The sequence below is a fragment of the Cibotium barometz genome, chromosome 3 (assembly GCF_041138505.1).
Source record: "Cibotium barometz isolate CiBa-2024 chromosome 3, ASM4113850v1, whole genome shotgun sequence".
Classification (NCBI taxonomy): Eukaryota; Viridiplantae; Streptophyta; class Polypodiopsida; order Cyatheales; family Cibotiaceae; genus Cibotium; species Cibotium barometz.
In genome coordinates, this window is record NC_141048.1 from 22345555 (window position 1) to 22417643 (window position 72089).

At 38.5% G+C, this 72089-nt stretch overlaps 2 long non-coding RNA genes across 4 annotated transcripts; both read right to left on the bottom strand.

Annotated features, from left to right (window-relative positions):
• Positions 1 to 14430: 14430 nt before the first annotated feature.
• LOC147639844 (uncharacterized) lies at positions 14431 to 15320 on the bottom strand. The gene is made up of 3 exons (XR_015269562.1): positions 15109 to 15320; positions 14842 to 14909; positions 14431 to 14717 (listed from the first exon to the last, which is right to left on the bottom strand). It is a non-coding gene; the product is annotated as an uncharacterized LOC147639844 (long non-coding RNA).
• On the bottom strand, positions 14431 to 58780 carry LOC147639843 (uncharacterized). 3 transcript variants are annotated; one of them, XR_015269560.1, is made up of 4 exons: positions 58406 to 58635; positions 58131 to 58198; positions 57877 to 58016; positions 14431 to 14608 (listed from the first exon to the last, which is right to left on the bottom strand). It is a non-coding gene; the product is annotated as an uncharacterized LOC147639843 (long non-coding RNA). The 3 variants fall into 3 exon arrangements; XR_015269561.1 differs by lacking the exon at positions 14431 to 14608 and adding an exon at positions 58642 to 58780 and having other exon boundaries at positions 57718 to 58016; positions 58406 to 58504; XR_015269559.1 differs by lacking the exon at positions 14431 to 14608 and having other exon boundaries at positions 57718 to 58016.
• Positions 58781 to 72089: the final 13309 nt, after the last annotated feature.

Here is a 72089-nt window from a genome sequence, read left to right on the forward strand (position 1 = left end):
CACTATCTTCTGCAATATCTTTGGCAACTAATTCAGAATGTAAAAATGGTTTTCCCAAAGAGATTAAAGCACATGAGGGTACTTCTTCTAAACCATTTACTAAATCTTTTTATGCTTCAAAGAAGATGTATAAACCAGGTTATGACAAAGGCAAGGACGAGGCTAAAGGCAACATGAGTACCAATAAGAAAGTCAATGGTGGCAAACCGAAGACATCTCCTATCAAATGTTTCAAGTGCCACAAAGAAGGTCACATAGCACCGAATTGTCCGGAGCGTACCAAGAATTCAACACCAGCAGCCGCAGCAGCAGCTCGAGTCAATATGATTGAAGAAGACAACAATGAAGAAGAATCATTCAAGCAAGAGGGTAATTCCGATCCAGATTACTCAGAACAAGAAGGTAAACCTCATGTTCATTCTTTGCTTAAAATAAAAGGAACGACATGAGGTTCTTATTTTGCATGATGATGGTAGTACACATGATTTCATTTCTGAAAAGGTAATTAAAGCATTAAATCTTCATTCTTCACCTACGCACTATAAAGTCAAAGCAGCATTTATTGGAACAAAGTATAATTGCATGATGCAAGAGGTGAAAAGTTTGGATTTATGCATCAAACCTTTAACAGAAAAGAGGGATTTCTTAGTTGCACCTTTACAAGGGGTAGATATAATTTTGGGTATGCCTTGGAGACACAAATACAATCCTATTATAGACTATGACACTCATAGCATTTCTCTAAGGAAGGACAATGAAAGTAACATCCTCCAGTGTCAAGTCCAAAGGAGAAATGAGTCCTTTGTTGAGTCACACTCAAGCAAAGAGAGCTCTAAGAAAAAGAGACAAGACTTATATGGTATGGGTTAACCAGCTTGATGCCAAGTCTGACACATCCAAAAGTCCAAAGTTTGATCTTTTTATCTCCAATTTAGTGATTGTTTCATGGAAGATCTACCTCCAGGATTACCTAAGTCTAGGCCTGAGGATCATAGTATTGACTTATTGCTTGGAAATTCTCCGCCTTGTAAAGCTCCCTATAGAGTCAACAATTTAGAGCAAAAAGAAATCCAAAGCCAAATAGAAGACTTGCTAGAGAGAGGCCTTATTCGACCTAGTAGTTCACCTTTTGGAGCTCCAGTACTTCTTGTTAAGAAGATGAACGGAACTTACCGAATGTGTGTAGACTATCGTGCATTGAATAAGATTACTGTCAAGAACAGATATCCAATTCCTAGGGTAGATAATCTTCTTGACAAGCTTAGAGGATCAAAGGTCTTTAGCAAGATTGACCTAAAGTCTGGGTATCATCAAGTTCGTATGACTCAATCTGACATTTTCAAGATAGCTTTTAGAACCCAAACTGGTCACTATGAGTTTTTGGTTATGCCATTTGGTTTAACCAATGCTCCAGCTACTTTCAGCCGTATGATGAATCGCATATTCCTTAAGTTTCAAAGTTTTGTTATAGTGTTCTTTGATGACATTCTTGTTTTCAGCAAGGATCGACAAGAGCATGAACAACACTTGGAACAAGTGTTCAACCTTTTGAGAGGAAATGAATTGTATGTCAATCCTGAAAAGAGTTCTTTCTTTCAAGAAGAGATTGAATACTTAGGTCATATAGTATCGGCTGAAGGGATTCGTGTAGATCCTAAGAAAATTGAGTGTATTGCTTCTTGGCCTACATACATGATCTTAGATCTTTTCTTGGCTTATGTAGTTATTATAGGAAGTTCATCAAGAATTTTGCTTGTATTGCTCATCCTTTGACTGAACTCCTTAAGAAAGCTACAAATTTCAATTGGACTGAAAAGCAAGATAAATCTTTTGCAACACTCAAGAATGCTTTAACACAAGCTCCAGTTCTTACACTACCTGATTTTCAAAGACCATTCTTTATAGTAGTGACTGATGCTAGTGGCAAAGGATTTGGAGCTGTTCTTATGCAAGACAACCACCCTATTGCTTATCAAAGTACAGAGCAAAATTATAGCACATATGACAAGGAATTAGCAGCAGTAGTGCATGCTTTGAAAATCTGGAAGCATTACCTAATGGGCTCTGAATTTCTCATCAAGACAGATCAACAAAGCATTAGGCATTTGCTTATGCAACCTCTTATTTCAGATAGGCATATCAAATGGGCAGCTTTCATTCAAAGTTTCCAACCTATGATTCAATACCAACCTGGAAAAGAAAATGTTGTTGCCGATGCTTTGAGTTGAAGACCAAATATCAACAACATTTCCATTATTGAAAGTGAACCATTTGTACTTATGAAAGAAACTTATGAAGTTGATCCAGATTTTTCTGAAATATGGATCAAATTGCGTGAAAACAATTGGACACCTCACGGAAGTTATTCTCATAATGATGGCTATTCTTTGAGAAAAGATTGTGTGTTACTCAACCTTATAGACAACTTGTCTTGGAAGAGATGTACCAACCACCATTTGTGGGACATAGAGGAGTTTCCGCAACACTTCAAGTAGTTTCTCGAGAATTCTATTGGCCTCATTTGAAGAATGATGTAGCTAAATTTGTAGCTGAATGTAACATTTGCCAAACAATTAAAAGCTACAAAGGCAAAGCTTTAGGATTGCTTATGCCTCTACCTATTCCTGATAGACCATGGGAACAAGTGTCTATGGATTTCATTACTGGCTTTCCTACTACTTCCAATCCACCATGACATGATTTGGACAATAGTGGACAGATTTAGTAAGCAAGCCTATTTCATTCCATGTAAAAAGACACTAACTTCTCAGCAAGCCGCGAACATATTTGTTAAGCAAATTTTTGTTCATCATGGACTACCCAAAAGTGATAGTTTCTAATAGAGATTCTAAATTTTGTAGTCACTTTTGGGTTGCTCTTTTCTCAAACTTAGGCACTAAGTTAGATTTTTCCACGGCTTTCCATCCGGAATCGAATGGACAAACCGAAGTTACAAATAGCACTATCTTAGATATGCTTAGAGCTTATGTTTCCTAGCAACCTAGTGCATGGGATAAGTACATACACCTACTCCAATTTGCGTATAATAATACTCCTCATACTGCTACTGGTCGAGCACCATTTGAGATAATCTATGGTAGAGCTTTGCCTATTCCGGCTACTAGACTCTCTCATAAAATTGAAGCTGCCGACCAATATGTTAGAGACTTTGATCGCATTCTAGCTGAAGTGCGTGATTGTATTGCAAGAGCTCAAGAGAAGTATACATCTCAAGCAAATAGGAAGCGCAAAGATTTTTCATTTCAAGAAGGTGATTATGTACTTTTGAGAATTGAAAAACGTCGATTAAAGAGTGTGGAAAAATTCCCTGCAGTGAAGCTAGCGCCTAGATATTATGGGCCATTCAAAATCCTTCAAAAGATTAATGATGTGGCCTATAGACTAGAGCTTCCATCTAATTGGAATATCCACAATTCTTTTCATATCCATCTCTTGAAACCTTTTTGAGGAACACTTCCTACTCACCCAACATATGAGGAACCACCTCTTATTGAAGGAGAGGAAGAAGTATTAGTTCCTGATGCTATCATTGACCAAGAGATAACAACAACAAGAACAGGTAATCAATACTTCAAGTATCTTTTGACTTTCAAGAATCATCCTCAAGAAGATGCTAAATGGATGCCTGAGAAATTTTTCCGAGTTTACCCTGAAATTCTTCATTCTTTTCAAACCTAGCAAATCTGTAATTGAGGACAATTGCAAACTCAAGCAAGAGGGATGTCATGAGAATATATTTTAAGTCCTGTAGAAAAATATTATTTATCCCCTCTTGAGTAATTTGGGGATGCCTAGATTACTCTTGCGTCATGCCGACTAGGTTAATATCGTGGGTGATACCACTATAAATATTAATACGTGCGGTATATGATGTATGTTTTGAGGCCACCTATGATTATTTCAGTTAGGTTTATATGGCAGGGTGATGGGTACTTACGCCTGGTAGTCATGAGTTGGTGATGATTTGTGCCTGTTTAATATTTGTGGGATTAATTAATTGGGCTTATATTTTCAGGTGATGAAGACTATGGGAATTGAAGAGTTTACTTTGGAAGAAATGTCTTGGTTCATCACATTTCATTTTTGGCAAGCATAGTAGCTTGTAACCTTAGCAAATGATTTTTCCATTTTGAACTTTAGGAAAGATACATTTATTTATGTGGAATTTATTAAAGCCTATGGCTTTACCCTAGTCCCAATATTTGACACTCTATTTTTGTAAAAGAAGAGTGCCGTGCTCTCTAAAAAGCACATCTTGTATATTTTGGGGGCTATTGCCTAATTTTGGTGAAAAAGAAAAGCTAATAAAGAAATACTCTTGTGTGGGGAGAGGCCACGCACAAGAGGGGGGAAGATTGCACCCAATATGGTCTATTGAGCTAAGTATTTTAATTTTGTTTTAAGTGTTTAATTTTTCAATTGATTTGATTTAGTTGAAGCTTACAAAGCAATGGTTTTTATGGTTGAATTAATTCTTGTGAATTCTCCTCTTCCACAATCTTTCCTAGAATAAGATTCCGGTTGCAAAGTTGGAGGATCATAGGTTGATTTTCACGAATGGCCTGTTTTAGCAATTTCGACCGCCCAATCATGCTCAGACGACCTATTCTAGAAATTTTGAGTACCAACATGACTATGTTTTGCGATTTCTTGATTCAGCAAATTGCTTTGTGACGTCTACACATCGCATCAAAACATAGTCGTGTTGGTACCCAAAATTTGTGGAATAGGTCATCTGCAGAAGGAATCACTAAAACACGCTGTTTGTAAAAACTGACCTCCGATCCTCCAACTTTCTTCTCCGGAGCATCTGAAACTTAATGCAAAACATTAAGTTTTGTGGAGAGTTGATGTTTTGCACCAACTTTGATGCAAAACATTGGGTTGTGTGGAAAAGTTGATGTTTTGCATCGAGTTGATGCAAAATATCAACTTTTTCACAAAACTTGATGTTTTGCATCAAAGTTGATGCAAAACATCAAGTTTTATGAAAAAGTTGATGTTTTACATCGAGTTGATGCAAAACATCAACTTTTCCACAAACTTGATATTTTGCATCAAAGCTGATGCAAAACATCAAGTTTTGTGGGAAGATGTTTTGCATAACATTGATACAAAATATTAAGTATTGTAAAAAAGTTGATCTTTGCATAGAAAGTTGATGTTTTACATTAACTTGATCCAAAATATCAAATTTTCATAAAAGTTGATGTTTTGTATATCAAGTTAACGAAAAACATCAACTCTTAGTTGAGAAGTTCTTACTCAGCATTAAGTTGGCCACAAATGTTATAGCTAAAATATTCTTACCATGCATAGTAACCAGTAGGATTCTAACCTAAGTCCTTGCCTGATATCTTACAAAAAAGCATTTTGGAAAGTATAAACTTTTGTTTCTTAAAGCGAGCTTTTTCATGCTTTCTAAACTCATTTAATAGTTAAAATTACCATTTAATCCCTTTTTGTCATCTAGCTAAAATTACCATTTAACCCCTTTTTGTCACATCAAGGACACATCTTCTTTAAAAATGAGTGTGTAATTATTTTTCAAAATTAGACAACTTTTAAATATCTTGTTCTTTAAAATTGAGTGTGTAATTACAAAACTTCTTTAAAACTGAGTGTGTAATTATTTTCAAATTCATCTGCACGTAACGAACTCTTTTAAAAAAAGTATATATAATCAATTAAGAAATTGTGATACTCAAGAGCTTCAAAATGGATTTTAGTACTACTCTCATCAAGAACCAAAATAGTATTTTATAATATAATTAAGATAATAACTGTACCAAAATAACGCTTTTGTAATATAATCATATAAATAGTTTTTTTATAGTTACACTCTGTAGCACATCCTCAATCATGTTAACATGGTAGATGACCCAAGGAGTCTAAGCTTCAAGTGTACACATAGAAGAACAATAATGTATTTGTGGATAGTGAAGAAGAGGATGCCTCATTTACCTTCTCAAGGAAAGGCACATCAACTAGTGATGGTGTAGCAATGATTATGAGGAACCATAACTATGCCATAAGCTATATGTTTAGAAAATATCTTCTTTTTACAGTTGTATCATTTATTTTATGGATTAAAGATGGAAATAATAAGCATTGTCTCTATTTGGCATGTTTTTTGAAAGCTTATTGTTAGATTTTTAATTATAATCTCAAAAAGTAAGCAAAACGATGTCTTTTTTTTCATTTCAATTTTTGTAAGAAACGTGTAAAGTGCCCAAAATATTATCGTTTTTTGGCAGTGTTGTACGGATGCATAGACCACTTTTTAAAAAGAGGTAAAAAATTATACTTTTTTAATGGAATATTTGAAAGATGCCAAATGTTTCTCGTTTTCAAGAAATATTACCTATTTTGTCCACAACAATGTTTAAGCTTGACCCCGCCAATAACTAGATGATAGTATTGAAATGCCTCTAACTCCCATTGCCACTAGTGGAACTCAAGACCCCCTTGATGACATCCAACCTGTTAATAGTACCGGTTTGCCAATCATGATGTGGGTATCAAAAGAAAACCCATGATCATCTATCATATCCTAGTTGAGGATGCACTTTGGCCTAGTGCAACTCAATAGATAGTACTCTATCTCCTCAGTATTACCGTCATCGGTAATAATAGTACCCTCATGTAGTAAATCTATTAGTGCATCATAGTTTGATGAGCACAAGACTAGTATGCTTTGAAGACTGCACTAACTGGGAAGGATGCTTAGGAGTGAGGCTTCGCGAGCCAACCATCTACCCCCAGTATGACCTGGAACACTCTACCCAATCACCATCCATACATGCTCCACAAAAATTTTACACATGTGTCTGCACCATCATTCTCACCCTTCTCATGAACAGTCTCTCAAAGTAGCTCCAAATCACTAGTTTACAAGACTACACATGCAGCACCTGTTAATAATAAAAAACACTCTTTGTTAGTATTCTATAAAGATAATATATTTGAGATTTTGCTATGTGAGACATAATCACTAATATAGATATGATACTCTCAAATAATCATGCGGGCCTCAAGCATGCTCTCCACTCCATCTATATGTGCCTCTGCATGTTGATAGATAAAATGTACCAAAATAGAAACCTAGTGACAAGGGAGGGAAAAACTAGTAGTTAAGTCACTATATTAACCATTTATAAGGTTCTAATATTATGAAATTAATTTTTATAGTAAAAAATGCCCACTCATAGAAGTAATTCTCAGATTGTCTCTCTTGAAAAGGTGCAAACATGTAGTTCTCTGAGAAATCCACCATGGAGATAGCCATACCAATAGAAAACTCTACTAAGCATTCTTGAAACTAGCTATCTTGCCACTTGGTAGAATGAGTGTGCCAAATTTATAGGTATATCTTCTCCTTGAATGTCGATATGAACTGAGAATGAGGTGTATTCTTGTCCACAAGCTGCAACCTCCTAGAATCCTCACCACCTTAGAGCTCATGCACTATATACTCCTTGAATGTCGATATGAACTGAGAATGAGGTGTATTCTTGTCCACAAGCTGCAACCTCCTAGAATCCTCACCACCTTAGAGCTCATGCACTATATACTCATAGCACTTCCACCAGCACTTCCACCGCATGATCTCCTCCTCACTCACATCTAGGTCTACCACCTCTAGCCTTGCAAGTGATCTACATGATGCGTAACTATTCTCCACAAAAGGGAGGTTATGGTAAAGGGAAACATTTGTGCATTCTCACAAGAGAGAGTGGGTGAACTCACGAGTACTATGAGGAAACATTGGTGCATTCTCACAAGAGAGAGTGGGTGAACTCACGAGTGCATTCTCACAAGAGAGAGTGGGTGAACTCACGAGTACTACGAGGAAATTCTGTATGCCCAGAAAGAGAATGAAACACATCATAAAAAATCCAGAACTCAATATGATAGCGACATAAACATGCATCACGTTCTCATGAGAGTACCTCACGAACCAAGATTACACCCCTCAGATGACTTTGTTCAAGTTTAAGGTCTGGAAATGATGCCACAAATTGGGAATAGAACTCAGTTTGGGTCATCTCAAGAAAGCAAGCGCCATGCTGAATGAACACACCTCTTGCGACTATCTTGTAAAAAGATCTCTTGGAATGTAGTGAGGCACGATAATTGTCCTCCCAAATCCTTTCTATTAAGGCTCTAGTGGTTTCATCAACTAGGCGATCATGCCTAATAAGGCTCTAGTGGTTTCATCAACTAGGCGATCATGCCTAGGTGCATGACCACTACTTGTCCATAATGCTCTAGAATCGTTGGCATCCAAACTTTGCCTTCTACTAGAGCCAACTCTACATGTGTTTGGTGCTATGGAAAGGATACGAGATGTGGCACTCACCTTATTTGGGGATAGCTGGCCACAATAGCCCTTCAAGTAGGAAAGGTATCTGCACTATTCCTCCTTGATAAAACAATAATAGAATTGATGCAGACTTATAAGCATTGCCATGCCAGCTCTTCTATCTCTTCTACCTCCAATAGAAGATAGTGGCCAACACTCTGCCATGTTGGGATACTCGAATAAAGCATCAAGCATACAGATGATTGTGATGAAGCTGTGAGATCCTTGAAAATAGGCTTCAAAGATCACATTAGCATGACGATGCACTGAGGACTTTGATAGCTCTTCTTATTGGCACTTGGTGGAGGAGAAGGGGGGAGGGTTCTTGTGGAGAAGAAGGGAGGACTTTGATATCTCTTCTTATTGGCACTTGGTGGAGGAGAAGGGGGGAGGGGAGGGTTCTTGTGGAGAAGAAGGGGGGAGAGGAGAGTCTTGTGTGGAGGAGGGGGGAGAGGAGAGTCTTGTGTGGAGGAGGGGGTGGTTCATGCGGAGGAGAAGGGGTGGGCTCATATGGAAGAGGCCGAAGAGGGGGTTCATGTGTGAAGCAAAAGGGATGGGCTTATTTGGTGGAGTCGGAAGAGGGGGTTCATGTGGACTATCTAAAATAGGGGATAGCGGAAGAAGAGGGGGAGGGTTGGGCTCGCCAAGCAATAGTTGTTGCATGTTAGCGTGCTCTCCATTTCCTCTTTCGCTCACGAGCTATTCGTTTTCTCTACTCCTCAAGAGCCTCTTGGACAAGGGGGAGTCTAGTTCTTTTATGCTTTCCACTACAACATGTCGGGGCACAACAGCGTTTCAGTAGCGGTTTTTTTGTCATGATGTCGGGGATTCTGTTCACTACTCTGCAATGAAATTTTGCTGCCTGCATGAAATTCCAAAGAGTTGTTATACACACAAAAAATGATATATAGTTTAAAAAAAAATCCATTAAAACCCTTGGAGCCATGTTTCGAGCAAAAAAAAAGAAAAAGATAGTTGAAAACTTTTGAGAAACGAAACAATGTTAAGATCATGAATCTATCCCATCTTGTAATAAATCCATATGTGTTGCTTCATCAATGTCTATATCTAATCGACGCTCAATGAAAAGATGGAGTTCCATATCAATATCAATATCACTATCATGATCCAATGAAGCATTGTCATGATTGATAGTAGGTGACTCATCATCTTCTTTTGGCTGATGTTCTTCATGCTCTTCATCGGCCCCATCCAAAATGTTTTCTTCATCGTCTTCTTCCAACAATGAGTTGATTTGAGGTAGTACTTGCACCTCATCTAGAGATTCGGCCTCCACATCTTGATCTTGAAAGATATTTTTTGAACGAAGGAAAACTTGTATAACATACCGATCAATTCGATCAGCATCGTGAAACACAACCTAATATCACAAAGCGAAGGGATTACACTTTTATTATACTACATCAAGATTTAATTTGGGATTGGTTGGGTTACTAACCTATTGACAGTGTTGATGTAGTACAAAGGTATCTTTCTCATCATTCCAAAACTTGGTGGAATCAAATTGAAAGAATCCATTTGGATGTTTCTTCACGGTTGCTTGAGCACCTCTATATATCACCTTGAGCCATTTGACATCAAAGGTGAATAGACTAAATGCTCTAAATCCAACCTCAATAATATCTTGAATAGTTCCACAATACTCAAGATTTTCCTCTATGACATTAGTATCATGTCTATTAGCTCGACTTTCTTGCTCAAAAGTTTCCATCACACCACAATCAAATGTGTTTCTTTTAGAATCCACAAACTCCGTGTGTGAAAGTGCCTTCCCTCTGACCATATTGTATTATATAGTTTGTACCAACATTAAACAAAAGCATGATGTTTAGTATAGTGCATTAAACAAGGTATATATGTGAGATAGAGATGAAGAATGTACTTACTTGAGGGTCACATCCTCTTTCATATTTATGCTCTTCTCTTGTGAATCATCTCTCCATTTTTTGATTCCATCGATATTACCATACAAAGCCATTCTATATTGATCACATTTGGTAGAGGTTCCAAGCTAGGTGGAAATGGCAAGCATCTATTTGCTCTTCTGAATGCTCTTCTCTCATCCTTTCATCTATTGATTACATCCTTGTATCTTCTAATCCACTTCTCCATGATGGGACTATTTAGAATGCAAAATGTATTCACCCTATGGCGTGATGCTTCATCCAGTCTTCGTTGCCTTCCTTTTCCTTGAGGCACATTAGTGATTAGTCGGTCATCCTCCTCATTGCTCCACAATCGTGGCATGGAAGGATCTATGCAAGATAGATGTTTTGAGATATACACAAGAGACTCTTGCATCAACCATCCCTTTGCCATGCTTGCTTTTGGCCTTGCTCTTTGTCTCACAAAGTTCTTTAAGGTTTTCATGAACCTTTCAAGAAAAAATATCCATCGAACATGAACAACACCACACAATGTCACTTCATCAACCAAATACACTACAAGATGCATTTGGCCTAGTGAGAATTGTTCTAGGAAAGTTTTCCCTCGATCATACACACTACCTCAATCGCATTGAGACGAGCCATCTCAATGGATGTAGGATATATCTCCTGAAGGATATGTACCTACATACATAGAAATTATGTGTACTATTTACCAATACATAACTTGTGAGCGCATGAGAATTCCAAATAAGCAATATAACTTGTGAGCGCATGAGAATTCCAAATAAGCAATATAACTTAGTGAATTGAAGAGAAGATTCATACCTCACTAAGCTTCCCATTTTGTAAATAGCCTCTCTCACCTTCTTGTCTCTCCACAACCAACTATAGCAATTGGAAGAATAAACTATCATATAGAAAAAAACAGAAGTTAGTATATGAGCTTACAAATTATGTACCACAAAGAGAAAATGAATAAGCGAATATTTATATACCTATAATATCTTGTTCCAATCATGTTTCTTGAGGCCATATAATTGTTCCTCTCCTTTCTTTTTGGTCTTTGTGAAGGCACCCTTCAATTAATGCATTACTCTCGTTGGTGTACGAAAACATGCAATCACACTTTTCACCTTATTGTGCTCCCTCTTGGTTAAAACCCATGGTGCCTTTGGTAGGACTCTTTTGCCAATATCACTTTCAATTGGCCATGCACTTTTTGAAGGCGTCCAATGTTTTGTAAGTCATCCCTTGCACCCTTTGTATCTCTTTTACCAATTAAATGGTCCCAAATATTTATTACCACATTCTTGAAGATATGCATGGAATCTAAGAGATGATTGATCTTCATGTCACACCAATATGGAAGTCGAAAGAAGATTGAGTGTCTAGACTTCCCATTTGGTGGTGGATTGTTGGGAGTGCTTCTCCATGCCTCAGACCAATCTCTACCTCTAATCACTAGTGGTGAGACATCATGTGGCACATACTTGGGATGTGAAGGAGGGAGAAATTGATGATGTTTGTCATACACCACCTTCTTAAGTGTAGAGGATCTTTCTGAAAAACAAGTGATGGTCCGCAAATCGGACATGTATGATGTCCAGAGGTTGCCAAAGCTATTTTAAAATTGAGATGATTGAGATAGAGGTATAAAATTAAAGTTTAAAGGCTAAAGCCTTATGTATATAAGATTTAAGTATGTACCTAAGACTCTGAGAACCCGGGATAGTCATGCATTGTCCAAAGCAAAACTCCTTTCACCTTCACCTCACGCCTATTTATTTTCCTTGAAATGTCATGTACTTTGATACCTCACCATAGGGTCTCAAGCTTCTCAATCAAAGGCTCGAGGTACACATCCATGTTTGCCACCTTATACTTGCCTAGGTACAAGGAGAGTAAGCATGATATGACCTTTGTTGATTGCCACCCATGGAGGGATGTTGTAATTCACCAATCCAATAGGCCAAGTAGACCATGCTATGGACTTCAAGCCAAATGGGTTAACACCATCCAAGCCAAGACGTAAGTGACGAGGCTCATCTTTAAACTCTGGCCATTGATGCACCACATGTTGCCATGCCTCTATGATCCTCATGATGCCATTGGTCGAGCGATGAGTAGCATGCCACGTCAAGAGTTCTGCAATCCCCTTACATTTAAACATGTGTTGGATATGCGAGGAATGATAGGGAAGTGTCACAAAACCTTTCGGGAAACTCTGTCTCCTTGCAAATCGTCCCTATAGCAGCTCTCCCCAAATTGTAGGCATTGTGTTGCATCTTTATTAACCCCTCTATGAAATCATTGTTTGGGACATGTATGTATTTTGTATAAGCCAAACCTAGCATAGAGAGCATTTTACGACACCCATCTCGTGAGTTTGGTAATAGATTTTGAGGGGGAAGAATCTTCTTGAGAATCCTACAACATAGGGTAAGAAATCAATATTAGCAAGGAGAGTATATAGAACATGAAATATTTTCTATTTGAGAGAATAAAATGAGGCAGTCTTACCGAAGAAGACTTATGACACTTGCATCACTCCATTCATAAGTTGTTTGCAAGTTTAATAGTTTGATGGCATGTATGTAGGATGAAGGGGAAGAAGAAGAGGAGGATCCAGAGTATCAGCATGTGAAGCAAGTGAAGAGGAAGAGGAATCGGATGATGAAGATCACTCGGGATTCGATAAGGATTCTAGTTAGACACCTCTTCATTGTAAAAACTTTATGTATACATGGCCAAAGGCCCAACAATTTCTGAAATACAATAACTTTTTGGGCTCAATTGCATTCTCCACAATGTATGTGTTTCTTATATTTGTGTTTGTGTTATAAATCTGAAACTATGACTCTATTTTAATTAAAAAAAAGAGAAAGGGAGCCCTATGTGCAGACTTCCCAGTCTGGTCCCAGCCCTATGTGCAGACTTCCCAGTCTGGTCCCAGCTCTTTTTTTTTGTTGTGCAGAGCGTTCGTTGCTCAACAATGAAAATAGAAGTTGTTTGCAGCAAAAATAGCAGTGTTTCTAGCAGCGAAAATGTCCCGACACCTACCTACCCTTCTAATTATAAAAATGCTACTATTTTCATTGCTAGACCCTCATTCTATTGTAGTGTTTAGCTCTTACGAGTTTGAGAACCCATTCTCAAGGAAGATACTAGAGAGAGGGTTCAAACTAAGTTGTGAGTTGATGAGATGATGCTCAAAATGTGCAATTATATAAGAAAAAAATTTTATCCTCTTAAGATTTCATTTGGGTGCAAGATTGTATTTTATCTAGATAAAATTGCATTAAGAAAAAGGTACATAAAGCTTCTTATAAAATAGAATAATCTACTACTATATTAACACATCAATTATTTAAATAAAAACTCTATATTTATATATTAAATAAAAATTCTTTTATCTTAATCAATATATATATATATATATATATATATACATCTATAATGTAAATACATATTTGGAAGGTGATGAGAGATTTCTTTTAATTTAATAAAATAAAGTAAAAATTTTAATTATGCTCTTTCAAATATTTGACTTTATATTCTATTTTTTAATTTCAATATAAAAATTATAGTAACTTAACAAAAAGAGATTGAGAGGGATGTATAAAAATTGCAATTTCTAAGGCATGCCCGGAGTGTAATTTCTAAAGCATGGTCAATTGCAATTTCTAAAGCATGTGTGGATGCAAGTATAATCCTATTTAAACATGTTAACATTTTCCTCACCGGCTCCTGTCGAGATCTAGGCGTGGCGCAATTGTTTGTGGAAATTAGCAACGTCTGAAGGAACCTATTTAACAAGTTGCAGGACGAAATGGTAGCACATGTTGATCCATCCATAATGTTGCCTGCATGTTGAGCAATGGCAAGGTTTTATTGGTTCCTCGAGTTTTATTGAATGTACTACTTGCTTACTAATTTTTTAGTTTGACTTATTGTTAATGCAATAAGACCTCATTCACTACCACTCGTTGTGATGAGGAAAGGTTAAGAATATAATAATGAAAACCTAGTTCACTACCAATGAGGAAAAGCTAAATAGCACCAACAAATAATCCACAATGGAAATGAAAGTTAAAGATAAAATATGCAATTTCAACATTTTCTAAGCCACAAGAGGAAGAAAATTTGTTTTAATATTTTGTAGGAGACTATAGCCAGAACCCTTTTCCCAGCACCAGCTGGTATGGACATGCATTTAGATTTTGATTTTAGGAAAGATAGGGTTCTTGAAGTAATTCGGAAAAATTTGCGAGAAATTGGAAGTCGCTACGCTGTATTTATAAGGTTGGAACACAGGCAACTTGATCCGCAATTAATCAACAGCAATTAGGACCGGATGGTCCAGATTTTCCGTCCTGCATTAGCACACGCTTCTTCAAGTCAATATCCTGCCGCAGCTTCATCTGCATCCGATAAATTTGCATGCAAGACATTAATCGCCATGCAATATCAGGTAAATTTGCACGCAAGTCGAAAATTGCCAAAATATCCATTTTATAAACATGGGTGAGAGAGTATCTACGTTACAGCTGCTTTCACAGCTGCTGGTTGATCATCATCTGCTCTGCTTCTGAAGCTCTCGGGTTCAGGTCGAGCTGCATATTTCATCCATTAGAACTCCATTATTGAATGTGCTGCAGGTGCTTAATACTCTAACCATAACATTGAAAGAAGTAATGGACGCTAAGGCTGGCGCAATCATATTAAACATTATTATCAACGTCAATAATTATCACACACGGAGTGCAGTATTCGAATGACAAAAAGAAGACACAGTAATTCCACTCAGCTTGCCTGCTGCTGCGAATGTCGGAGGCGCCATTGCATGCGAGAGCAGGAGCGCAAGGAGGGCGAACGTTAGGGAGAAGGCTAGTCTCATTGCGTAATTAGCTTAAACAACAGAAATGTTAATGCGGGATTAGAAGAAAACGGAGGGCGAACGTTAGGGAGAAGGCTAGTCGCTTACACAACAGAAATGTTTATGCGGGATTAAACGAACGAGCTGATTAAATGAATGCAGACGAATGACGGAGTTTGAATCGAATTGCTGACTTGTATAAGCCTTGGTGCGCAAACCTTCGCATGGCGAAAACGAAAAATTCTACTTCGCATCATTTCCTTGACTTGCGTCTAAAATAGAAATTAGAAAAGTCGTCGGTGCCTGTATCTATTATTGTTTTTTATTATAAAAAACTGGTATGGAGTCCATTTATTATTGTTTTTGCCGCATTAATTAAATAGGGTTAAAGAGAAAGAGAGCGTTCCAATTGGATTTGCTTATGGAAATAGAGTGAGTGAATTTCCTCAAGTCATAATTATATTATAGATGGACTAGTGCGCCCATGGGATTGGTTGGCCCACTTGCATAGCTTGACTGACTTCTACATATTTCCAAGTTTGAGGAGAACACATGAAGGTCTCTTTTGACTAAGTCTTACACCCTAACAAAAAAAGTTAGCACAGTGGTAAGAGCCAAGAGGTGGGTGAATTTCTTGGGATTACGTGTGGTATGATGAAAAACGGCCCATTTGCGCTCTTTATACACAAGTGAAGGGTTCACTCCTACCTTTCTTTTTTCATTTTTTACATGGTGTGTGTTGTATAATATAGATTGCATATTATTACGTATTATTTCAATATCATAAAATATATACGTATTATTACGTATTATTTCAATATCATAAAATATATATTATAAGACAATCTACATCACAACATAATATAAATAACATGAATATTTTTTTTTGAGTAAGTTTTAATTGAAAGTAATATTTTCTTTTTCTAGGCTATGATTTATTAAATCCACTTGATTAATTGATCAAAATAACATGAATGTCAAATGGTACAAGCGTCATTGCTCTCATTATCTAACTACATGTCATTGCTCTCATTATCTAACTACATGTAAATGTTATCATTATCTCACACATGTTGTTGATATCATTATATAACTACATGGACCCAATCATGTTGTTGTTTAAGTATGCACCCTATGATACAGCTAGTTTTGAGTCCCTACTACACAACTAGCTCCTCTCTCTCTTTTGATTCTAATAGACCTCTCTCTTTCCCTCCCCCCTACCCACACTCCCCGTTCCCCTCATTTCTATGAGCAAGTCAGCAGTGAAGGTCTATCAAAGACTCGTCTTCCCTTCCTCTTTCCCTCTTTTCAATGAGCAATATGAAGACACAAACACGACAGTGCACGTTGAAGGCCAGACAATAAACTAAGAGAATGCACTGGATGATAACCAAATAGCCAAGTCTTCATCTAAAGCGTATGCATTGGTTCACAACTAGACAATCAACTCTTCGTCTGTGAAGCATCTTCAAAATGTAAGCTACCTACCTCCTCAAAATGGATGACACGTGCCTTCTCAAAATGAGAGTCACCCTCTAAATATTTATTTTGCTGGTCTTTAAGTAGTAAACTTTATGCACATGCACATGCAGGTGTAGGTATTGTTAATAAAAGTGCACCATTGTGTTGCACGAAAGGCTAAAATGGAAGGGTATTGAAAGCTATCAAACATTTTTCACATGGCAGATGAGCTCCATTTAGAGTATGGGCTTAGCGTGGAGGGGAATCTTCCTAAAGATTTATCTAAAGTAGATCTTCTCAAAGAACAATGGTTGACAATGTTCAAAATAAGGTACCAAAAGAAGAGAAAGATCTATCTCAACAATGTGTTGCCAAAATTTATAGAGGAGTGCCGTCTTCTGTTCCACAAAGTGTATCAGCCTCCCCCATCAAATCGTGAAATGACTTCCAAGTTTGCTAGAGTTTTTGCATTTGAAAGATGCAAAGCATCCCATGATGGTGACCCACCCAAGGACCGGATTGCATGGGCGAAGTTTGGAGAGAATGTTTTGTAGACTTATAGATCACAAACAAGGTGGGTTGGCAAGGAAAATGGATAATTGGAGGAAAGAAAATGGATCACAAATATGTAATCAAGTGCAGCAAGTCAAAGTGCAATATATATTAAGATGGCAGAGGCAATGGCAACACACAAAAAGAGAGGAGCTTGTAAAGATTCAAAAATATCTCCTTGAGAAGAGGGACACTCTGCTTCGGAACGAAGATAGTTTTATTGTTGCAAGGGAACTACAAAAAGTGATATTGACAACCTGACACGACAACTTCAGGAGTTATAATGATCGACATCACCAAATGAAGATAAGGTATGAGACCTAGAAGTGGACCTGATTCAAAAGAAAGAACAAGTGGCATCATAGTAAGTATGCACTCTTCGCATGTAATATTCACTTTTGATTGCTTTTTGTAAATAAGTGATTTTGGTTGCATCTACACTTTTATGCTTCTGTTACTTTTGAATACGCTGAAAGTACTCTTGAAGGTACCAAAAAGTACTTTTGAAATTTTTGAAATCATTAGAAAGTCTTTGGATGTCTTTTGGGCCCTTTGCTAATGACCCTATGGATAAGGCTTATGCATAGGCTGTATGAACCACTGCGTGGCCTATGCCCTTGGTGGTGGTTGGCTTGAATAGGCCATATGCATAGCCTTATGCATTGGCCTTATGCATAGGGCTTATGCATAGTGCTTATGAGCTAATGAACTAATGTTTTGATTTATTGTGCTAACTTTTGTTAGGTCTGTTCAAAGCGAACAACCACCAAGGGCATAGGTCACGCATCAGTTCATACGGATTTGGCTATAAGAGGTAAGCCCTCTTTGTTTATGCTTCTTCTCTTTGTGTTTTTGCACCCTTGGGTGCCGAGGATTAGGTTTAGGTCAAGAGCCTATAGGCCTTATGGATAGCATATGCATAGACCTTATGCACCCTATTATATAGCTAGTTTCACGTCCCTACTACACAACTAGCTCCTCTCTCTCTTTTGATTCTAATAGACCTCTCTCTTTCCCTCCCCCCTACCCACACTCCCCCTTCCCCTCATTTCTATGAGAAAGTCAGCAGTGAAGGTCTACCAAACACTCGTCTTCCCTTCCTCTTTCCCTCTTTTCAATGAGCAGGATGAAGACACAAACACCACATGAAGCATCAACATAAGAGAATTCACTGGATGCTAACCAAATAGCCAAGTCTTCATCTAAAGTGTCTGCATTGGTTGACAACCTAATAGTCAACTCTTCGTCTAAAGCATCTTCAAAATGTAAGCTACATGTCTCCTCAAAATGGATGACACGTGCCTTCTCAAAATAAAAGTAACCTTCTAAATATTTATTGCTGTAAATTTTATGCACATGCAGGTGTAGGTATTGTTAATAAAAGTGCACCATGGTGTTACAAGAAAGGCTGCAATGGAAGGGTATTCAAAGCTATTAAACATTTTTCACATGGCAGAGGAGCTCCATTTAGCGTATGGGCTTAGCATGGAGGGGAATCTTCCTAAACATATATCTAAAGTAGATCTTCTCAAAGAAGAACGGTTGACAGTGCTCAAAATAAGGTACCAAAAGAAGAGAAAGATCTATCTCAACAATGTGTTGCCAAAATTTATAGAGGAGTGTTGTCTTTTGTTCCACAAAATGTATCAGCCTCCCCCATCAAATCATGTGATGACTTCCAAGTTTGCTCGAGGCTTTGCATTTGAAAGATGCAAAGCATCCCAGGGTGACCCACCTAAGCACCGGATTGCACGGGCAAAGTTTGGAGAGAATGTTTTGTAGACTTATAGATCACAACAGGGTGGGTCTGCAAGAAAAATGGATAATTGGAGGAAAGCAAATGGATAATGCAATGTGAAACCAAGTGCAACAGGTCAAAGTGCAATATATATTAAGATGGCAGAGGCAATGGAAATAAAAACCTCAGTAAGAGCATCTACAAAAAGAGAGAAGCTTGTAAAGATTAAAAAAGATCTCCTTGAGAAGAGGGACACTCTACTTTGGAACGAAGATAGTTTTACTGTTGCAAGGGAACTATGAAAAGTGATATTGACAACCTGACACGACAACTTGAGGAGTTACAATGATCGACATCGCCAAATGAAGATAAGGTTCGAGACCTAGAAGTGGACGTGATTCAAAAGAAAGAACAAGTGGCATCATTGAAGGTATGCACTCTTCGCATGTAATATTCACTTTTGATTGCTTAAGTAAGTGATTTTGGTTTCATCTACACTTTTATGCTTCTGTTACTTTTGAATTCACGGAAAGTACTCTTGAAGGTACCAAAAAGTACTTTTGAAATTTTTGAAATCATTAGAAAGACTTTGGACGTCTTTTGGGCCTTTTGCTAATGACCCTCATTAGCAATGGACCAATGGGAAGAGAGCAGTGTGCACATTTGGTCTCCTCCACCAAAAGTGGGGGGCAGCTAGGCTTGTCTTCGTCATTAACACAAATGTGGGGTTCAAAAAGTAGGGGCTTGCCTTCATAATTTGGATGGGGGGGGAGGTAACTAAAATTAGAGGGGCTCCATCATTCTCAGCCCCCATCAATCTCGTGGGTCAAAAAACCCTTAAAAATGGGTTTTTTCAAAAATTTTGAAAAAAGTGATTTTCTTCCCCTAAAAACCCAAACCCAAACCATATTGTATCAAAACTTAAGAGCTTTTTCACCTCCATCTTCTCTCTCTACACTGCATTCTCCTTTCCAACATCACCCTACACTCTATTCTCCCCAAAAGAAGCAACTCAAATCTCCATAGCTCTCTCTCTCTCTCTCTCTCTCTCTCTCTCTCTCTCTCTCTCTCTCCCTCTCCCTCTCTCTCTCTCTCTCCAATCATTGTAGCATAAGCAACCACAGAGGGTAGCGCATCTTCGTCACAAGGAGAAGGTGAGCAGACACAATAGAGTCTATGCTCTTGCCCAATGTGAGGAATGAGCATGATGCTTGGCTTGGGATGCAATTTTAGAAGGGAGATTGGGTCTATTTGCAACCTAGTGCTAGTGGACCCCATCGAGTTTGATGCTTGGCTTGGGATGCAATTTTAGAAAGGAGATTGGGTCTATTTGCAACCTAGTGCTAGTGGACCCCATCGAGTTTGATGTCAAGATGTGGTTGAGAACCATTGGAAGGGGCATCTATTAGGTTTCAAGGAATCAAGGTGTGATGGGTTGGTGGCTCTTGTACATGTGTACTCAACAATGGATATTTCATTGCGGTCCCGGCAATAGCACACCCCTCTTTTTCCTTGTAAACTACATGGATTTATCTCTAGTAGGTTGGTTTACATGGGCTCTTGTATTCAACCTCATTTGATGGGTTTGTTTGTTTCCATATATATTTTCCTCTTCATTGAGGAGAAGCCTACTAGGGACATTCTATGGCATTCATGCTCATATAGGGGTTGGAATACTCTCCAACATTGCCCTTTCTAACCTTGCTCATCGGAAAGTTTTCTTCTAGACACACAACTATGTAGTGGCCACACAGGCCCAACGGGTTTGGTAAGCTTGAAGAAATCCCCTCCCCTCTGGGACCTTGTGGAGTGGGAGCACAAAGGGGAGAATTTGAAGTGCAATGTACTATACAGTCTAATCATCTATAGGCCAAATGACCTTCAACTCAAAGTTGGATCAAAAAACACTAATACACCCATGCAAGAATTCAATAACTCAAAATCTCATGTCAATTCAATTCATATTCCCACCTCAAAGTAATCTTACCATTAGATTTGTGAAAATCCTTCTCTCTTTACTGACACCTAACCCATCCATGTGGAAAGAAGACATGTCCACATGATGGGCCAAAAGGGTGCGAAAAAGGCTTGTGTAGGAGGCTCCCTCTAGCCCTTTGGATTTTTATGTTTTGTGCAATTCAAACACATGGAGAAGCTCACAGAGAACATAAAAAGACGAATCATATACGAAATCCACAAAAGACTAATTACAATTTGAAAGAGCCCATTTATATAGATTGCAATGCAGTTCGACAATGATTCATAGAGATTACAAGAAAACAATTTGAAAGAGATCGTTTACATAAGAATTTACATATGAGAGGATGGGATTCATCATACAAGGGTTTTCTGACGCTTTTCAGATATGGGTAGCTCCCCTGTTAAGATGGCTTCTGCTATGTCCTTGGGCGATTTTTGGCGAAATCATCTATAGGGAATTCACATTTCACTTTGAGCATGCTAAGGCACTCATCCATGCGAATCCCACAAGATTTTTTGATGTCCTGCAAAAAGAGAAAGAGCTCCCCCCCCAACCACCACTGGACATAAAGTTTTGATTTCTATTTTTGGAATGGGGCCAGAGTCATCTTTGTCTTCAACTGCCATGTTGCTAGCAATGGCCTTGAAGTGGTGTTGAGGATTCTTGGCCGAACCCAACACACCCTCGAGGGAAGTCTTTTTGGACAAGCACTAATTCATTAGGACCGACAGTGGCTACCCTATCTTGCTCACCCTTCTATGCGATGACAAACCCCCCAAGGTGTAGCTGTGGGGGGGAGATCAACCTCACCTTCCTCCTCTCCTTTAGAAATGTGGAAGATAAAACATGCCAACCATGAGAGGAAGCGATGGCCAATATCCCCTTTGCCGAGCTTGTGGACTTGTTTTTTTTCAAGATCTATGAAGTGATCTGAGAGTGTCACCGTACCTTCAAATCTTTAAAGACATTTTTTGAAGTGTTTTTGGTTGTGGCCTATGTGCTCAAGTAGTTTACATGGCACCCACAAGCCATCATCATCCCATAATGCGAGTGCGGCCTCACGTGGGTCTTCATGTAGGTGAGCGTGTGAGAAAATAGATCTGAGTGCAGTTGGATGGTGGAGGTCCAGTCAACCACGTGAGTGAACATAGTGTGCACGTGCATGGCCTCCTGAGGGGGTGCACTACTAAGAAACCCTATGTATCATTTATGTTCAAGGGGTATTTAAAAAACCCCTTACCTATGAATGTTTTATGAACAAAATGACCCCTTTTTCTTTATGGTTTTACGGGTTTTTTTCAGCATCGATTAAAAAAACCCTTCTATAAATGTTTTTTTTAAATTTACCTTAAATTTTTGAATTAAAAAACCCTTTCATTTGAACTCACGTGCTATACTTACATATTTTTAGGTGAACCCCTCTTCCATTTAAACGAATATAGTGAGCTCATAGACCAAGAATCGTGTAAATTTATCAATCGAGCATAGCATAAACTCATAGATTGACCATTCCCCAAATTCATAGACCAAGTATAGCATTCATCACATCAAACACTCAATCATTCTCACAGACTTTGAAACAAAGATAAAAAAGTTATCTTCTTGCATTGACAGTTGTAGAAATATTACATTTGTAATTGATAGGCCAATTACATTAAAAGTTAGACGGTCTATTTTCGCCCTTTTTCTCCCCGAATTTTTTGCGTGTGCCAACTGCATGTCCTTCGTCATGATGGTCACTCGCTTTAGCATGAATTGTGCAGAGGTTAGTGTCTTGAAAAAAGAGTGACCAGGCCTCCTCTGCCTCTTGCAATTCTTTGAGGGCAACGAACTGCATGCAATATTCCATCTTGTAATCCCATAGAATTTCCTTACATGTCCGTGCAAATGGAGCCCTCCAGTTTAGCAACTCTATTGAATTTTGGTAATGGTGTATCTCCTAGAATACTCTAAAGTCGGAGCAGGTTTTGCATCATGGACCACACGAAAGAGCTTGGGGGGGTCGGGCCATGCACGTGTGGGGCTTAAAAAGCTTGCTCTTACAGAGGTGACTCTGGTCATTCGGGCTCTTTGGGAGTCTCTCTATCATAGATATCGAGCTCATCTAGTGTGAGGCGGTGGACACTAATGACCCGCCTGGGGGATAGGCCCCACACTTACACCACTAGCATGGTTGGTGAGATCATGGGTGATATGCGGCCAGTGGGATGACAGGCTGTGTGACAGCCATTCTAGAGACTGGCTGTGTGACAGCCATTCTAGAGACTGGCATAGTTATAGCGCCAGCTCATTCACACTATAGAGAACCCTAGTATGTATTTGGTTGAGTACCTTTTCATATTGTGTGTACTCTTATTTTTGTATATGGTGTGTTGAATGTTGTGTGAAGAAGAAGAAGATTTTCAGTCTCTCACCTTGTGTGTTCTCTTTTAGGGTTTTGTGAGTGTGTGTGTGCTTGCCAGAGCTCAAGCTCTCTTCTCCCCCGCATCTTTTCACGGTATCAAAGCCTGGTTCATGCTAAGGGCTGAGCTGCAAGCAAGAGAAGCACAAGAAGCGGTACGAGGGTAAGAGCGTCATCTACTCTTCCCTATTTGTGTTGACGACTACACCCTTGTCGGGAGCTCTACGAGAGGCACCGGCAAACGATCTCTGATTGAGGAGCTTTCTTCACAAGAGTAAAGCTATAGGGCAACTATAGGGTCCTATATCGGACAAGATTTTTCAAGCCAAAAACGCGTTTCGAGCACGTTAGGACCTCCGTTTTTCGAAAAGCAAGCGATTTTGAGCACTACAGGTAAGTAATCGATTCTATGCAGAACTCTGTTTTAAGAACTACAGGAAGACAGATTGGTTGTGCAGACATTGTGTGTGCTGCAAGGAGGTCAAATAGTTGTTGCCATTAGGTGTATGTATACACATTGAGGTCATTGGTTGTGACATTTGAGTGTAGTACAGTACCGCTGGTTGTGACATTTGAGTGTACTACACTCAAATGTCACTGGTTGTGACATTTGAGTGTAGTACAGTACCGCTACAAAAAATATAGCAATTTGTGTAGGACAAACCAGAGTGCTGTTTCTGGTAAATTTGTGTGTCTGGCAAGATGTCAAATGATGGCATAAACCAGATTGTTGCTGAGAAGCTTGACAAGAACAACTTTCATGCTTGGAGGTTCAGGTTGACAAATTTCCTGATGGGAAAGGGTTACTGGGACTACATAGAAGGTGAGCTGAAGAGGCACTGGAGATACCGGAGATCAATCTGACTGCTGCTGCAGATGTGAAAGAGTTCAAGGATTGGAACCAAGGAGCCAGAAAAGATATGTATTGGTTCTCTATCAGTATACACGACACCATGATTAGGCACATACAGGATGCCAAGTTCCCCAAGGAGGCGTGGGACACCTTGGTAAAACTTTATGAAATAAATACCAAGGCACTAAAGATATAGTTGAAGAATGAACTTCATACTATGGAGAAAAAGAGTATGTCTGTGAATGACTATGCATTGAAGATCAAGGGTATTGTGGAATCCCTTGCATCTATTGGTGTTTCAGTAGATAAGGTGGAAGTCTATCTACGTGGTCTCGGGCCACAATACAAGGCATTCAAGACATCTATTCACTCGGCAAAACATTCCCAATTTCACAGATTTCGTGTCTATGTTGATTATAGAAGAGAAGAGCTTAGGTGAAGATCAACGGTCTTCACAAAACAAAAACAGTTTAGAGTAACAGGCCTTCTACACAAGTTCAAGAAGAGGACAAGGTAAAGGAGGCCGTGGATGCGGCCAAGGAGGTGGCCGAACATGTAATCAAAATTATGGCCAGCAGAGCAGCAGCAAAACAACAGTCCCAAAATTCACAACAATAACATGTAGGTGGAAGAGGCCAATTCAGAGGCAGGGGGAGTCAAAGAGGTCGTGGAAATTAGCAAAGGCAGTATAGTGATACACGTGGATGCTTTTATTGTGGTAAGCCTGGACATGTGCAGGCAAATTGTTATAAGAAGTAGGCTGACATGCAAATTGGGAAATTGTAGCAAAACAACTATGCATCCTCGAGCAGAAACAATGAGGATAATGAAAGGTTGTTTGCTATGCAGCATGTCGTTAATGCCATGTCTGAAGATGTTGAAGCAGCACATAAAGATGATGCATGGTACGTTGATTCAGGTGCTTCAAACCACATGACAAGTCATGGGGGAGTGGTTCCAGGAGATGAAAAACCTTGAAAGACCAGGTTTTGTGGAAACAGGGGATGACACTGCGTATCCAATTGCCCATGTTGGAGATGTGTCATTGTCTATGCAGGATGGCAAAGTGAAGTACCTTGCAGATGTACTTCATGTTCCAAACATAACAAAGAATCTGGTTTCAGATGGCCAGATGATTGAGCAGGGTTTGTAGGTTTGGTTTAACCCTGATGGTTGTTATGTTGAAGACTTTAAAGACAAGTGGACTTTGGTTGTTGCAAAAGGCAACAGAGTGGGAAGAATGTTTACATTGAATGTAAACATGCTTGAAGTGAGTGCTGCAATGTTTGCAAATGGTTCAAGAATTGTTACAGACATAGAAATTTGGCATAAAAGAATTGGACATGTGAATGTGCAAAGAATGAAGTTTATGCAGACTAAGGGAATTGTGTGTGTGTGACAGGGCTGCCAAAGTTTAAAGTTGAAGGTATGCAGAAAATATGTGAAGCATGCCAATTTGGAAAGCCAACAAAGCATGTGTTTCCACGTGACAAAAATGTGAGCAAAAATGCACTAGATGTTGTGCATTCAGATGTATGGGGTCCTACAAAGACCATGTCTATGGGAGGCTGCAGGTAAGTGTGGGTATACTTCATGAAGGAGAAGAGTGAGGTGTCACTCATTTTTAGAATTTCAGAGTTATGGTTGAAAAGCAAACAGGGAAACATGTAAAGTGCCTAAGGTCAGATGGAGAGGGAGAGTACTTCTCCAATGAGTTCTCTAAATTTTTGTAGAACAATGGTATTCAGAGAGACAGTTTACATGCAGATACACTCCGCAGCAAAATGGAGTTACTGAGCGGAAAAACAGGCACATTGCTGAGATTACACGAGCATTGATGGGAGAGAAGAATATGCCGCATAGCTTTTGGCTGAGGCTGTTGCTACAGCAGTTTATATCATGAACAGGACTCCAACTGCAGCCATACATGATGTAACTCCAGAGGACATGTTTACTAGCAGAAAACCTGATTTGTCTCATCTAAAAGTATTTGGATACATTGCATATGTGCATGTGCCAGATGAGCTGAGAACTAAGCTGGATCCAAAAGATGAAAAATGTATGTTTATTGGGTATTCCCTTGAGCAAAAGGGATACAGGTGTTATAACCCTGCTACACGTGAGTTGAGGGTAATCAAGGATGTTGTTTTTGATAAGATGAGCAGCTAGTATGTTGCTGGAAAAGAAGCAGTTGGGGGGGCTGATGTGAGTGGAAATGTGGTTACACAGAATACAAGTCAGCCAATCACAGTCTTTAACTGGACCAGGAGAGTCCTCATCTAGTGGTTCAGTTGATAGACCATGGAGTGGCAGGCTGCGTCATAATACTAGTCCTGCAAATGTGATTAGTACATCACATAAAGGCAAAGAGAAAGTGGTTGAGCCCCTTAGTATGCCTGACATTTTTGCAGGGCATTCTCATGTTGATGGAGAGTCTAGTGGCTCAGAGATGAGCCTTGATGAGGATCTTGGGATACTAACTATGAGAACACCTGGTGTAAAGAAGGCTATGGAAGCCATGAATGCAAAGCTGCGAAGATCTGGGAGAGTGAAGAATATTGTGCAAAGTTTTTCCTATGATGGTTATGTGGCACATCACTATGCATACATGGCAAAAGCTATGCAGGTTGTAAAGCCCACATGCATTGATGAGGCTGTTGGAAACGTGTGTTGGGAGAAAGCTATGGATGAGGAGATGGATGCACTATATGGAAATGAGACTTGGGATTTAGTGCAATTGCATAAAGGCAAGAAAGCCATTGGATGCAAGTGGGTGTACAAAGTAAAACATAACAGTGATGGAAGCATAAGTAGGTACAAGGCTAGATTGGTAGCCAAAGGATATGCGCAGACATATGGCATTGATTATGAGGAAACTTTCAGCCCAGGTACCAAGATGGCAACAGTGAGAGTTGTGATAGCAGTGGCTGCGTCAAAGCAATGGTCTTTACATCAGATGGATGTAAAGAATGCATTCTTGCATGGGGATTTGCAAGAAGAGGTGTATATGTTGCAGCCACCTGGTTATAAGGATGTGAGTCACCCCGAGCATGTTTGCAAGTTGAAGAAAGCCTTGTATGGCTAAAAACAAGCACCAAGAGCATGGTCTGACAAGATTTTTGAATATCTTGTCACTATTGGCTTTCATGTAGCCAATGCAGATTCCTTACTGTATGTGAGACACAGTGATAGAGGGGTTGTGCTTGTTGTCATCTATGTAGATGACTTGATCATTACGGGGACCATGATGCAGAGATCTTTGATGTAAAGATCTTGCTTAGATAGAAGTTTGAGATGAAGGATCTGGGGGAGCTCAGATATTTCTTGGGCATTGAGGTGATTAGGTCACCACATGGTATTGGATTACTGCCTGCAGAGACAGTATGGCTTGGACATGTTGTCCAAGTATGGTATGACATGCTGTAAGTCTATCTTAGTGCCGTTGGATTAGAATGGCGAGTTGAGTGCAGATTCAGGAGGTGCAAATTCAGGAGAGATTTTGGAGGATCCTACTATGTATAGGCGCATAGTAGGAAGCTTGATCTACATGACGATCACCAGGCCAGATTTGAGCTATGCTGCTGTTGGGTTGGTGAGTCAGTTTATGCAAGTTCCTCAGAAGCCGCATTTGGATGCATTGAGACGCATACTAAGGTTTGTGAGGTCTACTTTGCATTGTGGACTATTTTATGAAACTGGGACAGAGATATTTGTACATGGGTACACAAATGCTGATTGGGCTAGTAGTATCTTAGATAGAAGATCTACTAGTGGCTTAATGTTTTATTTGGAGAGTGCTGCTATGACTTCGAGCAGCAAGAAGCAGCCTATGGTTGCTCTATCTAGTTCAGAGGCAGAGTACAGAGGTGCTGCTATGGCAGCATGTGAGGTAGCTTGGTTGAGAAAGCTACTTGTTGCAGATTTGTGTCTATCAGTGGATAGACAAGTTGTCATTTTTTGTGATAAAATTAGCAGTATACAGTTGGCCAAGAACCTAGTTTTTCATGCTCGCATGAAGCATATAGAGGTCCACTACCATTTTGTCAGAGAGAAGGTTTTGGTAGGAGACATTGACGTTGTTTATGTCAGCACACAGGATCAGGTTGCTGACATCTTCGCCAAAGCATTGGGTACAGAGAAGCTCCGCAGATTCAAGGCTTCGCATGGTGTACATGAGATGGAGTTGAGCTCAAGGGGGAGTGTTGAGATATCGAGCTCATCTAGTGAGGCAGTGGTGGACACTGATGATCCGCCTGGGGGATAGGCCCCACACTTACACCATTGGCATGGTTGGTGAGATCATGGGTGATATACGGCCAGTGGGATGACAGGCTGTGTGACAGCCATTCTAGAGACTGGCATACTTATAGCGCCAACTCATTTAGTTGGGTTCACACTATAGAGAACCCTAGTATGTATTTGGTTGAGTACCTTTTCATATTGTGTGTACTCTTATCTTTCTATATGGTGTGTTGAATGTTGTGTGAAGAAGAAGAAGATTTTTAGTCTCTCACCTTGTGTGTTCTCTTTTAGGGTTTTGTGAGTGTGTGTGTGTGTGCTTGCAAGAGCTCAAGCTCTCTTCTCCCCTGCATCTTTTCAGTCTCAATGTCCTCTAGCTATCTAGGAGGGGCACGAGCTCTGGGCAAAGTCTTCAAGGCTACTACCGGGTGTGCTCGAATCTCCATGCTAGCCCATGTGGGCTCCCCCAACGGCCTATCATCCTCTAAATCGGTCTCCAAATCGGAGTCACTCCTTTGCATGGTGTCATTTTGGTGATGTCGGTGTTGTTCATATTCCATAATCACCCTACTTTTCTTTTTACTGATGGAGGCGTTAAATTCCTCCACGATGTCCTTGTTGTTGATAGAGCTTCCCTCCTTTTCATCTCCTCTTCTGTGACTTTCTTCATAGTCTGCTTAGTGCACACCATGGTCTCAAATGTACGAATGGCCTAAAGAGGATGTATGCTCTAGAATGTATGAAATGGCCCAGAGAGGAAAATCTCATTATATTGAGCTCAAAAAACATCATCATTGCAAGAAACCCTAATTTTAGGAGGCGTTTCACACGGGCTAGAAGGGTGCAAAAATGCCCAATCCGAGCCCCTCGCACAAGGCATTTTCTCGCTTTTTTGGCCCACTTTTTTTTGTCCAAAAAGCTCAATTCTATAAAACCTGACGATCTCCCTCGCTTGATAATCATCAATTTATACATTAAATGATAGTTGGAAAAACTAAAAACAAAAATTGTGGTAAAATGACACTTGAATCCATATATGGAAAAAAACAAAATGATCATTTATTGGTATCGTATTACATAGAGGATAGAAGTGAGTATTACAAGCCAAAATTTGACATCAAAATTCCATCCCTTACAAGATCCTAACTAGGGAAATAGATCAGATGAGCAGCTGGTATGCTGCTGAAAAAGAAGCTGTTGGGACTGATGTGAGTGGAAATGTGGTTGCACATAATGCAAGTCAGCAGTCACAGTCTTTGAGTGGACCAAGAGAGTCCTCATCTAGTGGTTTAGTTGATAGACCATGGAGTGGCAGGCTGCGTCATAATACCAGTCCTACAAATGTGATTAGTACAACACATAAAGGCAAAGAGAAAGTGGTTGAGTCCCTTAGTATGCCTGACATTTCTGCAGGGCATTCTCATGTTGATGGAGAGTCTAGTGGCTCAGAGATGAGCCTTGATGAGGATCTTGGGATACTAACTATCAGAACACCTAGTGTAAAGAAGGCTATGGAAGCCATGAATGTAAAGCTGCGAAGATCTGGGAGAGTGAAGAATCCTATGCAAAGGTTTCCCTATGATGGTTATGTGGCACATCACTATGCATACATGGCAAAAGTTGTACAGGTTGTAGAGCCCACATGCATTGATGAGGCTATTGGAAATGTGTGTTGGGAGAAAGCTATGGATGAGGAGATGGATGCACTATATGGAAATGAGACTTGGGATTTAGTGCAATTGCGTGAAGGCAAGAAAGCCATTGGATGCAAGTGGGTGTACAAAGTAAAACATAACAGTGATGGAAGCATAAGCAGGTACAAGAAGGCTAGATTGGTAGCCAAAATATATGCGTAGACATATGGCATTGATTATGAGGAAACTTTCAGCCCAGCAACAACAGTGAGAGTTGTGATAGCAATGGCATTGATTATGAGGAAACTTTCAGCCCAGCAACAGTTAGAGTTGTGATAGCAATGGCTGCGTCAAAGCAATGGTCTTTACATCAGATGGATGTAAAGAATGCATTCTTGCATGGGGATTCGCAGGAAGAGGTGTATATGTTGCAGCCACCTAGTTATGAGGATGTGAGTCACCCTAAGCATGTTTGCAGGTTGAAGAAAGCCTTGTATGGCTTAAAACAAGCACCAAGAGCATGGTCTGACAAGATTTCTGAATATCTTGTCACTATTGGCTTTCATGTAGCCAATGCAGATTTCTCGCTATAGGTGAGACACAGTGATAGAGGGGTTGTGCTTGTTGTTATCTATGTAGATGACTTGATCATTACGGGGGACCATGATGCAGAGATCTTTGATGTAAAGATCTTGCTTAGACAGAAGTTGGAGATGAAGGATCTGGGGGAGCTCAGATATTTCTTGGGCATTGAGGTGATTAGGTCACCACATGGTATTGGATTATTGTTGCAGAGACAGTATGGCTTGGACATGTTGTCCAAGTATGGTATGACAGGCTGTAAGCCTATCTCAGTGCCATTGGATCAGAATGGCAAGTTGAGTGCAGATTCAGGAGAAATTTTGGAGGATCCTACTATGTATAGGCGCATAGTAGGAAGCTTGATCTACATGACGATGGCCAGATTTGAGCTATGCTGTTGGGTTGGTGAGTCAGTTTATGCAGGTTCCTCGAAAGCCGCATTTGGATGCATTGAGACGCATACTGAGGTATGTGAGGTCTACTTTGCATTGTGGACTATGGAACAGAGATATGTGTACATGGGTACACAGATGCTGATTGGGCTGGTAGTATCTCAGATAGAAGATCTACTAGTGGCTTCATGTTTTCTTTGGGGAGTGCTGCTGTGACTTGGAGCAGCAAGAAGCAGCCTACAGTTGCTCTATCCAGTTCAGAGGCCAGGTACAGAGGTGCTGCTATGGCAGCATGTGAGGTAGATTGGTTGAGAGAAAGCTACTTGCAGATTTGGGTCTATCAGTGGATAGACAAGTTGTCATTTTCTGTGAACATTAGCAGTATACAGTTGGCCAGGAACCCAGTTTTTCATGCTCGCACGAAGCATATAGAGGTCCACTACCATTTTGTCAGAGAGAAGGTTTTGGCAGGAGACGTTGACCTTGTTTATGTCAGCACTTAGGATCAGGTCGCTGACATCTACACCAAAACATTGGGTACAGAGAAGCTATGCAGATTCAGGGCTTCGCTTAGTGTACATGAGATGGAGTTGAGCTTGAGGGGGAGTATTGAGATATCGAGCTCATCTAGTGAGGCGGTGGACACTGATAACCCGCCTGGTGGAGAGGCCCCACACTTACACCACTGGCATGGTTGGTGAGATCATGGGTGATATGCAGCCAGTGGGATGAGAGGCTGTGTGACAGCCATTCTAGAGACTGGCATAGTTTTAGCGCCATCTCATTTAGTTGGGTTCACACTATAGAGAACCCTAGTATGTATTTGGTTGAGTACCTTTTCATATGGTGTGTACTCTTATCTTTGTATGTGGTGTGTTGAGTGTTGTGAAAAGAAGAAGAAGATTTTCAGCCTCTCACCTTGTGTGTTCTCTTTTAGGGTTTTGTGAGTGTGTGTGTGCTTGCAAGAGCTCAAGCTCTCTTCTCCCCCCTGCATCTTTTCACATCACACATGCATTAACAACTTCAGCACTGCTAATAGTTTGGGTTACCGTACACATGATATCATTGGCCACCACCAAACGTATCTTCTTGCAACACGAGGATCCTTGATCATTTTAATAACATGTTTCCTCGTTGTGATCAAGCACACGAGCTCATTACAATCCCCAAACTTATTAGCACATGTAACATCTTGGAGGAATACCCTACAAATAAAAAAGAAAGCACTGACATTTTGAACTTGGAAGTGCACTCACAATGCATCGACATTACGAGTGGAATGGTTTTAAGAGCCATACCGCTTTACGTGAAGTCTTCGCTTACAAGAACCCCTCCCATAGAAAGTGTTTCAATATGGTTGAGTGGCCTCTTACAGTCCCTAGCTCTAACAGGAGTGCTCTTCATGTGGTCGATGGTCTGCCTTAGCTTTTCAATGCATGCTGCACCCTCTCAATTTGCATGAGATTTGCATCCTCGAGCTCCTTAACCTTGGCGTGAGATTGAAGTAAGTCTTGGTGCAAACCACCTAACGTATCTTTAAGAGCATGAAATTGTTAGGACAAGTGACAACATCACTTGTTGATAATCTCTTGCAATACCCGAGCATCCTAGTGTTACCATCTCCCATGTATTGAATAAATGAGCGCAAGTCTTTGAAAGTGAGTGGGTATCGCACAGAAGGGTTCGTTGGGTATAGATTTCCATCAACCCACAGATCCACATTTGTGTGACCACCTTGTCCATGTCCAATCTTCTCTTGTTCTATGAGATGACCCTTGCCCAAAGATGCATACTCTTCCAACACTCAAACATGCAAATCCACCTTGCGCCGGTGATGCCACATTCACATTTGTGATTTCACACAAGGCCATGATTCTCCTTAGGTGACAAGTCGCACAATCGGATGAGCTCCAAGTGGAATGGTTAAGATCCATACAACGCAGCATGAACTCTTTGCTTACAAGAACCCCCTCCCACAACAAGTGTTTCAATGTGGTTGAGTGGCCTCTTATGCTCCCTAGATCCAACAAAGGTGCTCTTCATGTGGTCAATGGTTTGCCTTAGATTTTCAATGCATGCTACATCCTTTCGATTTTCATCCTCGATGTCCTTAACCTTGGCGTGAGACTGAAGTAGGGCTTTGTGTAAACCGCCTAGTGCAAACCGCCTAACGTACCTTTAAGACCATGAAATTGTGAGGACAAGTAGAATACTTTGCCAGCATCACTTGTTTATAATATCTTGCAATAACCGAGCATCCCATTGTTACCATCTCCCACATACTAAATAAATGAGGGTAAGTCTTTGAAAGTTGGTGGGTATCACGCAGAAGGGTCAGCTCGGTATAGGTTTCCATCAACCCACAGATCCACATTTGTGTGACCACCTTGTCTCTATGGAATCTTCTCTTGTTCTATGAGATGACCCTTGCCCAAAGATGCATACTCTTCCAACACTCAAACATGCAAATCCACCTTGCATCATTGCGATGGCACATTCCCATTCGTGATTTTGCGCAAGGGTATGATTGTCCTTAGGTGACAAGTCGCACAATCCAAGTGGAATGGTTAAGAGCCATACCACACTACATGAACTCTTTGCTTACAAGAACCCCCTCCCACATCAAGTGTTTTAATGTGGTTGAGTGGCCTCTTATGCTCCCTAGCTCCAACAAGGGTTCTCTTCATGTGGTTGATGGTTTGCATTAGATTTTCAATGCATGTTGCACCGTCTCGATTTTCATCTTCGAGCTCCTTAACCTTGGTGTGAGACTCAAGTAGGGCTTGGTGTAAAACACCTAACGTACCTTAAGAGCATGAAATTGTGAGGACAAGTAGAATACTCCTGCCACTTGTTGATAATCTCTTGCAATACCCAAGCATCCCATTGTTACCATCTCCCACACACTGAATAAATGAGGGTAAGTCTCTGAAAGTTTGTGGGTATCACGCAGAAGGGTCCGTTGGGTATAGATTTCCATCAAACCACAAATCCACATTTGTGTGACCACCTTGTCTCTGTGCAATCTTCTCTTATTCTGCGAGATGACCCTTGCCCAAAGATGCATACTCTTCTAACACTCGAACATGCAAATCCACCTCGTGTCAGCGATGGCACATTTGCATTTGTGATTTCTCACAAGGCCATGATTCTCCTTAGGTGACAAGTCGCACAACCAGATGAGCTCCAAGTGGAGAAAAGAATTAATAAGCTAAGTAATGTTGGATTAACAGCTATATGTTGATGTTAAGCCATGAAAGCACAGCAGAGAAAGAGTGACAATGGCATGAAAGCACAATAGAGAGAGAGAGAGAGAGAGAGAGAGAGAGAGAGAGAGAGAGAGAGAGAGAGAGAGAGGGAAAGTGAGTATGTAGGCCATAAGCTCACAGTAGAGAGAGAGAGAGAGAGAGAGAGAGAGAGAGAGAGAGAGAGAGAGAGAGAGGGAAAGGGGGGAGAGAGAGGGAAGACTGATTTGGAGAGGAAAGAAGGTAGGGTAGAGATGGTTTTAAGTGGAAATTGAGTTTAAAAAACGAACTACATATATATATATATATATACACTTTTTAAAGTAGGATAATTCAAAAAAGATTAAAAAAATCGTTATTTTTGGCCCCCACCTAGTTGCGAAAATGATGATGTGGAAAGTGATAGGCTAATTTGAAGGCATTAAATGAGGGTGATTTGGTGGGGAAGTGGAGGCAATAAATGAGGGAGAAAAAGATGTCACATTTAAGGAGATAGAGGAGGTTTTTGGAGGAAATGAAGGTTCAAAATTCATTTTTTGATATATATAAGGGTCTGGAATAAGTAAAACTTGCTTAATGAAAATCAAATTCACTATCCCCCCCCCCATTTACGAGCTTGGTTATGTGGAAAGTGCTTTTTTGCTACAAGAGAGATAAAATGACTACTTTAGATCCTAAGCTTTTGATTGGGAATTATAGGCTAGAAAAAGTAAACTATAGGCTCCAAGTGGGCCTCTTTATTGCCCTTGTCTCCTTAAGAATGCTCAAAATTAGCCTTAATCCCTAAAAATTAGGAATCCTTTACAAGTCCCAAAAGATGTCCAAAGGCTACCTAATGTGCTCTTTTAAAAGTAATGAAAAACTTATGTAAGTTCTTTACTAAATAGTATTTTTTAAAGTACCAAGAGCTTTTAAATTACTTATAAAACTTTTGCACATACTTTCCTAAAAGTACTTTTGAATGTACTCAAAAGTACTTTTAAAACCATTGAATAGAAATTTTAAAGTACTGATAAAACTTTTGCATATACTTTCATAAAAAGTTATCTTCAAAGTACTAAAAAGTAATGATAAAATTTTTGCACTTTTTAAAGTACTAAATACACTTTCAATAGTACTTTTGAAAACACTGAAAAGTACTTCTAGAAGTACTCAAAAGTACATTTGTAAGTAATTTTTATACGCTTTAGAAAGTACTAAAGAGTGTTTTACTAAAAAAACATTTTTCAGTTTCAAGAACTAACTTTCAATCACAGAAAGCATAGGCGATTCCTCCAAGAAATAATGTAGTCAAGGCTTAACTATCCTTTGTATTCCGACCAAACCCTTAGGTCACATGGCCGAATCAAAGGAGGAACTTGCACTTGGTTCATAGAGACCAACACTTTTTTCCCCATCAAAAGAGATACATCTGTTGATTCTTTTTCATAGAAGAAGAATTATCCTATGACTTACTTCAACTATTGTTACTTGAGCAGAATTGAATTTTATTATAGGAATCCATCGATCCAGTCTAACCCCATCCAATCCCATGGGTTAGACTGGATTGATAGAATCCATTATAAAAATTTGGTTATGTTTTGTCCCGGGTACCAAGAAAAAGAGTTCCCAGGCCCCCTAGCCGGCTCTCATGCAAAATTAAATAGACACACCACTTACGCACCCGCACTTACGCACCCGATATGAAATTGCCTTTTCTTAAACTCAACTATTTCCAAAATAGCATTGCAATAAGACCATAGTATTTTCATCATAATCCTCGGTATTCTAATTCCAGGATCCAATTCCAACTTTTCCACTTTCCAATCATTCCTTCCTCGGCATCCCTATGGCATCATCAGCAACCAGAATGCTCACCACCTGGTCAGTTCCTCTAGCCTGCTCACCTAGTACTTCACTCAGGGGCCTTTTCAATAGTTCCTAGCCCATAGTACCACGAGTATAATCCCATAAAATCCATATGGACTCTCCGTTGAAGATCGACTAGATCAACCAACAAGATCCATTTAAAAAGAGCCATGAACTCATTCATTGAAGACCAGCAAGGCCAATCAACCAGATCCATGCCCGTGTTCAGAAAACAACTCCACAACTCATTTTCTTCCTCGTCGCACGTGTGGGTATCTTGGGCGACCCAGAGCCCGAGCACCGTATGGTCAGCACCCTTTCACGTGACCTAGTGCTTCACTCATATGCCGCTTCCTTGGCCCCTCATCCACCACCGTACCGAAAGCTCACCATTTTAACCGAACCGAGGTTGGTCAAGACCTCAGCCGCCGAGATCTTGCCATGCAAGACATCCTTCTTTGACTCTTCATTAGCCGTTGTAACATTTTCACTTAGGTCCCCATGCCCTCGTTCCATAAGATAGTCAAAATGCTTCCCCCAGCATTCTTGATGTAAAACAATGTTTAAAAACAAGTTTCACATACAAATATAGTTTCCAAACAAAATTCCATCTTTTCACAACATTCCACATCATTCCTCATCATTTCACATCATTCCACGTCATTTATCATTATCCCATATTTTTCTACATCAATTTACATCCATTCCCATCATCCCACATATATTCACATCAATTTACATCCATTCCCATCATCCCACATATATTCACATCATCCCACATCAATTCACATCCATTCACATCATCCCACATCATTCCACATTCATTCACATCATCCTATTATTTTCGCATTCATTTACATCATCTTGCATTATTTTCGCATTCATTTATATCATCTTGCATTATTTTCGCATTCATTTACATCATCCTACATCATAAAATTTCCACATTCATTCACATCATTTTCACATTTATTCACATCAATCCACATCAATCCACACAACATCCATGTCAATCCACATCACTCCACACATCATTCCACACATCAATACTCATCAACCCACATCAATCTACATCAATCCACATCCTTCCACATCAGGCCACATCAATCCACACATCCCACACATTGCTCCACATCAATCCACACATCTCACACATTGCTCCACATCAATCCATATCAATCCGCACATGCCACACATCACTTCTCATCACTCCACATCATTCCACACATCACCCCACATCATTCCACACATCACCCCACACATCACCCCACATCGTTCCTCACCTCAATCCAATTTCACAAACAAGGTGGTCTCTTTTCGCTTTGAGCGAATCAATTTTTATTATCAACTTTCCTTGATCTAGTTATCATAATCTTTGTTCCACATCAACCCGGTTAAGAGTACAGTTACTCTACTTTTCACACTGACAGAACTTCTAAGTCTCGGCCATTACTTGGCTCAGTTAAAGGTAACTTTTTCTTAACTCAATTCAATTTAGTCTAAATTTTCGTTCACTTTTGGATCCTCGATCCTTTCAATAATTTCGAGATTCCTTCCCCATGGAATCTAGGAGTAAGTTAGTGACAAGTATTTACAATTATCCAACTAAGCGTGTTTCTGGTCTTTTTTTGGGAAATCCCTTTTCCCATTCAGAGTGTACTTAAGATTCTATTCCTCGAGATTTTAGACGTATACTTCATAATTCCAAAAGTTAATATGTTCGTGATTCGTCTTTGTGATTAAAAATTTATCCATGTTTTCTCGATGCATTCCTATGAATATTTTCACATTCTTATCTCAAATTTTTCAAAATAAAACATTGCGAATTTTTTGGACCCAAAAAGGGTCTAAGGATTCCTAATTTTAAGGGATTAAAAAAGCTGGGCTTAAGGGAGACAAAGGCTATGATAACACCTATTTTTTTACCTTGCTATATCAGCCATACCCTCCTTGTTTCACTTTTTAAAGGGAATATTCTGATACTCTCTCTCTTACTTTTTGACTTTTCTCATACTCTTTCTTACTTTTTGAATTTTTATCTTCACTCTCTACAAATTGAATCTTTCTTGTCAGTTTGAAATCTCCTTCCTCATTAACTCCCACCATATCTCCCTTCCACATCAGCAAAACATTCTCGTATTTAGGTAGGTCCCAAAAAGTGAAATTTTTTAATTTTTAATTTTTTTATATTTAGAGGTGGAAAAAACACCACCCAACCAATATGTATGACGAAAATACTTTTTTCCCTCAAAAAAGCTTGTAATTCAAGGGTCACATCAGAAGCCTGTCAGAAGCCAGTACATCCATAAACTAACTATCAGGTCCCCACAACCCCATAAACATAACTAACTGTCAGAACCACTACATCCATGAGATCCCAAAATTGTGGGGACCCTAATTTTTTTAAAATTTTTCTCATAAATGTAATTTATTGATGAAAAACTCCATGTTAGTATATTTGTATATCAAAAATATCATTTTCTACTCAGAAAAATGGATTCGTGTTAAACCTCCAACAACAAAGTTTTAACAGTCTCTCTCTCTCTCTCTCTCTCTCTCTCTCTCTCTCTCTCTCTCTCTCTCTCTCTCTCTCCCTCACTCTCTCTCTCTCTCTCTCTCGCTCTCTCTCTCTCTCTTAGGATCTCTCTGTGCTTAGCTATCCGAATGATGCATAGGATGGACAAAAGTAAATACTACTCCACAATCTCCTACCATAGAACAAAGTAAGTAATATAAACTTTCATTATGCACTCAGTGATTTAAACAAAATAGTCATGATTTGTGTTCTGCTTGCCATGAATTTTTGCAAGAGGTGTGTGGTTCTAATGAAGAGGGATGGAAGGATTTGGTCAAAGCCATTCTGAATACCAAGGATAATCTCTCAATTATTACCGACCCTCATTATCCTAAAATACGCCAAGCTGTTGTCAGCAATGTGGTGAGCGAGATTACCACCTCCATCGATTCTTTATCAATTCAACATGCTTGTGATGTGGCTAGAATCAACATGAAAGGATACCAAGCAATCCATCAGGTTGTAAAAGGTGCATTTCTAAGACAAGGGATCACTGGCACTTTATTTCCTACACTCAAGGTGATTCACAATGTCAAGCGTATCAATAATGATGATGTGCAGTGAGCTATAGGACAGTTTTATCACGTTGAGGGCACACTAACATTAGACACAGGGTGGAGTAGCAGAAAGAAAAGCAAGACAATAAGTACAGAATTTTACTATAATGTTTACAACAGTAACATCTTTTTTCATATTAAGAGACTAAAACAAGCTATGATGAAGTTCTATGGTCTTTCACCAGAAGGTGAGAACTTGCAATTGCTTCTATTCATGTTTTTCAGTACAAAATGAAGACGATTATTTTGTTTTGAATATTGTAAATTACCGTTTATTTGCAGTTGTGTGGGGAGCACACTTTCATTTGTGCTCAAGCTAGATGAGTGCCAAATTGTGAAAGGTCGGAAGTTGGAACGTATGAGCATTACGCTCATGATTGAGGCCATGATATGTGCATGGGAAAAGACTACCAAACCAAGTTTTAGTGTGCAATCTGAGAAAGAAGTCTGGTGGCTTGGTGCATTCTAGGTACCGAAGGAGACACATCAGGTATTAACATGGATGTTTGAAAGAACTCCTTGAATAACAGATGTAATCAAAAAGCAAATTGATGGTCAAATTTTAGAAGCAGAAAACATAGGAAAGTTCAAGGTGGATTGGCATCTTGGGGGATATTTGAAGACAATTAAATGCATGATGGGTGTGCTCAAAGCGCGACATCAAGATGGCCTTGTCCATACTGCAATGCTGAGATTGATATTCCTAGGCAGAAAAAGACAAATGGAAAAGGTATGCAAAAGGTTGGTTCTATTGGGAAGGATGCCCCAAAAGGTCCCAAGAAAGGGAAGAAGCAACAAGAAGTTGGAGTAGATCCAACCGAGTCAACTGACGAAGATGAGAAATAACCAAATGCAAGATGGGTGGAAGGTGTCATGTTTCCTAATATGCTATGAGAACCATACAGGAATTCAAATTAGAGCCCCATCATTAATTTTCCACTAAAGAATATTCACTTTTACACACTTCATGCATTCATGAGAATCTTCGATTGATTGCTTAAGTGCCATATCGATTATGCATTCACAATGCCTACACAAGAGAGAAAAGTTGCAGCCCTTGGTAAATTAGAGCATCTTTTGAATTCTCTGGGCTGCCATGGCAGAAACGTGAAAACTGAAGTGAATAAGCAGGCCTCTGGTATGTCATACGAGGTTTCTCCATGACTGGAGCAAAGGCAAGGAGATTTTTGGCGAAGCTAACAAACATAGAGAATTCAAAGAAGACTTGGGGACTCTGGAGAGACCTATGTGCAATCACCACAAATGTAGATTGTCCAATGCCAGCTCTTGTAAATATGTGCAAATAGCTTTGGATAAATTTCAATAACATGGTTCGCATTATGAATCAAAGTAGCACAACTGCCCAAGAACGAGCATCATTCACCACCAAAAGTGTGATAGGTGCTTGGGGAGAGAGTAAAGTAACACACTATATGGTAAGTTGTATAATAAAAAATTAAACTGGTGTTTTAACCTAGACTTTTTCTAATTAAATTCTATTGTCATGTGTACAACACATAGTTTATGCGCATGGTGCATATTTCATGAACAAGTATGGATCGCTCGACATGTGGAGTACCCAAGGGATGGAGAAATCACATTATAAAGCAAGAGGGGTTTATTTCAAAAATACAAGACATGGAAGTGGAGCTTGTGCACAGGAGGAACACGTACAAACTATCTACAAGAGATGTTCAATTAGTTTTATCGCACAACCTTTGGAAGGGTATTGGTTAGGGAGCTGGCCCAACAATCAAAACTTGCGCAAGAGGCACACAAGGTTGCAAAAAGTCATGCTCGGCTTGAATGGTTTGCATACCAATGCTCCCCATAGGCATGGTGCTTGGCATGCACAAATGAGGAGACAAGGGAGGCATTGGGTTGTGTGCATGCACCAGCACAAATCTAGATGTAATAAGGCTAAGAAACTAAGTTTAGTTTTTTTTTTGCCCTTTAAAAAAACTATTAATAGTTCCTTCCCTCACTTCATTTTCATTTCACTTTTTTAGAGAGCTTGAGCTCAAGATCTACGTAGGCACCCACGTAAGGACACCAGCACATCACCACGTTAGCACAATAGGCATAGTCGTACATGGTATGGCACGCACCAAAAACACCGCACGTGTTACCATGCCTTCACAAAACACAATGCAAGGCACCCAACAACCACATACTGGTGATACCATGGAAGAGAGTGACCCCTGGGATTCTAGGACGACAAGCCCAACAGGATCACCAGAGTCCAGCCCTCTTCCCACATCAACACCAATGCACACAAACATGTGCACAAAAACACGTAAAGGACAAAATTAATTTAGCCCTACTGAACTAGATGCCTTTGCAAACGTGAGTGATGTCTTGATATCACTTACCATCTTAAACTTTAAGCATAAGATGGTCCAAGCATCAGGTTTGGGCCATCCGGGATTGTTAAGAGGGGGGTTGGGGGATCTCTACTAGCTTGCCAAATAAACCTAGTTTTTTATCTACAAAATATGAGTGAGAAAAGAAAAAGATATTATTCTGTATAAGCTCACTTGGGCTTTGAGATACAAACATTGCCTCTGCAATGGATGCATGCATAGCATAGAAAACTCCAGTAAGCCTTTGGAGTGGTTATTCCTCAACATAATTAGAGGGGAAAATATATGCAAATAGAGACATAAGAAAATGGAGAATCATAAGAAAATTTGAAACAAAAAATCCAATATTAGCATGTTGTTAAAGCTGTGTTTATATTACACTGACAATTTGAAGGAAACCTTGGTCGTTGGCCTAGAATAGACTAAAGAGGGATAGAGTTTCTGCAGCAATGGAGAGGGAGGGAGCTTGAGAGGGAGGGAGCTTGAAAAGGAGGGAGAGCTTGAGAGGGATGGAGTTTGTGCAGCAATGGAGAGCTTATAAAAGGAAGAAAGAGGGAGAGAGAGCTTAAGAGGTATGGAGAGCTTAGAAAAGGAAGAAAGAGGGAGAGGGAGCTTAAGAGGTATGGAGTTTTTGCAGCAATGGAGAGCTTAGAAGAGGAAGAAAGAGGTTCAAAATGAGTTTTCCAAACCTAGAGTATGTTGGGGGGAGATAAAATTCATTTTTTAATGATAATTTCTGCCATAGTTTCCTCGCATTTTCTATGAAATAATAATACTCAAAGTTCCTCTTTTAGCATAAAATTTAATTTATAAATAAAGCTTCATTTTCTAATGATAAAATTTTACCATAACTTTTTCACATTTTCTATGAATTGAGAATGTTCAAAATTACACTTTTAACATAAAAATTAGTTTATACATAAACTAGAGCTTAAACATAAACATTAATTCATCATAAATCAAGAAAAGCATGGTTTTAAGAGAAAACCCATAAAATAAAATGCTTCCCAAGCATGAGGGAGGTTAGGAATGTAAGATTCCTCCCCCACCCCCCCTTTTGATGTCTAGTATCTTCCCCTGTAATCAATCCCTCTTCAGAAATATAAAGACCTTGTTTCTAACTGTTTTAACCTAGAGAGAGAAAATATTCTAGAGAGAGAATATTTAGATTTTTAATATTTTTGGATAGAAAATTATCTCATCTTATTAAAATAAGTTCCCCTGAAACTAAAATTCAAAAAGAACTTTCAAATGTGCAATTAGAATTTATTGGAAATGGGTATAAAGGACCTTAGTCTAAGGGTCTAGATTTTCAGAAATTTTTGGATTATGGTCCAATTAAGGTTCCTATGGGCCAATAGCATCAATCCATGTGTAGGGAGGAGATAAATCCAATTTGTAAAAGAAGATACCCAAAAATGAGTAAATGCTCACATAAGATGAAGAGTTGAAAATGTACAAGATTTATTAGTAAAAAACTATGAGCAATATTAAAAATATGAGATATTTTGGGTATCCAAAAATGAGTAAATGCTCACATAAGATGAAGAGTTGAAAATGTACAAGGTTTATTAGTAAAAAATTATGAGCAATATTAAAATGATTTCATTATGACACATATGTAAGGAAGGGGAGTTCTTTAAAGGAGGTGCATATTTCACATAAGATGAAGAGTTGAAAATGTACAAGGTTTATTAGTAAAACAAACTATGAACAATATTAAAAATATGAGATATTTTGGGTATCCAAAAATGAGTAAATGCTCACATAAGATGAAGAGTTGAAAATGTACAAGGTTTATTAGTAAAAAATTATGAGCAATATTAAAATGATTCCATTATGACACATATGTAAGGAAGGGGAGTTCTTTAAAGGAGGTGCATATTTCACATGCTTGAATGAGTTTTAAACTCATAAAAATTGAGATATTTCATCTCTCCTCTCTCCTCATTCAAGTCTAGTTCCAAAAAGTTAGCTTAACTGACCTAAAAATGGTCAAATATTGACCAAACTGATTTAGAAAATTCTAGAATCAGTTTGTTTGGTTAGGAGCTCAATTTTTCCTATAAATAGAAGCCTCCCCCTTGTTGAAAAATATACAGTGTTTATGTATCGTTACTCTACTCCACCTAAGCCAAGAACTGTGAATTTTAATAATTCACTAGTTTTTGGAGCTTCCCTCTTTCTTCAATCCCCATTAGTGGCTCCATCAACATACTTAACCAATTGATTGGTTGGGGGCCTCTACCGTGAACAAAGAATCAAGCAATTTGTAAGGTAATTAGTGAATATTGATCTTTTCTATAATTTCTCAATGTTTCTCTCTTCTCAACCCCTCTCAAGCTTGAGAAGCTTAATTGGTATGGTTTTTTTAAATGCTATAGAAGTTAATTGGTGAATAGTAGTGAAGAGTTACATAATTTAATAAATGTTATTGAAGTTAATTTTCATTTATGTTTAAATTCCAATGGTTTTTATGTAATCTCTCTCTCTCACTCAAGAAATGGTCATACTCATGACCCATTCTCAATCCAAATTAAGCTTTTCATAAAGCTTTTCCTTAACCCAAGATTAAGCTATGCTTGAGGCCAAATTAATGGCTTTTTTCTATGCTTTTATTTTATGTATATTGATGATTCAATCCATTATGGATTGATGATCCAATTAGAGATCATTTTAATTATTTCCTTAATGATAAGCTTTATCCCTTAGAAAAATTAAGATTTATCAGTCATAGCAGCGGAGCTATGGCAAAATTTTTATAAAAATTATGCATAAAATAATTTCATTCAAAGCATAAAAAGAGGACTTCCTACCATATTCTAGGAATTATCATCCTAGATTAATTGAAAGAATTTCATTATAATCATGGAGAAATTGAATTTTTATATTATGCATAAAGAATAAGTTTTTATATCAAAAGTGTTACTTTTATCATTTTTATTTACATGCATAGAAGTATGCATAATGGATAAATTTTTATATCAAAAGTGTTACTTTTAGCATATTGAATTTCATGCATAGGGATATGAAAAAAAATGATTATTTTATTGTAAAAGTGTTACTTTTATCACATTTGAAATTCTTGCATAGAGGTATGCATAAAAGATGATTATTATATTGTAAAAATGTTACTTTTATCATAATTGGATTTCATGCATAGAGTTATGCATAAAAGATATTTTTATACTAAAAGTGTGATTGTCATCATAAATAGATTTTATGCATAAATTAGATGCATAAGAGAAATTCTTTTATTCTAAAAGTGTAATTCTCATCTAAATTGAATTTATGCATAAGAAGATTGATTTTAATTCAAAAGTGTCATTCTCATCTAAAATGAATTTATGCATAGGAAGATGCATAAAAGATTGAATTTTAATTCAAAGTGTCATTCTCATTTAAAATGAATTTATGCATAGGAAGATGCATAAAAGGTTGATTTTTATTTCGAAAGTGTTAGTATCCTTAAATGGAATTTATGCATAATTAGATGCGTAAAGAAATTTTATATCAAATATAAGAATTCCCTTATATTCTATAAATAGATATGGGAAGGGATAGGATGCGATAAGAGATGTATGTATGTGGATGTGTGGATGTGGAGATGGGAGTGTGGATGTATGAATGTGAAAATGGATGTATGCATGAAGATGAGTGTGGATGTATGAATGTGAAAATGGATGTATGCATGAAGATGAGTGTGGATGTATGAATGTGAAAATGGAGGTATGCATGAAGATGTATATGCATAGAGGTGAATGTGGATGTAGATGTGGCTGTATAGATGTGAATGTGGAATGTGGATGTGGATGTATGTATGTATGTGGATGTAGATGTGGATGTATAGATGTGAATGGGAATGTGGAGGTGGATGTATGTGAATGTGGATATAGATGTGGATGTATGTGAATGTGGATATAGATGTGGATGTATGTATGTGGATGTAGATGTGGATGTATAGATGTGAATGGGAATGTGGATATAGATGTATGTATGTATGTGGATGTAGATGTGGATATAGATGTATGTGGATGTATGTGGATATAGATGTGGATGTATGTATGTGGATGTAGATGTGGATGTATAGATGTGAATGGGAATGTGGATATAGATGTATGTATGTATGTGGATGTAGATGTGGATGTATAGATGTGAATGGGAATGTGGATGTGGATGTATGTGAATGTGGATATAGATGTGGATGTATGTGAATGTGGATATAGATGTGGATGTATGTATGTGGATGTAGATGTGGATGTATAGATGTGAATGGGAATGTGGATATAGATGTATGTATGTATGTGGATGTAGATGTGGATGTATAGATGTGAATGGGAATGTGGATGTGGATGTATGTGAATGTGGATATAGATGTGGATGTATGTGAATGTGGATATAGATGTGGATGTATGTATGTGGATGTAGATGTGGATGTATAGATGTGAATGGAAATGTGGATATAGATGTATGTATGTATGTGGATGTAGATGTGGATGTATAGATGTGAATGGGAATGTGGATGTGGATGTATGTGAATGTGGATATAGATGTGGATGTATGTGAATGTGGATATAGATGTGGATGTATGTATGTGGATGAAGATGTGGATGTATAGATGTGAATGGGAATGTGGATATAGATGTATGTATGTATGTGGATATAGATGTGGATGTATAGATGTGAATGGGAATGTGGATGTGGATGTATGTAAATGTGGATGTAAATGTGGATGTATGTATGTATGTGGATGTGGATGTATGAATGAGGACGTGATATAGTGGATGTATGCATGTGGATGTATGGATGTGGATGTGGATGTATGGATGTGGATATGGATGTGTATGTATGAATGTGGATATGGGATGTGGATGTATAAATGAGGATGTGAAAATGGAGGTAAGCAGGTAGATGTGGATGTATGGATGTGAATGTGGATGTGAATGTGGATGTGGATGTGGATGTATGGATGTGAATATATGATATGTGATGTGAAGGAATCTGAAGTGAAGAGATGGAAAATGATGTGATTGGATGAGTACACATATAATGTGGCAAAATGAGAGTTAATATAGAAATTGTATTTGTAAACTGTTTGTAAATGCTGTTTGTAAATGGCTGTTTTATGTCAAGAATGCTGGGAAAGCATTTTGACCGTCTTGTGATTAAGGTCGTGGAGACCTAACTGATAAAGTTGCAACTGCTGACGGAGAGTCAATGGAGGACGTCTCGCGTAGCAAGGTCGGCCGAGGTCTTGACCAGCCTCGGTTCGATTAAAATGGTGAGCTTCCGGTACGGTGGATGAGGGACCAAGGAAGCGGCCTATGAGTGAAGCGCTAGGTCACCTGCAAAGGATCCTAGAGGGTGCTGACCATACGGTGCTCGGGCTCTGGGTCGCCCAGGATACCCACGCGTGCGTCGAGGAAGATATTGAAACAAGGAGTAAGAGTTGTTTTGTGAAACCGGGCATGGATCTGGTTGATTGACCTTGCTAGTCTTCAATGGATGAGTCCATGGCTCTTTATATGGATCTGTTGGTTGATCTTGCTGATCTTCAACGAGAGTCCATCTTGATTTTTATAAATGATTATATTGCCGAGTATTATGGGCTAGGAACTATTGAAAAGGCCCCTGTGTGGACAGGTGGTGAGCGTTCTAGTTGCCAATGATGCCATAGATACTCTGATGAAGGAATGATGGGAAATTATGAATCAACTGGATAAATTGGAAGATTGTGATCAGTGGTACTATGGTTTCATTAAAGGATTGTTTTAAAGTTAGCTGATGCTAAGGAAAAGGCAATTTCATATTGGGTGTGTAAGTGGTGTGGCTAGTTTTATGTTTGCATGAACTTCCGGCTAGGGGGCCTTGGAACTCTTTTCCTTGGTACCCGGGACAAAACCTAACCAAATTCCAAATTGGATCCCATCACTACAGTGGTTGGGCGGTTGGCTAACCCATGGGACTGGATGGGGTTAGGCTGGACTGATGGATCCGTAAATTGAGACTCAATTTCTGTTATTACGATAGATGGAGTAAATCCCGGATAGTAATTGTTCTATGGATAGGAATCAACGGCTGTGCCTCTTGAATGGGGAAAAAAGCGTTGATCCCAATGATCCAAGTGCAAGTTTCTTCCTCGATCTGATCAAGTATCTTGTAGATGCAATTGGATCAGCTAGATCAAAAATGATCTTGACTACGTTAGAGTAAAAAGTTATCCTGGTGGAATCACCCGTGCTTTCCGGTAAAGGAAGTTTTTCCGGGTTCAGTTTTAGAACAACCGACGGATTAGTCTCTTATCCGGATATCCGTGGGTGAGGCCCCGAGTGTGGGACTCTACCTCGCGCAAGAAGTGCTACTTCCGTTGCTAGTACCCCGAATCCATTGCGCGGTTGGAAAAGGGATCTTACAGTTGGTATCAGAGCATTTGGCTAATAAAGATCAACTGAGAAACCAAATATGTCAAAAATTTATCAAGAAGCACAAAAAGGTTATAATTGTGTGATATAATTCATACAATTTGATATTCAAACTGAAATTCGTAATTTGGTAATTGGGTCTTCAGATGGAAGTACCGCAATTATATAGAATCCCTGACTTGCTTGAGACCTAGACATGATGGTATTTACCTTATAATTCCAAGGGCCGTGACTATCCGTATATACAGAGAGTATAACTACAGCTCTTTACTGACAGTATATACGAGTAAATCTAAGACTTGAAATTATAAGTTTTAATGCTATCCAGATGATGAATTCGAATGTGGTTGATATGATTTTTAATTCTATTTGAGAATTGATGAATTGATTTGGATTCTGATTGAAAAATGATGATCCCTGAAAATTGGTTGAAGTGTAATAAGCTGAGCGAAACCTCAATGAGGATGAATGGGACGAGTCCCTGTGATGATATTCATAACTGGAATGATGATAGTGATTTCAGCAAATCACTATGACATTAGTGGATTGTGCTGTCAAAGTGCTACTGTTAACACTTGACTCGGTATATCAAGTTAAGGGATGACAAATTGAAAACTTGCTTGACTGAAATTCCCGTGGAGGAATGTTCAGAAAGAAAAATTTTCGATCTGATGGACCATTATCGTGTTAAAGATATGATCTGAAATGAATTGTTATTTAATGATGAGTTCTATATAAGGGATATTTATCCCCGTATTCTGTTGGGTTGACCAAAATATAAGGAACCCTAGAATAAATTGGATCTTAAGAAAAAGAGTTGTCCTCTACTTGGCGAGATGAGGACATCTCGCACTTTTTTAAGAAGGGTAGAATGTAAGATTCCTCCCCTGCCTTTGAGGTATACAGGAGTAAGAATCTCCCTTTTTGATCTTATAATTATTCCCTCTCTAAAATAAAAGAAAGATTCGGTTTAAAAAAAGGAAGACCCTTTCCCTAGAATACTTCTCAGGAGTCACGCTGTTTTAAGGATTCAGAACAATGAGTTCAGAAGTGAAAATCGGTGCTTTGGATACCAAGGTTTTGGTTTTCATTCGAGTACGGCCCAAAAGAAGTTCTTTATCTCTTGGGGAGTATAAGAACTTATCCCCCAGATATTGTGAGCCTTATATCTGAATTCAATGAAAGTAGGTGACTTAGCCTACAAGCTTCTTTTACCTCCTCATCTCAAAGTTCTTAATGTATTTCATAGAAATATGTGCCAAACCCAAATCATGGAAAGACGGTAAAACTTCAGTGACAAGATACCGTTGGCTTCTAAGTTACGCTAGCTCCTTCCTTTATATAAGTCGTAACTTTTACCTGTCGCTCACAGTAATATTACTTCCATCGATCTCCCTTCTTCTTAATCTCCTTCATGGCTTGGCAACAGGAATTAGTTTTATCCATGATGATTTCTCACCTTCAAGACGCAAGTGAGTCTGTGAAGAAAGATTTTATTGAACAGTATGAGCGCTCACTTTTTCCTCACCTAGGAACTTCTGTAGCTCAGACCAAATGGCGGACCTATCAAGACATAACTAGGGTAACACCCTGGGGTCAGCAGCACTTTCGTAACAATGTCCGCTTGGCCATGGTTATCGAAGCCTTGGGTTTGGGTCCCCGATACTACTGCGTCATGAGATCAAGACATCTTGGGTTTTCTGAGCGAGTCTTCTTACTGGCGTGTTTTCTTCCTCATGAGAAGATATGCCTTTACCCCGTTTTTGGCTTACCTCTCAGAGGTCCTTTTGTTAGAACACCTCATACCACTGAGATAGGTGCGGCAATAACCAACAGAATTATTCCCATAGATGAGTTACCTTATACATGCGCAGCTTGTGAGTGCTGCTTTTGTGATCATATGATGGACGGGCTTATGGAAGTGTAAAGAGTTCTTCTATCTTTACTGTATAAGTTCCGAGAATGAATAAAGTTTAAATCTTATTCTTATCTTGAATCTTGCTCTCTTTGAGACTTTTTCTTGGTGGTTAATCCTGATTTAAATTTTTCTCTAAGTCTCATAATTCGTGCATCTTGCGAAATTATCCCAGTTTGCGAGATGAGGACATCTCGCGTTTTTTAAGTGGGGTAGAATGTAAGATTCCTCCCCCACCCCCCTTTTTGATGTCTAGTATCTTCCCCTGTAATCAATCCCTCTTCAGAAATATAAAGACCTTGTTTCTAACTGTTTTAACCTAGAGAGAGAAAATATTTTAGAGAGAGAATATTCAGATTTTTAATATTTTTGGATAGATTATTATCTCATCTTATTAAAATAAGTTCCCCTGAAACTGAAATTCAAAAAGAACTTTCAAATGTGCAATTAGAATTTATTGGAAATGGGTATAAAGAACCTTAGTCTAAGGGTCTAGATTTTCAGAAATTTTTGGATTATGGTCCAATTAAGGTTCCTATGGGCCAATAGCATCAATCCATGTGTAGGGAGGAGATAAATCCAATTTGTAAAAGAAGATACCCAAAAATGAGTAAATGCTCACATAAGATGAAGAGTTGAAAATGTACAAGATTTATTAGTAAAAAACTATGAGCAATATTAAAAATATGAGATATTTTGGGTATCCAAAAATGAGTAAATGCTCACATAAGATGAAGAGTTGAAAATGTACAAGGTTTATTAGTAAAAAATTATGAGCAATATTAAAATGATTTCATTATGACACATATGTAAGGAAGGGGAGTTCTTTAAAGGAGGTGCATATTTCACATAAGATGAAGAGTTGAAAATGTACAAGGTTTATTAGTAAAAAAAACTATGAACAATATTAAAAATATGAGATATTTTGGGTATCCAAAAATGAGTAAATGCTCACATAAGATGAAGAGTTGAAAATGTACAAGGTTTATTAGTAAACAATTATGAGCAATATTAAAATGATTCTATTATGACACATATGTAAGGAAGGGGAGTTCTTTAAAGGAGGTGCATATTTCACATGCTTGAATGAGTTTTAAACTCATAAAAATTGAGATATTTCATCTCTCCTCTCTCCTCATTCAAGTCTAGTTCCAAAAAGTTAGCTTAACTGACCTAAAAATGGTCAAATATTGACCAAACTGATTTAGAAAATTCTAGAATCAGTTTGTTTGGTTAGGAGCTCAATTTTTCCTATAAATAGAAGCCTCCCCTTTGTTGAAAAATATACAGTGTTTATGCATCGTTACTCTACTCCACCTAAGCCAAGAAGAACTGTGAATTCATTTAATAATTCACTAGTTTTTGGAGCTTCCCTCTTTCTTCAATCCCCATTAGTGGCTCCATCAACATACTTAACCAATTGATTGGTTGGGGGCCTCTACCGTGAACAAAGAATCAAGCAATTTGTAAGGTAATTAGTGAATATTGATCTTTTCTATAATTTCTCAATGTTTCTCTCTTCTCAACCCCTCTCAAGCTTGAGAAGCTTAATTGGTATGGTTTTTTTAAATGCTATAGAAGTTAATTGGTGAATAGTAGTGAAGAGTTACATAATTTAATAAATGTTATTGAAGTTAATTTTTATTTATGTTTAAATTCCAATGGTTTTTATGTAATCTCTCTCTCTCACTCAAGAAATGGTCATACTCATGACCCATTCTCAATCCAAATTAAGCTTTTCATAAAGCTTTTTCTTAACCCAAGATTAAGCTATGCTTGAGGCCAAATTAATGGCTTTTTTCTATGCTTTTATTTTATGTATATTGATGATTCAATCCATTATGGATTGATGATCCAATTAGAGATCATTTTAATTATTTCCTTAATGATAAGCTTTATCCCTTAGAAAAATTGAGATTTATCAGTCATAGCAGCGGAGCTATGGCAAAATTTTTATAAAAATTATGCATAAAATAATTTCATTCAAAGCATAAAAAGAGGACTTCCTACCATATTCTAGGAATTATCATCCTAGATTAATTGAAAGAATTTCATTATAATCATGGAGAAATTGAATTTTTATATTATGCATAAAGAATAAGTTTTTATATCAAAAGTGTTACTTTTATCATTTTTATTTACATGCATAGAAGTATGCATAATGGATAAATTTTTATATCAAAAGTGTTACTTTTAGCATATTGAATTTCATGCATAGGGATATGAAAAAAAATGATTATTTTATTGTAAAAGTGTTACTTTTATCACATTTGAAATTCTTGCATAGAGGTATGCATAAAAGATGATTATTATATTGTAAAAATGTTACTTTTATCATAATTGGATTTCATGCATAGAGTTATGCATAAAAGATATTTTTATACTAAAAGTGTGATTGTCATCATAAATAGATTTTATGCATAAATTAGATGCATAAGAGAAATTCTTTTATTCTAAAAGTGTAATTCTCATCTAAATTGAATTTATGCATAAAAGATTGATTTTAATTCAAAAGTGTCATTCTCATCTAAAATGAATTTATGCATAGGAAGATGCATAAAAGATTGAATTTTAATTCAAAGTGTCATTCTCATTTAAAATGAATTTATGCATAGGAAGATGCATAAAAGGTTGATTTTTATTTCGAAAGTGTTAGTATCCTTAAATGGAATTTATGCATAATTAGATGCGTAAAGAAATTTTATATCAAATATAAGAATTCCCTTATATTCTATAAATAGATATGGGAAGGGATAGGATGCGATAAGAGATGTATGTATGTGGATGTGTGGATGTGGAGATGGGAGTGTGGATGTATGAATGTGAAAATGGATGTATGCATGAAGATGAGTGTGGATGTATGAATGTGAAAATGGATGTATGCATGAAGATGAGTGTGGATGTATGAATGTGAAAATGGAGGTATGCATGAAGATGTATATGCATAGAGGTGAATGTGGATGTAGATGTGGCTGTATAGATGTGAATGTGGAATGTGGATGTGGATGTATGTATGTATGTGGATGTAGATGTGGATGTATAGATGTGAATGGGAATGTGGAGGTGGATGTATGTGAATGTGGATATAGATGTGGATGTATGTATGTGGATGTAGATGTGGATGTATAGATGTGAATGGGAATGTGGATATAGATGTATGTATGTATGTGGATGTAGATGTGGATATAGATGTATGTGGATGTATGTGGATATAGATGTGGATGTATGTATGTGGATGTAGATGTGGATGTATAGATGTGAATGGGAATGTGGATATAGATGTATGTATGTATGTGGATGTATAGATGTGAATGGGAATGTGGATGTGGATGTATGTGAATGTGGATATAGATGTGGATGTATGTATGTGGATGTAGATGTGGATGTATAGATGTGAATGGGAATGTGGATATAGATGTATGTATGTATGTGGATGTAGATGTGGATGTATAGATGTGAATGGGAATGTGGATGTGGATGTATGTGAATGTGGATATAGATGTGGATGTATGTGAATGTGGATATAGATGTGGATGTATGTATGTGGATGTAGATGTGGATGTATAGATGTGAATAGGAATGTGGATATAGATGTATGTATGTATGTGGATGTAGATGTGGATGTATAGATGTGAATGGGAATGTGGATGTGGATGTATGTGAATGTGGATATAGATGTGGATGTATGTGAATGTGGATATAGATGTGGATGTATGTATGTGGATGAAGATGTGGATGTATAGATGTGAATGGGAATGTGGATATAGATGTATGTATGTATGTGGATGTAGATGTGGATGTATAGATGTGAATGGGAATGTGGATGTGGATGTATGTAAATGTGGATGTAGATGTGGATGTATGTATGTATGTGGATGTGGATGTATGAATGAGGACGTGATATAGTGGATGTATGCATGTGGATGTATGGATGTGGATGTGGATGTATGGATGTGGATATGGATGTGTATGTATGAATGTGGATATGGGATGTGGATGTATAAATGAGGATGTGAAAATGGAGGTAAGCAGGTAGATGTGGATGTATGGATGTGAATGTGGATGTGGATGTGGATGTGGATGTATGGATGTGAATATATGATATGTGATGTGAAGGAATCTGAAGTGAAGAGATGGAAAATGATGTGATTGGATGAGTACACATATAATGTGGCAAAATGAGAGTTAATATAGAAATTGTATTTGTAAACTGTTTGTAAATGCTGTTTGTAAATGGCTGTTTTATGTCAAGAATGCTGGGAAAGCATTTTGACCGTCTTGTGATTAAGGTCATAGAGACCTAACTGATAAAGTTGCAACTGCTGACGGAGAGTCAATGGAGGATGTCTCGCGTAGCAAGGTCGGCCGAGGTCTTGACCAGCCTCGGTTCGATTAAAATGGTGAGCTTCCGGTACGGTGGATGAGGGACCAAGGAAGCGGCCTATGAGTGAAGCGCTAGGTCACCTGCGAAGGATCCTAGAGGGTGCTGACCATACGGTGCTCGGGCTCTGGGTCGCCCAGGATACCCACGCGTGCGTCGAGGAAGATATTGAAACAAGGAGTAAGAGTTGTTTTGTGAAACCGGGCATGGATCTGGTTGATTGACCTTGCTGGTCTTCAATGGATGAGTCCATGGCTCTTTATATGGATCTGTTGGTTGATCTTGCTGATCTTCAACGAGAGTCCATCTTGATTTTTATAAATGATTATATTGCCGAGTATTATGGGCTAGGAACTATTGAAAAGGCCCCTGTGTGGACAGGTGGTGAGCGTTCTAGTTGCCAATGATGCCATAGATACTCTGATGAAGGAATGATGGGAAATTATGAATCAACTGGATAAATTGGAAGATTGTGATCAGTGGTACTATGGTTTCATTAAAGGATTGTTTTAAAGTTAGCTGATGCTAAGGAAAAGGCAATTTCATATTGGGTGTGTAAGTGGTGTGGCTAGTTTTATGTTTGCATGAACTTCCGGCTAGGGGGCCTTGGAACTCTTTTCCTTGGTACCCGGGACAAAACCTAACCAAATTTCAAATTGGATCCCATCACTACAGTGGTTGGGCGGTTGGCTAACCCATGGGACTGGATGGGGTTAGGCTGGACTGATGGATCCGTAAATTGAGACTCAATTTCTGTTATTACGATAGATGGAGTAAATCCCGGATAGTAATTGTTCTATGGATAGGAATCAACGGCTGTGCCTCTTGAATGGGAAAAAAAGCGTTGATCCCAATGATCCAAGTGCAAGTTTCTTCCTCGATCTGATCAAGTATCTTGTAGATGCAATTGGATCAGCTAGATCAAAAATGATCTTGACTACGTTAGAGTAAAAAGTTATCCTGGTGGAATCACCCGTGCTTTCCGGTAAAGGAAGTTTTTCCGGGTTCAGTTTTAGAACAACCGACGGATTAGTCTCTTATCCGGATATCCGTGGGTGAGGCCCCGAGTGTGGGACCCTACCTCGCGCAAGAAGTGCTACTTCCGTTGCTAGTACCCCGAATCCGTTGCGCGGTGGGAAAAGGGATCTTACAAGGAAGAAGATTAACATTAAAAAGAGAGTAAATATCATTGTTTTAGGCTTACCCTTGGTTTGCTTGATTCTTTACTTTGCAAAAGTTGTGTAGCCCTCAAGAAAAGGCCTGGCCACCAAGGGAAAGGAGTAATCTTCAAGAGAAGAAGAGGTTTAGTGAAGCACCAAAGCTTCACAAGAGGAAAGAGAAAAATACACTAAATTAAAAATTACACTAGCATAGAATTACTCTAAGATAAAAATACAAAGGAATAGGGGTATTTTTATAGGTAAGGGAGGCCACCAACCAAGTCCAACTAGAATCTAGAGGCTTCCAACTTCGGTTTGATCCAATTTGGACAAGTTTTGGACCAATTAGGTCCACTTTTCTGATCTAGTTTGAAAGAGGTGAGATGAAAAATCTCATTTTTTTAATTAAAAAATTAAAGGTAATGATGAGATTCTAGGTGCCTCTTTCATGAACTCCACTCACCCTCATGAGGTATCAAAATTCTATTTTTTTATTAATAAATTCTTTTTTTTACTATTAAATGCCTGTACTAGTCAACTTTTCATCTTTTTATGTGAGAACACTTGGATTAACCCTATTGGCCCTTTAGAACACTCTTTGGACCTTAATCCATAATTTTCTAAGAATGGGTACCCTTAGGCTAAGGTGTCTAATGCACATATTCAATTAATTTCTAATGCATATTAAAAAACTCTTTTTAAACTTTTGTTTCAAGAGAATTGATCTTAAATAAAAAGGATAACTTTATATCCAAAAATATCTCAAAACTGTATTATCTCTCTCTAGAATATTTTCTCTCTCTAAGCCAAAAACAAAAGAAAACAATGTTTTCTTGCATTCTGAAATAGGGGATGATTACAGGGGACTAAGAGGAGAACTTATACATCTTTTAGGGCTTGAGGAGAAACCTTACATCCATTCTGAAGGGGAGAGATGATTACAAGAGTTTGAAGGAGAGATTCTTATATCTTTACATCTCAAAAGCTCGAGGGAGGAATCTTACAACATTGGATTTGTTTATGTAAATAGAGGGAGTGAATTTCCTCAAGTCATAAGTATAGATGGACTAGTGCATTTTAGTTGAGTAAGCTCAAAATTATCCATGGGATTGGCTCACTCTTGCATAGCTTGACTGACTTCTACGTCATATTTCCAAGTTTGAGGAGAATGCATCAAGGTCTCTTTTGAACAACCAAACAAAAAAGTTACTACATTGTGCTAACATGACTATGAGCACATTAGTGTGATAAATGGCCTCTCTTGGTGGGTACCTATATTATATTCCACCACAAACCAACACACATTTTATCTCGGGTCTCTGTGGGAATTCTACTCTTGGGTATGCCTCTAGAATTCTATCTTAGTACACGACTATACACACAAATATTGTCGTGTACTGTAATGCGGTGCTCCTACAATATTCAATCACTATAGTCATGCCACTCTCTCACTATATTCTCTCGCTAGCGGCGTAACTACATCACACATGTATACCCTCATTCTTTTGTAGTGATATAATACAAAAACATAAAAGCACCTTAAAAAATACTTAATAAATCAAGTTAAGGTCTATGTTTTGTGAGTTCTTGATATATAAAGTGGGAAGGCTAAATGAGTTGAGATTTAAAAGTTATAGGCAATTTAGAAGTATATAATCCACCTATCAAAGCCAAGACATGGCATATACAAATTTTGTACCCATGCGAATAGGGCTTTACAAATATTGGATTTTTTATTAGGTTATATTTTCTATGTCTAAATTTACTTCATTATAAGACCTTAGAGTGAAATTCCTTGGCTAACATAAGAGATTGGCCATTCTATGTGAAAAAATAGCTATTTTTCAAGCTAATCCAAGAGCGCCTACTAAAACAACACTAGACAACCTTAGCTTGCACCGATCCAGTGATGAGGATGTCTTTGATGGTGGCTTCATGCTAATAAGACCAAGTATGATCATATGGGGTAGGTAATGTCCATAAGTTTCATAGACAACCAACTTCTCTCTTGAAGTGCTTTGAGTATCGTGCCTCAAGACAAGTCCACACGTATCTAAAGACAAGGTCCACACATGCCTCAAGACAGAGGTCCACAAATGGGGCAAGCATGATCACCACTTGTAGAGGAAGACTTATTGTTAATGTAATAAGACCTCGTTCACCACCACTCGTTGTGATGAGGAAAGGCTAAATAGCACAATTTATCCACAATGGAAATGGAAGGTTAAGAAATGGACCTTGGAAATGGTCAATAGAAATGGTTGCTGATGTAATAATTAAGACCTAGTTCACGGCCAATGAAGAAAAGCTAAATAGCACCAATGGTTGCGGATTGTGGGAAAGAGAGGCACTGTAATTCGCAAACTTTGCGATTAAATTGAAAGTCGCTGCGCAATATTTATAAGGTTGGAACACAGGCAAGTTGATCCGCAATTAGGGTTCTGAATCAACAGCAATTAGGACCGGATGATCCAGATGATCCTTCGTGATTCGGGGATGCTAGCAAACGCTTCTTCGAGCCAATATCCTGCCGCAGCTTAATCTGCATCCGATAAATTTGCACGCAAGAAATTAATCGCCATGCAATATCACGTAAATTTCCACGCGAGTCGAAAATTACCAAATATATCCATTTAATAAGAGAGTATCTACATACAGTGGCTTTCACAGCTGCTGTTTGATCATCGACTGCTCTGCTTCTGAAGCTCTCGGGCTCAGATCGGGCTGCATTTCATCGATTAAAACTCCATTATTGAATGTGCTGCAGTTGCTTAATACTCTTGCTAAATGAACCTTTATCCAAGCATGATAGAATTGAAAGAAATAATTGACGCTAATGCTGCAATTATATTAAACATTATTATTAACGTCAATAATTATAACACACGGAGTGCAGTACTCGAATAACAAAAAGAAGACCACTGAGCTTGCCTGCTGCTGCTAATGTCGAAGGCGCCATTCCATGCGAGAGCAGGATCAGCGCAAGGAGGGCGAACGTTAGGGAGAAGGCTAGTCTCATTGCGTAATCAGCTGAAACAACAGAAATGTTAATGCGGGATTAGAAGAAAACGGTGAAATTAACGTATGATTAGGAAGCAACGTATATATGCCAGATTAATTAACGAAAGAGGTGATCAATTAATGAATGTAGACGAATGTAGGACTACCAACTAATTATGGAATTCCGGAGTTTTTGAGAAACCGTAGAATCAGAATATGGAGTGCTTAATAGCTTTTATGAACCTTGGTGCGGAGATTTTTTCAAAGCTTGAAAGATTCGCATGGCATACTTCGCAGCATTTCCTTGACTTCTTCTTGAATGGAAAATATAAATTAGAAAAGACGTTCGGTTCCATGCTAGCACAAAAAGAAAGAAAGAGGCGTGTATGTATTATTGTTTTTTATAATAAAAAACTGGCATATGAGTGGTGAAAGTGAGCATCCCAATTGAAAGGGAGTGCATTTACTACTATTGTTTTTGTCACAATAATTAATGGGGTTAAAGAAAAAGAGAGCGTCCCAATTGGAGTGAATTTCCCAAAGTCATAAGTAAAGATGGACTAGTGTTTATTAATCCAACTTGCATTTCTGTTGAGGAAGCCCTGAAGATGGACTAGTGTTTACTAATCCAACTTGCATTTTAGTTGAGTAAGCCCAAAAGTATCCATCTTAAGTAAATATGGACTAGTGTTTACAAATCCAACTTGCATTTTAGTAGTAAGCCCCCAAAATTATCCATGGGATTGGCTCAATTGCATAGCTTGATTAACCTACATATTTCCAAGATGGACTAGTTTTTACTAATCCAACTTGCATTTTAGTTGAGTAAGCCCAAAATTATCTATGGGATTGGCTCACTTGCATAGCTTGACTGACTAATTCTACATATTTCCAAGTTTGAGGAGAACGCATCAAGGTATCTTTTGACAAAGTCTCACACCCAAACAAAAACATTAATAGAGTGGCGAGACAAGACCAAGAGCCAAGAGGTGGGGTGAATTTCTTGGGATTACGTGTGGTATGATGAGAAAAGGTCAATTATTGTACATTTGTGCTCTTTATAAACAAGTGAAGGATCCACTCCTACCTTCCTTTTTCTCATTTTTTAGGTGGTGTGTGTTGTATAATATATAAGTTGAATATTATTATGTATTATTTCAATATCAAAAAATAATATTATAAGGCAATCTACATCACCACATAATATAAATAACATGAATAATTATTTTTTTGAGTAAGTTTTAATTGAAAGTAATATTTTATTTTTTTAAGCTATGATTTATTACATCCACCTAATTAATTGATCAAAATAACATGAATGTCAAATGGTACAAGCATTGTATAGGCAAATTTTATTATATATCATATATAGTATTTATTATATACATTTAATAATTTTAAATTTTAATATTATATATCATGTCTTAGTACTATCACGTATACAATATTTTAATATACTTTTTAATTATATATATTTTCTATACAAAGAAAAATTAATTATGCACTATTCGTTCATCAATCATAAGAATAGGGTGAAAGAATGTGCCATGGATTGGTGGGACAACTTTTCTACCTATTTGAAGTTCTCCTTTGGAGGTACTTGTGGGTTTAATTGAGAAGTTTTTGTAAGGGGCCAGTTTCTCTTGTAAATATTTTCTTTTCACAGGTGTGGTTGCTATCATTTTCTAACTACATATAAACGTTATCTTTATCTCATACACGTCGCTGATATCATTATAACTACATGGACCCAACCATGTCGCTATTTGAGCATGCACCCTATGACACGCTAGTTTTCCCTCCCTACTACACAGTTAGCTCCTCTCTCTCTTTTGATTGTAATAGAACCATCTCTTCCCCCTCCCACCCATGCCCCCCCCTTCCCCTCATTTGGATGGGGCAAGTCAGTAGAGGTCTACCAAACACTCATCTTCCCTTCCCTTCTACTTTTTGTCTTTTCAATGGGGCAGGATGAAGACACCTACATGGAAGTGCACTTTGAAGGCTAGACAAGAAACTCCCCATGCATCATCATAAGAGATTGCATTGGATGATAACCAGATAGCCAAGTCTTCATCTAAAGTGTCTGCATCGGATGACAACTAGACAATCAAGTCTTCATCTAAAGCATCTTCAAAATGTAAGGTGCCTACCTCCTGAAAATGGATGACACATGCCTTCTCAAAATGGACATTACCTTCTAAATGTTGATGTGCTACTCTACAAACAATAACTTTCATGCACATGTAGGTGTAGGTATCGTTAATGAAAGTGCACTATGGTGTTGCGAGAAAGCTGTAATGGAAGAGTATCCAAAGTTGTCAAAGGTTTGTCGATCACACGAAAAAGGAGCTCCATTTAGAGTATAGGCTCAACATGGAGGGAAAGCTTCCTAAAGATTTATCCGAAGTAGATCTTCCCGACGAAGAAGAATGGTTAGCAGTATTCAAAACAAGATACTAGAAGAAGAGCAAGCTGTATCTCAGCAATGTGATGCAATAATTTATAAAGGAGTGTCGTCTTCTATTCCATAAACTACATCAGGATCCCTCATCAAATCGTGAGATGACTTTGAAGTGTGCTCGGGGCTTTACATTTGAAAGATGCAAAGCAACCCAGGGTGACCCACCCAAGCACGGGATTGCATGGGCGAAGATTGGAGAGAATGTTTTGTAGACTTGTAGATTGTAGCAAGGTGGGTTGGCAAGGAAAATGGATAGTTGGAGGAAAGCAAATGGACCATGCAATGTGCAACCAATTGCAATAGGTCAAAGTGCAATACATATTAAGATGGCAAAGGCAATGGCAACAAAAGCCTCAACAAGAGCATGTACAAAAAGAGAGGAGCTTGCAACAAAGATCAAAAACTTAGCTCCTTGAGAAGAGGGAGGCTCTGCTTCAGAACAAAAGTAGTTTTATTACTGTGGGGCGAGGGAGCTGTAAAGTGATATTGATAGCGTGACATGACTACTTGAGGAGTTACAATGATTGACATCACCAAATGAAGATAAGATGTGATACTTGGAAACGGATATCAATGCTTGCAAATGGAAACTTTCTTGGCTTAGAGTCAATTATGACGTGATTCAAAAGAAGGAATAAGTGGCATCATTGCCGACATGCACACTTTGCATGTAATATACACTTTAGATTGCTTGTAAATAAGTGATTTTGGCTGCATCTACACTTTTATGCTTCTGTTAGTTTTCAATGCATAGAAATTACTTTTGAAGGTACCAAAAAATAATTTTGAAAGTACTAGAATGCTCTTTTAAAAGTAATGAGAACTTATGTGAGTACTTTACTAAATAGTATTTTTTAAAGTACTTAAAAAACTTTTACACATACTTTTAAAAGTACTTTTGAATGTACATAAAAGTAATTTTGAAACTATTGAATATAACTTTTAAAGTCCAAATAAATCTTTTGCATATACTTTCATAAAACGTTATTTTTAAAGTGCTAAAAAGTACTAAAAAGTACTTTTTAAAGTATTCATAAAACTTTTGCACATACTTTACCAAAAAGTACTTTTTGAAAGCACTAAATGCACATTAATAGTACTTTACTCAGAAGTACTTTTGAAAACAGAATTGTAAGTAATATGACTATGCTTTAGAAAGTACTAAAGAGTATTTTACTAAAAAATACTTTTGTAAGTACTTGAAATCACTACAAGGTACTTGAAACCACTAAAAAGTCATTAGGAAGTGAATGGGGTCTTCTTGGGCCCTTTAATTTGCCCAAGCCTAATCAAGGTGATTAAGGAATAGCCAAATGGGGGTTGCCATGTGGACTGAAATGTTGGGTTTTTAAGAGAGGTGTAAGAGTGGTCAAAGAGGGGGGCAATTTTACAATTTTCGGACCTCCATAACTTCTACATACAAGCTCCGATTTGAGCGGAGATTATAGATCCGTGATCTACGCATCAAGAGCTTTCCATAGATATGTTACATGATATGGTTTTATCTGCTAGATTTTAAATTCCATTTTCCCTCCAAAATTCAAATTCGAATAAAGTAGCCGTTTTGAAGCTTCTAATTAGAAAACGTTTCTTCTTAAGAGAAAAGGTTTGACTCCCTTAAACTGCCAAATAAAAGGGCCCAAGAAGCCTTCCATTGAGGTCCTAATGACTTCAAAAACTAACTTTCTGTCACTTTTAATTACTTCCAAAATAACTTTTGTAAGTACTTGAAATCACTACAAGGTACTTGAAACCACTAAAAAGTACTTCAAAAACTAACTTTCTGTCACTTTTAATTACTTCCAAAATTTCATTAAGTAGAAAACCTTTAATTTAAAGTACATAATATAGTACTAGCAAGCTCATGTTGAGTACTTTAAAGCTAATATTGAGTACTTTAAAGCACATCTAAGGTATTTGAAAGATTTTGTTACTTACTTTAAAGTACTTTCTCGTACCTGTTTCTACTTTTTGTACTCTCATATGCTTTCTATTGTAGTAAAGCCTTTTGATATTTGGTAGCTTTATGTTTTGCTTATCTTTGATTAACTTTGTTTGTGAATGCCTTTTCAGTATAATATGTAGAGGCAGCATGACTTATTGGAGTCTGTGGGGATCATGTAGTTGGCCATTCCTCCTCCTTGACACATTGGTTCAGCAAGTGAAGCATGGTGCGAGATTCACACCCCATGAGACATGGTCACGGTCAACTTACACTATATGGGTTCACGGCAAGTGTGCAACGTGCGACAATTATTTGGAGCCTACAGTTGGGACAGTCATGCTGGGCTACAGGCATCAATACCACCCTCTATGTTTTTTCAATCAGTTGAGCCATGAAATCGGTGTGTGGAGCGGTGTGGTTGTTGACTGTGATGAGGAGATCCCTGAGATCGCTATGTGTTTGTTATCTGGCCAGACTTACTCAATCGGTGAGGGAAAAAAAGGTATGATGTTCTTACCCCAATATGTATGTACTGAAATTAAATGCAGAGAAAGAAAATTTAGGAAAACTTTGGACTCCAATTGGGTCCTTGAAGGATTTCTACACATTAAGAGACAAGGTCAAGCTCAGGATATGGAAATTTCCAGAATGTAAGATTTCTCCTTTTGAGGTGTGCAGGTGTAAAAACCTCCCCTTCTAATCTGATAATTATTCCCCTCTCTGAAATAAAAGCAAGATCTTATTTTACCCTGTTTTGGCCTAGAGAGAGAAAATGTCGAGAGGGAGGTAATTCAAAATTGAGATATTTTTGGATATAAAAATCCTCCTAGTGTCTAAAATGGTTTTTCCTGAAACAGATATTCAAAAAGAAATTTCCAATGTGCAATTTGGAATAAATTGAAATCAGGTAAAAAGGACCTTACCCTAAGGGTCCAGATTTTTTAAAATTTTTGAGTTAAGGTTCCTATGGACCAATTAGATTAATCCAAATTTAGGGAGGAGATAAATTGAAGAATAAAAGAAAATCCACCCAAAAATGAGTAAATACTCAAATAAGATGAAGAGTTGACTAAGGACAAGGTTATTAGTTAAAAAAGAAGAGAAATTTAGAAGAAATGATGCATTTTTGACACCGTAGTGTGGGGGAATTTCCCTCATGAAGGAGGCGCCTATTTCACATGTGTGGAATTTCAAACTCACAAATAATGAGATATTTTCATCTCTTCTCTCTACTTCTTCAACTAGATCCAAAAAGTAAGCTAAACTGGCCTAAAAATGGTCAAAATTTGACCAAACTGATCTGGAAAATTCTAGAGTCAGTTTGGTTGGTTAGAGGCTCACTTTTTCCTATAAATGAAGCCTCCCCCTTTGTAAATGGTTAATAGTATTTTATGCACTGTTACTCTACTCCTCCCCAAAGCCAAAAACACTGAATTTATTAATAATTCATTAGTTTTTGACCATTTCCTCTTCAAAAGAATTCATGGCCACTCTTGTTGCAAACAAGAGTAGATCCCTCAAACCATCAAGCCAAAGAAAAGCTCACAAAAATTCATGTAAGCTAGAAGTCCTACTTTTCCTTTATTCCATTTAATGGTTTTCTAATTTTTGTTTTCTTTAAAATGAAAAATGATGCTATGCCTTGTTGGAAAGGCTTTCCCCCTCTCTTCATTCTTGAATTCAGCCTTTCTTTATCCTAGATGTGTAATCAAATTGTTAGAATTAAACTTTTCATATTGTTTCTCTTTGAAAAGTGAAATTTGATTAGTTTAGAATGCTTTAAACCATTGGGATAATTTCTAAGTAAATTGAGAATATAAAAATTTAAAAAATGGTCAGCCATACAAAGGAGGTTATGGCAAAGTTTTCTTAAATTTTGTGAAATAAGTTTTATCTTTTATTATTCAAAAAGAGTAATCCCCACCACTTGCGTATTCTAAAAGTGTTATTTTTATTCTATGCATAGAAAAATGCATATTAGAAATATTTTTATAAATAAAAGTGTTATTTTTATTGAAATTAATTTCTATGCATAGAAAGATGCATATTGGGAATATTTTGATTATAAAAGTGTTATTTTCATCAAAATTGATTTTTATGCATAAATAGATGCATAAAAGAATTTTTTTATTATAAAAGTGTTACTTTCATCAAAATTGATTTTTATGCATAAATAGATATAAAAGAATTTTTATTATCATAAAAGTGTTACTTTCATTAAAATTGAATTTATGCATGAAAGAAATTTTTTTAATAAAAGCGTTACTTTCATCAAATTTTGATTTTATGCATAGAAAGATTTACGAAGACGATCAACATGCTTTCTCCCAAAGAGCGCAAAATTGTTCTGCGAGCAATTCGCGTTGAAGCGGTCATCACGGTATCACAATGTACTGATGATGTCGTCAAAAAGATCAACGAGTCTGAGATACTCATGCGAGATCTCATAGACCAAATATGGAAAAATGCACAGCGTCGGCTTCGAAGCGGAGGCAACGCTGAGCTGCTAGATAGACAGAAGATAGCAGATTTCAACCATCAGCACATAACACGAACCATTTTGGGGAGCATGCGAGTAGCGTGCAGTGATCTTAGAGATGCTGCCCCGCCTGAAGCCAACATGCAATGTCTACAGTTATGGGACGTTGTATGGAGCGAGCAAAGGGCCAAGAGCAAGCGCATGAAGGCGTTGGATGCAGAGTCCCTCCCCAAAAGAGTGCGAATTGCCCAGGACGTTGCTGCAACGTCCAGTCAGGCAGATGCAAGTGGTACAGGTGTCATTAATCGTACCATCTACAATTCTATGTGCACACATCTTATTGGCATCCCGCACGAAGCTCTTCACGAAGGACGAACAATTGGCTCCGGTGTGTTTGGAACAGTAAAAGAGTATGCAATTAAAGGTATATCATTTTTACCGAAGCACATCACTTTTTGCGGAAAGTACTACAAAGGAGAAGGCAGCGCGAAGTTCGAGAGCTTCCAAGCAAAGCAGGGTATGCAAGTGCTACATCCATCGATTGTCCGATGCATTGCCTTTACAAAAGAGGCTCCTTGGATCACAATTTTCCCGTACTATAATGGCGGCGCTCTTGGTGATACTCTTCTGAAGGTTCCCTTCAGATTCAGTGAGTTCACCAGAGCCATTTTTCGTTTGGATCGAGGATGGAGACAACCCCCGCCTGATAATATCCCTTTAGGTCATCTAGAACTTTCAAAAATAAAAGAGGTAGTAATAAATATGCCACATATTATGCATGCCCTGGTGGAAGGTGTAGCGGCAGCACATATGGCAGGTATTGTACATACCGACCTACATCCTTTTAATGTAGTGTTGGATTATACAAAAGAGCTAAAGCCACGCATAGGTATTATCGATTGGGGGTTGCTGCTGAGAGCGCCCAAAAAACGGGTGTCTCTCAATTTTGTTTTTGAAGCAGACAAGAACCCGGAGAAGGTGGCACAGGCAGTCTCCTACGCAGACAGAGAGCGAAATAAACGGCCGTGGATAGCCCCAGAGCTTTATGATCCATTTTTGGCAGATGCATACACTCCTGCATCTGACGTTTTTGCCTTGGGATATTTATTACAAACTTTATATGACTTCTGGAAGAAAGTGCAAGAGTTGTGGATGGATAATACTTCCCATGACAAAGTTACCATGGATACTATTAGTCATAGAGTCAAAAATTGGATGTTCCTGCCTAATCGCGATGAGCGAAAATCAATTTTGCAAGTAGTTGAATTTTTTAGATCACTAAATACTGACCCTACGAGGGCACAACGTCCTCTTGTAGAGCTATCGGTGGCATTCACCCCAACTTTGTAATAATACAGTACCAAGGGATTAAGTTTCAGGAATGGCTTTTTGTTTCTCTCTTCAAAATTTGATGTGTCCAATGTTTCAAAATTTTGTTTCTCTCTTCATTGAGTCTTTGCAACATCTCTCTCCTCCTGTGGTGTTTAAGTTTATGTTTCCTCTTCAAAATTCGATGTTTATGCATTGTTTGAAGTGTTTTTGGAGTCAAGTGGATACACTTCATCGAGTCTTTGCAATACATATCTCCTCTCGTGGTGTTTGACTTTAAGATTTTGAGAGTAATGGTCAATTTATCTTACGTTGATCTTTACAGTTCATTAAAATCCTAAAGTCATTTACGTTCATGCAGATATGGAGCAGGCGCAAGCGAACGAGCATCAGGAGTTAGCCAAGAAGGCTTACGAGCGAATGAAGGCCCTATCACATGGCCTGACAGCCCGCGAAGCGACACGAACAGCATGCAGGTTATCGAAATGGACAAATCCAACTTATGCCCAGTGGAAAGACATAAACAAACGCGTAACTACAGAGATGATAAAGGAAATATGGCCATGTCCAGATGGCGAAATTAAGAAGGGAAGATGGAAGATTTCTCGGTGCACCCACAACGATATCAAAACTAATGCCGAGCGCATTTTCTTGGAGGTGTACGGACGTCCTCTCCATAACGCCGACGCTCCACTGTATTTTGCTAAAATGTTATATGCTCAATTTATCTTACAAACTCCAGTGGACTTCGCCTCCAGAGAGGCCACTGTCAACACCCACGACATTCGTGAAGAGACAGTGACATTTACACGAGAAGAACTTGCACTCATGGTGGAGGGCGCTGGACTGGAGTTAAACCAGGTTAAAGAAAGCTTAGGGGCCCAGTTTAGCAGAGAAGGAGAAAGAAGCTGACCGATTAACTCAAGCGTCAACTCCTCCCCCGGCCAATAGAGGGATTCAAGAGCAGCTAACAAAGATCAGCCAAGATGTACAGAGCATCTCTTCACGTATTGCTCCTGTGCGCCAAGGAAACCACATCTCTCATTTTTTGGTACATCCTGATCTTGTGGGAGTTTCTGCTGAGGCTACAAGTTCCTCCACCCCCCAATGTCCTGTATGTTACAAAGTATTCGATGGGTGGAGCGGCCAGTATATACTACCATGTGGACACTACTACCACTTAATATGTTTAGTGAGACAAATGCAAAATACTTCTACATGTGCATTGTGCAGTGTCCCAATAAATCAAGGTATTTATACAGTGTTCGGCATGGCTAGCGAATATAAACCACCAGGACCTTTAGATGCAACTCCGAGTGCAATTCGTAATTTATTTCAAGATGAGAGCTAAGAAAAACAAATCCTACTTTTGTATTGATAATTTCTTCAAATATGATCATTTGTACAAGTACTTTTTATTAAATTAATGAAGTGACTTCTTCCTCTATGTCAATATCTTGCTCTAAAATTCTTTCACCGTTTACTCTCTCGTCTGCTAAATTAAGCTCATCTAAGTCAATGTCTAAATTGTCTTCTATCTCAAGGGTGGTGCACAACGTACGTCCAACATCAAAGTTCTCGTCTACTACATCATCACAATTGTACATCCATCTGGGCATATCTTCTTCATACTCTTCGCTTTCAATGTCTCGCAAGATCTTTTCATTGCAGTACATGTAAACAAGTTTATCTGCTCGATCTGCAAGAAGTCGATTGCGAATAGTACTATGAATATATTTATACATGCTCTAGTTCCTTTCTGAGCCTGAGTTTGAAGAGCACTGACTTAGAACCTTCATCGCAAGGTTGCGCAATAAAGCATAATGCTCACCACCATTCATCATCCACCACTTCCATGCAGGTTGCTCTTTAGCCATTTGTTGAACAAGGGAGTTGGAAAATAAACCTTCTTTCAACCGAAATGAGGTCATCTCCTTTATGCACTGTACACGATCATCATCATTATTATAGAAAGTGTTTACCACTTTATAAAAATCTTGCACCACCTCAACGTTGGACATCAAATCCATATTCCAATATTCAGGATCTAACATGTAAGCAGCACTGTGCAGTGGCGAGTGCGCTCCAATCCATCTAGCATGAAAGTACTTCAACAGAACTTTTCTTTGTCTACTGGAGAATGGTACACGCCATTGCTTTTCCACCACTGAATGCTCTAATTTCTCAGGACACTCCAAACTCCGCTGGACAGTCCACCATTGCATCCATGCTTTTCCGAGATTAGGCGCTCTTTGATCAAGACTTCGTACAGCATACATAACAGGCATCATTACATGGTATGCATCCATCACACTGTTCCACCAACTTCTCCTCGTAAGCGCTCCCTTCAAGACTTTGATTTTCTCTTTCACTTTTTCAAGTTGAGTGTTCTCCCAGTCATGAAATGCCATGCATGTAAATGTTTCACAAACTGCATCTTTATTTCTAAGAAGAGACTCAAAAGTGTAAAAGTGAGTGCAAAACCTAGTCTCCGCTGGAAGCTTTAACATAACTGACATGCGAGGTCGAAACATATCTAAAACTCTCTGTCTCTTGAGCATGAATTTCACAAGCTGGCGAGCAGTGTCGACGATCGAGGCAAACCATTTGGTATCATCAGATTTATACCAATCTTTTAATACAAGATTCAAACTATGAGTATTACATCCTACCGGAAAAATATGTGGATATTGTCGCTGTAGGATTCTGGATGCATTTTTACAATTTTTTGCATTGTCCATGACGACTTGGACTACATTCTTGGCACCCACTTCCTCTATCACAGAGCTAATGACTTGAGCAATGTAAGCCCCAGTTTTGATTGAACTAGCTGAATCCACGGCACGGATGAAAGTCTCACCTCTAGGTGAAATAACCATTACATTAATTAATGGTTTTCTTTGCACATTAGACCATCCATCACTTACTATACTACATCCAGAAAGCTCTATATTGCTAAGAATTATTCTTTGTACACGTTCTTTTACTGACGCATAACATTTCTCTAATAGATCATTTCGCATAGCATGGTACGTAGGCGGTGAAAACCCTGGTCCAAACTCACCAATTTTCTTCCATGCTCTCTTCCAATGGTCACTGTCCACCATCATCATAGCACTCCCAGAAAAGTAAATCGCTTCAGCGAGGACGAGTTGTGCATCATCGAGTCGACCTTGACGTAGGCTTTCTTGCAATGAAGTTTGACGCATGGGTATATTTCCTACGTCAAAGTTTCGCTTGCAAGAAGATGCACTGGGTAGATTACTTTCTGGTTGCACATTGCCGTTCGGGGTACAAGTAGGCGATGTAGCGGGAGTTTGATGATTAGAAGAATAGTGTTCTTGCTGCCTTGATACATTAACGGTAGGAGTGTCATGTTTTCTTAAATCTTTCTTTTGAATTTCTTCTCTTATGCGTTTGGCCACTATAGGTGCAGAGGGGTGGGTACATGACTTTTTCTTCGGTCCGCCTAAAAAGTGTTCTCTTAGTCGAGGAGCCCCACCTGATTTTACTGCATGGCATAGCTTGCACTCCTAATCTATGAATCGATCACCAACGTTAATTGCATATTGCCACTCTATCCCAGGTGCCTTTTGTTTCCTGCTATTTGAAATTTGGACTCTATTGGAGGTACCACTGGATCCAACATTGTCCTCCATCTCAACAGATAACCTATTCAACCAAGCGTATAACAATGAATACACAAATGAAAAAACAACAAATCACTCACGTATAACAAAACATACATTAGCAAACAAATTACTTCGAAACTATCTTGACAAATACAAAAGATCATCACATAACACAAAACTACTTCAAACTATCTTGCAAGGTCTTACTACAAAACTACTTCGAAACTATCATGCACATTGCACTCCCAATGAAGGATGCCTTTTGTACCCAATTAAGGATACTTTACACAATCAAAGATCTATACTTGCCCAATACTCTAGTATAGGACAATAGACCTTCTTTAACATTCACAAAAAAAATCAAAGATCTATGCTTGCCCAATACTCTAGTATAGGACAATAGACCCTTGTCTACTCTAAACTATATCAAGTATCAAGAACCAATACAAGCCCCTAAGCAGGACTCTTGGCTCCATCAAACCATTCATAAAGCAGAATGAGGTAGATTACGTACGTGGCTCAAATGCAAAGCTGAATGACTCCAAATTTGTCCCTAAATCTCCGCAAGTATTAGCTACGAACCACACCCTGCCCCCAGTTCAAAGAACTAAGGACGAGTGGCTCAATAGCCTTAGGAGTGCCTACAAGGAAAGACGACAGCCCCTAAAATAAGGACGTTCTTCCCAAGAGGACACTTCTAGCAACTCGAGAGCTCTACAAGTACTTTGAGGAGAGATATCACGCCCCCAAAACAAGGACTATCTTCCCAAAAGTTGTACGATGGGTGTCAGGCAGTGTTTATATACAGAATAGTACCCCGCAGGGTTTTCTTCTTTTTCCCGGCGGGCCCGCCGGGCTTTGACCTTTCCCGGCGGGCCCGCCGGGAAAAATACATATCCCGGCGGGCCCGCCGGGAAAGGGGAAAGCCCGGAGGTGTTACTGGAGTAGTGGGTTCCGGCAGGTCATTTCTCAGGTCATGTGAATATACATTGTGATCACAAGTTTTAATATGTTAACACTGGGTTTTGTTAACGTGATCACGAAATTGTGAAGACGTTAATGAAATCCCTGGTTGGTATGGTTAAAAAATGGTGTGCTTCCGCGGTGTACGATGGGCGAGGGCTGACGAAGCAGTCCCTGAGTGAAGTGCCACGACACCTAAGGAGGATCTTGGAGGGTTCTGACCAGGTGATGCACGGGCTCACGGTGCCTAGGACACCCATGCGTGTCGTGGAAGACATGTATGATGGACGAAATGATTATTGTAATGTGTTACTGGATCTCGTTGTTGCTGACCAGTGGGTCTCAACGGAGAGTCCATAGTGATACTGTTTTTTGAGAAACAAGGGACTGGATGGAAATTTTAAGTTATGATATCTGTAACCAATAACTGTTTGTCAATGGATTATTTTATATGTTAAAGTTTTAAAGAGGAGTGTGTGCGTATCTGTATTCAAAAGCAAAAGTTAAGAAAGGCATTCAATTATGGGTGGGTGAGTATTTGTCTGGTTCTACCAATACCAGTGGGGTTAGGTGGTGGCTAGGCTGGAATCAGTGGAGTTTTAATAATTAAATTGAAATAATAGGAATAGGCTTAGAATTCCAGTAGTTAAATAAAACCCTGAAGAATTTCTCAAATAAGTAGATCAACGGCTGTGCCTGATTTCGGTTAGGAAAAAAGCGTTGATTTTCTTAGATGATTAGATCAACGGCTGTGCCTGACTTCGGTTAGAAAAAAGCATTGATTTCTTCAAATTAAGTCAGTG